Below are 72089 nucleotides of genomic sequence, written 5' to 3'. Positions count from 1 at the left end.
GAAACGACCGAAAATCGGTATTTTCGGCCGTTTCCGACTGGTATATGGACACCTACATCTGGCCCTATGTTTAAAGCGATCATTAACGCTCCGGCATGGTTAGTTAGATGCCCTCTCAGGGTTCAAATAGCTGGTGCAGTTGGGCGCTCTCCCACCTCTAGGCTGTGGTGCACTGGTGGCTTTGCCCTTAGACATTCTCACATACTTGATTTAAAAATTTGCTCTATCACCATCGTACATTTTGCTTACCTTACATTTTATTTTCATATTCTAAAAGGCTTGCATTATATTGGGCCATGTAGTTATCTCATCGGCGCATCCCTGAAGGTGGGTTAAAGGGATGGGGCCATTGCAGCATGGTTTAGGGAGGCATGACCCCACAGTCACGTCAGTCTCTTTTCAGTGCCTACCGGCTTCCTAGCACAGAGGGTACATAACCAGAAAGAGAGAGGACGAGAGGAGGGAAAGAGAGATAGTGGAGAAAGAACGAGTACGGAAGGAATGAAAGGTAGATGATTGAGGGAGGGCAGAGAGAACTCGAAAAGTGCTTAGCAGAGTGAATTACAGAGACAAAGAATGGACAGGAGGAAAGGGAGAGAGAGGGGAGGAGGAAAGGGCTGGTTTGAAATAAATGTATCAGGCCTGCTTTTGGTTCCCAGCTTGGCTCACATTTTCTCAATTCAGGACAAGAATATCAGTGAAACAGCAGTAATCAAGCATCGTTTATGGAGCTTAAATATTGTCAAATGAAAAAGAGAGGACTGCAAAAATGGTGTACCCGAACAGCAGGCGGCAAGAACATTTTGATGCACAAATAAATCTCCCACTGACATTGTTATTTGTTTTGTTTCTTGTTTGATGCGTTGTGTGGACCGACTGAAATAGGATATAAATATGTCCCTTACACAGTCCCTTCAGATGGCGGTGAAAAAAATATGGAGTGCTCAAGACTTCCTTCAGCATTAGGCTTTGTTTACACTTAGACAAATAATACGTTTTCACATTGGCAGATGAGGGTTCAACAAGATCATAAACAAACATGAAAGACTACCTGTTAATTGCACCAATAATATGTTTATTTAATGTTGGCAGGTCTTCCTCTTCGTGGTGTGTCATTGGCAGGGATGCAAGCTGAATGGAGTTGTTGTTTATGAAATTGTACGGAGTTTTGAAGTAATATTTTATGAAACTGCAGGATGCCTTTGCTGAGGATCTTATTTGTAGCATATTGAGTTTGCTTTACATTTGTGAACTGCGCCAATTGCACAAGAAATGAACACTTTTATTGTCTTGCTGTCAAATTGGAAGTGATTGCTTGTTGAGCTGTGTTTTTTTTACATACCTTTTATTATTTTCAAATAATTTGGGGGAGCTTGTGTGTTAAAGTCAACTTAAACACAATAGTATTGAAGGAGATGTCACCAGGCAGCTGCCCTATACTCTTTATAGATGACCAGACTCCCCATTACTGGCTGGTTTATTTTAAATAATAAACGGATTGTGTATTGTTTTTGATTGGCCATCCAAATAACCTACGAGTGAGGGTTCAGTGCTTTAAACTTCATCTTTACATTAACATATTTTCAAGGACAGAGGCAGTGTTTAAATGCAGGGGTTGACCCAAATCCTGGCACACTTACTTATTATTTTAGTTATTTCATCATTGCTCTTAGTGAATTCAATGAGGTAGTAATAAAAGCCAGTATCCAAAGAAAAATCCAGGTTATGCTTTATTTAAATACAACCACCGACAGAAAACAAGTCTCAGCTGCAGCACCTCCAAAGTCAGAATGCCACATCACAGATCATGAAGTAAAGAAATTTTTATTCCATTACCACGACATGCAAGTGTTCTATGAAATCTATGGTCGAACTGGCCTACCCCTTTTGTAGTCTGTGGGGACTTCAATATCTCTGCGGATTTTATAGAATCAGGGATAAATATCCCATATCATGGACGGAAGCCCAGGGTATTTCGTGCTGTAACTTCATTAATCAAAACTCAAGGGATTCTGGATGTTTGGGGCAAGAAGGAGCCTAATAACCCTGGAAATACATATTTTTCCTGTCCTGCTAGAAAGTTTTCTAAACTCGATTATTTCTTTGTATCTGTTATGGAGGCAAATAGGGTAGAAATTAAGAAGGTACCAAAAGTAATTTCTGACCACAATCCGTTGATCCTTCAATACCATATCGATACCCTGATTAGACCACCACTAAGGTGGACTTTCGCAAGAAAGTTACTAGCTGACAGTAAATTTGTTGACCACCTAAATAATTGGGCCCAGAACCTATTTGATACAAATCGCTATAGTACATCTCGTAACATGGTATGTGACTCATTTAAAGCGACTTTAAGAGGGGAGCTAATTAGGTTTGCTGCCAGGCTTAGGAAGGAAATCAAGGTCCATAATGAGAATCTCTTGACTCAATTAGCAGATGCAGAATAACTACTGGTTAGAGCTATAGTCAGGGGGCGGGAGGTCATAGAAACTCAACAGAAAGTTATGGTTATTAAAGCCGAGATAAATCAGTTGATAGCCCAAAGAGCGGCCGATCAATACCAAACAGATAGGGGCTCACTGTACGAAACCGGGGAGCAGGCGGGCAAATTATTGTCTCTCAGAATTAAACAGAAGAATAGTCAAAATGTCATCAACAATATTCGTGAGGGAACCCAGAATTACTCCAAGCCAGAAGAGATCCGAGAAATCTTTAAAAACCACTATCAGGCATTATATAAAGAGGAGACCAGGTCAGATTTCTTTAATACAACCTGGGACGATTTGGGGTCGAAACTGACCGACCAGGACAGACTTGGGTTGGAGGAAAAGATATCAAGGGAGGAAGTTATTGAGGCTATAAGGGACCTAGCAACAGGAAAAGCCGTAGGACCAGATGGCAATCCGTTGGAAGTGTATAAGTGTCTACAAGATGTTATAGTACCCTTATTAGTGGATTTATTTAATGGGATAATTTAATATATGGATACCCCTAATTCATGGAAGGAAACAAACATTGTGGTCTTTCATAAAAAGGGTAGACCTAAGGATGAACCCGGAGCCTATCGACCAATATCCCTCATAAACTCTGATACAAAGATCTATGCCAAGGTTCTGGCTAATAGATTGGGAGGGATCATCGGCGGTCTGGTGTCCCGTCGGCAGCATGGGTTTATCCCGGGTCGGGGAACAATGGACCACGTTAGACGGGTAATTACTTTATTCGATGTGCATGCTGCTGAGGGGGATCGGATGGCGATGATCCTCCTCGACGCCGAGAAGGCATTCAATCGTGTTACTTGGCGATTTTTGTGGGGGATTTTGGTGCGAAGGGGTTTTGGTCCTAAAATAATCAGGGCCATCAAAGCTATGTATCGCGAACCCAGGGCCCGAATCCAGCTGATGGGGGTAGCTTGGAAGAGATTTTAATATCCCATGGGACTCGACAGTGGTGCCCCTGCTCCCAATACTTTTTGCCCTTTATATAGACCCCATGATTCGTAGAATTTTAGGTTATGAGGCAATTAATCCAGTAGTTTGTAGGGGCAACGAGACAAAAATGTTGGCTATGCCGATGATTTGGCTGTAATAACTCCAAATCCAGAAATGGCAATAACAGTTCTTACGGACATGGCTAGGGACTTTGGCAAGTACTCTGGTTAAAGCCTGAATGGAAATAAGACTCAAATAGTGTGCACTAGTAATATGTTAAGACAGGATGGGAGGTGGCTCGACTCAGCAATTTATCTTGGGATCAGGATAACCCCGGCAGTCATTTCAATTATAGAAGAATATTTCGCTCCATTGGTTGCCTCCATTACACAGGAGTTAAAAAGAATAGATACCATTCAACTATCTTTAATTGGGCGAGTAAATGTATTGAAGATGACTATGTTACCAAAATTTCTCTACCTTTTTCGTTCAATTCCGCTTCTGGTTGGTGAGGGGTGGATAAAAAGCATAGAAGCAATATTCTCGAATTTTTTTTATGGTCCTACGGCAAAATTAGAAGGTCCCAAAATACCTATCACTCCCAGAAGAGAGGGGTGGCCTGGTAGCCCCTAATATCAGATTCTACCAGTGGGCATGCCTAATGAGCCAGATGGCTATATTATTTGATACCTCTCCTGATCCCAGTCAGCCTTTAGATCCCCCATCTATCTTTGAACTACTAGTGGGTAGCGATGCTCAGGGGCTGCTGTTACGTCGAACAGAAAGAGGATATTATAATAGAACTAGATATAAAATTATGGATGGAATTTGGACAAATTGGAAAGCTGTCCAGAAGGCATTAGTAATTCCTAAAATAAACTATTATACGCCATTATGGGATTCTAATGTCTTTTCTCAATTCAGTAGTGATAGGATGGGGTCTATATGGGAACAACAAGGAATTAGAACAATGGGGGACATTTTTGATAATGGCACAGGGAAATTACTCACTTTCCTTGATATTCAATTTAAATTCAGTTTTCCTTCTAGTCACGCGTTTAAGTACCTTCAGATTCACCAAACAACGTAAGGGATGAGACCACGTATCCATCCAGGTGGTTAAATTAAAGTAATTGAGTATCTGTTAGAAGGCGCAGCTCGAATTAAAATAATTTATAAAGCTCAAATAGACTCGATACAAGACAATATGGATAAAGTAGAATCTTCATGGATGACGAAATTAGGGGATCCAGATTTCGACTTAGATAAAGCTCTAGAATTAGCGAATAAAGTATTTCGCTCTACCAATTTAAGGGCACAACAATATAAAGTCCTCTTTAATCTGTATTTTACCCCGGCCAGGCTTTTTCAATGGGGCAAAAGGGAGGACGACAAATGTCCAAGATGCCAGGACGGACCTGCCGACCTAATCCATATGTTCTCTCAATGTGAAAAGATGAGGGGAAACTGTGTAGAGATTGAGAAATTTTTGGGGCTGCTAGGTATTCATGTTAACCTGTCCCCTACACCTATGATATCTGGTTTTGGTAATAATCTTGATCTTGAATGTGATAAGGAGGCCTTTGTGTTTATATGTTTGGCAGTCCTTCGGATCCTGGTGTCAGCAGGATGGAAGGATAATACTGCACCTACTTTTCAGATGTGGCTAGTTAGGCTGCTAGGCATTCGCAACATTGAAGCTGCCCTCTATAAAAGAAGGGGAAGAAAGATGAGGGAGTGGGGCCTTTCTGTTTGGGATCCCCTCGCTGTGTGGAGAAAAAACCCCTTGAAAAGTTATTAATGTGTTGGTGTATATATATGAATTTATCCTCCAAAGTTTATTTTATTTTTATCCTCATACTAAGTTACTATGAAATGTATTTTTTATGATCCATCAATATATAATCAATTTAACTTTTAACGTCTTGTAGATTAAATGTTTTTCTATGAATTAATGAATTTAATGTATCGTACCAGGTATAAGAATCAATAAATAAAAAAAAATTTAAAAAAATCTATGATTAAGCATGCAAATAAATTACAAAACATCCCCTTTACAAAAGTCATGGAAATAACAGAACAAACACGTCTCAATGTAATGACCAAAGCATAAGAAAAACAAAGAGCAAAAGAACAATGAGAAAATTCAACGTAGCAGTATATATATAAACAAAACATAAGAAAAATTGGAAGACACTAAATTCCAATATAAAACATAATCCTTGAATTTCACAGGTACATGCCTGAATCTAGTTGAACTAGTTGAACTATCATTGTTTGCACCTCTATCCATAGACGCACAACTAAGGTCACTAGTTGTACGTTGAGTCTCAAAAAATTTAACCAACCAAGACATACTCCAGGTTCAACCATTGTACAAAGTTTAAAAAAAATCTTAATTGCTGTGATGACAAAAGGGCCAAGAAAATTAGACTAACCTTTGTGACCATGCTTGTTTTTTTTACCAAAACACCATCACCCAGATTCCATTTCTTCTCCCTCACTGACATTATGTCATCATACCACAATATGTACTTCTGCTGGTACTCTGCAAGTTTACTTCTCCTCAGCTCTTCAGTCACAACATTGTCCTTCCAAACAGGAAGCCATAATGGATATAACTTAGAATTTGCTATCCTCCCCCTCAAAGCTTCAAAAGGCGACTACTGAGAAATAGCATTAGAAACTGTGCGGTGTGCCTACCAAGTTTCTCTTAACACATTCCTAAAGGAAACTCCAGAATCGTGTGCCCGTGTAGCACAACTCTTGACGACCCTATTCATCCTTTCCGTGAGGCCATTGGCCTGTGGAGAATATAAAGCATCTTCTGATGAATAATGCCTAGATCTTTTAGAAAAGTATGCATCCCATGGGAGGTGAACTGCACCCCATTGTCAGTGACTAAATAGTTGGGAATGCCTTCTGAGGCAAAAACATCTTTTAAAAACTCAATCACTGACCTCGAATTGACAGTACTCATGCACTTGGAAACCACCCACTTTGAGGTGTAGTCCACTAAAAGAACAACAAACTTCTCTTGAGAAGGCATTAATTCAAAAGGGCCCATTATATCCAACACCAACTTGGTCCACACAGCATCAGGTACTTCTACAGGAGAAAGAGGAACATTACTGGTCACATGAGACTAATCATTAATAGCACACAAATGACAGTCTTTGACAACGTTTTCTACCATTTGATCCATTCCTGGCCACCAATATCTCTCTCTGACCCGTGCTTTTGTAAGACTTCTTCCCAAATGTCCTTCATGGGCTAAGTTTATTACCTTATCCTTGAGCTCATCAGGTGGAACCACCCTATCACCTCTCATCAGATTTTCCTGGCAAAAGGTTACATCATCCCTTACAGTCGAGAAAGGTTTCAAAACAGAATCAAGATCTTTGTAATTTGGCCAATGCTTGGATATAATCTCTTTAAGAGAGACAAATACTTTATCATTAGCAGTGCAAGATGACCACTCTTCCTTGAACAATGAATTCTCCATCAACCTCTTCCACATGTTCAGAGTCCACCGGCAAACTTGACAAGCAGTCAGCAGATTTATTACTCAGGTCTGATATGTACTGTACACGGATATTAAATTCCTGAAGACTTTAACTCCATCTCTTAAGTCTAGGAGTCATGTGGTCACTGTGATGACATTAGAAAATCTGAACAAGGGGCCGATGGTCATATTTTACCATAAACGGAATCCCCCATAAGTAAAACTTGAAGTGTTATATTGCCCAAAACATCAGCGCTTCTCTCTCAATACAAGAGTAGTTCACTTCAGCTTCCCTAAGGGCTCTGGAGGCAAAGGCTACTACTTTTTCTTCCCCATCTACAACTTGGGAAACTACCGCCCCAAGACCCTTGAGACTGGCATCAGTTGTAAGGATAGTTCTCAGTTTGGTATCAAAGTGACCCAATGTTGGCATCGATACAATCTCAGACTTGACCAAATTGAAAGCTATCTCACATTCTGGTGTCCAGACAAACTGTGCTCCTTTTTTTAGTAAAACTCTGATTGGCTCACCTACGCTTGCAAACCTTTCCACATATATAGAGTAGAACTCTGCCATTCCCAAAAAGGACCTAACTTGCTCCTAGTCTTCAGGTCCAGGGGCTGTGACAATGCCCTCCGCAAGCTGTATCTTTGGCTGTATACCCTCACCTGAAATGACGTGACCGAGATAAGTGTAATAGATTTCAGTCCAATGCGGCATTTATCCTTCTTTACTGTGAGTCCCCTCTCCTTCAACTTACTGTAAACAGATCACAAAACATTCTCATGTTCACTTTCATTCTTACCATAAGCTAAAATATCGTCCTGAAAAAATAAGACATTAGGTACGTTTCCAAGAATCATTTTCATTATTCTCTGAAAGCAGGCTGCCGCAGAGGCTAACCGGAAAGGCATTTTCAAAAATTGATATGCGCCCAAGGGAGTGACAAAAGATGTTAAATGCCTGGAATTCTTTTGAAGCTTGATCTGATGATATGCGGACGACAGGTTCAAAACACAAAAAATGTTAGCCCCCTTCAACAAACTTATAGACTCTGATATATTAGGAAGGGGCTGGCGATCTACCCAGATCCATTCGTTCAAACTGCGCAAGTCCACACACATTCTCACAGCAGAACCACCATTCTTGGGTGCCAAAACACTGGAGATAACCATTCTGAGGCTTTGTTCTCTTCAATCACACCCAATTTCAACAATTTTTCAAGCTCAAGTCTTAACAGCTCGACCATCAAATTGGGCACTCTCCGTACCTTATGTACACAGGGTTTGGCTGAATTCTTTAAAATGATCTGATGCTCAAAACCCTTGAGGCAACCAAGGGCATCTGAAAACACCTCAGGAAAATCTTGCAGCATCAATTGACAAGACTTGTCTGTGTGGATTCTCACACACTATATCCATCAATATGACATGATCTTCTGGGTTCTTGGCATTGGGATTTAGAAGTATGCCCAAGTCACGTTGATGTCTCCAACCCAGAAGGTTACCTAATCTCACAGCCACATAAACCTTCCCCACAGTCTCCTTCCCCTTGTACACAATGTTTGCTGTCCCATACCCCACAATATTTACACGGGACCCCCCATAACTAAGAAGAGAGATGTCTGGGGAAAAAAGCTTTACATTTTCAAGTCCTACAACTTCATTCCTTATTTTGTTCCCAATTAAGGTAAATGGGGAACCTGAATCAGCCATAACGTAGAATTTGTTACCATCAACAGAAATATTGCAAAACGGCATAACAATTTTTTCAGAGTCAACATTGCCATCATCCTCATAAATACTTGAAATAACTAGTGTGGCTAGTGTCAGAAGTGCTTTCCATTGCACAACCTTTCTTTGAGGATTTGCAAACACAGGCATAATGACCTTTGATCCCACAGTTAATACACACTGACTCCCTAGTATAACAATTGGGAAAACTAGACGAGTGAGAGAAACTGCCACATCTGTAACAGTGCACTCTTTGATTGTCACTACTATTCCTCTCACAATCAAAGGAAAATTGTTGGCGTAAATCACGTACGTTACGTGGTTGAACATCTCTGCTCAAGGTGGTGTGTGATTGAGTGTTCTTGAAAACATTCTTATTCTTTGTACCTAAAGACACTTTGGCAATGTTGTCAGAAAACTCATCTCCTATGTCACAATCCGACATGGTGTGCACAGCATCCTGACTTTTCTTTGTGCCTTCATTATGAACTTGGCTACTATCCTCACGATTGTTCCTCATATCTTTCACCCAAGAGGAAGTATTTTTAAGATCTTCTAAAATCGCAATGGCCTCAGACAACGTGGGATTTTTGGATAAGAGTTTTTCTTGCACCCTTGAGCTGTTGGTGCACCTTACTAGCTGATCTCTCACAAGAGAATCTGACAGTTCACCAAACTCACATGTACGTGCCAAAGTTTTTAAAGAAGCAACGTAAGTTCCCACAAGTTCCGTAGAACCTTTGATTCTTGTGAAAAACCTATGACGCTCCAAAACCACATTGATACGAGGTCCAAAATATCATTCTAATATAGTCGTGAACATTTCATATACATCTGTGGGCTCGCCATCGCCATTACCAATAGTAATGAGGTCCATGCTGTCATAAATATTTCTGCCTTTCACACCTAAATTAGGTAGTAAAATGGCTTGCTTCCTGAAGGGAGAAAATGTTTCTCCCCAATTGCCACTATATACGAATCAAATGAATTCCTCCACCTCTTCCACGGAAGGATAGGCTCTCCTTTTTTAGACAAAAACACTGGAGGTTGAGACAAGCTGGCAGAACTGGCCATATGTGCTGCTTTTCACACAGGAGTCTAAATTAGAAATTCTTAGTTTCAAAAATAAAATTCTCACTGTAAATAAAACTATCAAAAGTGTGATGACTGTGAAAATTGTAAGAATGGTGATCTTTCAACCCCGTAGACCGAATCGCACTGTCTTCACGATGTAAGATCCAATGTTGCAATCCACCTCTTATTATGAGATTTACCCGGTAAATCTGAGTGCAGCCCAATCCAAAATGGCCACCACGTTACGTGACGTGCCGTGTGCAGCAATGTGAGCGTGAATGTCAAACTCAGAATGAAGGCACTCGGGGTGGAATGGAAAGGAGAAGACGTCTCACGGAACGCGGAACGCGAACATCATGCAGGGTGCGCAAAGGCACGTGATGGCAGGAATTTGAAAGTAAGCAAGTAACTGCCATTTACTTTTCTTTTATGTGTAGGTCCAGATGAAAAAAAAAAACAATGAAGTCCAGATTTAATAGATGCGCTCCAGTGATGATTATGGTGTTGGGGAGAGCATGCATTCTGAATTGCCAACAAAATCCAAATTCTTTATGTCCTTGTTGGACTTGGCCCTTCTGGCAGGGTAACCCCCGAACTTTTTGCACTCTCCTAGCCTGTTTGGGTAACCCCAAAACTTTCTGTAACCTGGTGTTGGTGATTTTAGGCCTCTGTGCACTTTTTCACTCTGGCCCAGTGTAAAGTGCGTGTGCTCTCTGTGTATGTGTGGTGAGAGTGGCCTGCCCTCCCCTCGGAATGCATAGGGATATGTGTGTCCATGGTAGTTCCTGAAATGTGGGGAGTACAGGGGCGAGTTTGGTATGTGTGAACATGTGAGGATAAATGCTGTGCAATGGTGTGTGCAGATTGATTGTGGCTAGTGGAGGAGTGTCACTTTTAGAAGTTGGCATTTTTGTGTGCAGTGTGATGTGAATTGCCTGTCTGGCTTGTGAGTGACAGGGGCGGACTGGCGTGCTTGGCTCCAGGAGCCATGGTGAGTCTGTCCGGTAGTGAATAAGGAGATCTCTATGTAGATGAGAGGGAGGAGTTGCACCTGGAACCTGAATAGGGCTGTGCCTTCCCTCCACAATGCTGGCTCCACCCCCTTTGGTGCGTCTGGGGTCCCTGCCCTGTCATGTGAAAGGGAGAGGGGGGCTGAGCAAAACAAAGTGTTCAGGAGCTCCCCATACCCAGTTGTAGCGGGTTCTCCCATTGCCTGCACCTTGTAGACAAAGGAAAATGCCATATAAATATAGGGGCTGTGTCCCCATGAATCTGCTCTGATTCTGGGTCCTGAACCTGTGGAGTGTGCTGCTGCTGGAGTCCAGGGGGGGTTGCTGCCAGGAGGGCTTGCCTCCCTGGGCCCTGCAGTGCCCTTTATTCCTTTCAGGACTGATTGGTCTACAGAGCCCCTTCCCCTATGGGGACTTACTTTGGATGGTCCTTGCGCCCTGTGAGCGTCTTGCTTTATATTTCCAGGAACGCAGTGGTGGCCTTGAGGAAGCGTTCCTGATTTTGACCTGCAGCGCTGGGCTGCGATCCTCTTCGAGGGAATCCCGACGTTGGGATTCCCCCGCTTTCGCCAACTCCGCAGCGGGTGCCCATCCCACATCATGGCCGCATCTGAGGTGGTGCTTGTAACAGGTGCCCACCCCGCTTATGGCCACTTATTTGCGTTTATTTGCTGAGCGCCGCATGTCACCTGACTTGTGTGCTTGTGGGTTGGGAGCGGGTGCCAACCCCGCGTTCAGGAAGGTATTTTAGATCGCCGAGGGAGCCTACCCCTCCTTTGCCGCCACCGTGATTGCCGCTACAGTCCAGCCCGCGGCCGCCCCGGAAGTCAAGCAAGACTGCCTGTGACGGGGCGGGACCACGGCAGGACCGGAAGAAGGAGGCGGTAGCCGGGAACCTCACTAGCTCCATACTAGAAGTCCCGGTCCCGAGACGGGGGACCGGGTGAAGAATGGCGCCGAGGTGAGGCGGAGCTCCCAGAAGGTGGGAGAGCCCCGCAGGTTTCTGAGCTTGTTTTTGTTGGCTCTGCACAAGTTACTACTGCTAACCGGTGCTAAAGTGCTTGTGCTTTCTCCTTTAAACATGGTAAAATTGGCTTACATCCAATCGCACATTTAATTTACTTATACGTTACTAGTAAAAAGCACCTACATATTATGTATCCAGGGCCTGTAAACTAATTGCTCCAGTGGGACTGGATCACTATCATGCGACCCACTTAAGGAGCCTTTAAAAACATGTCTCAGACCTACCATTGCAGCCAGTGGTCCATATTCACAAAGGTAACCTTACACTTTTGTGTAAGGTTACAATTTTTTGCAGTTCACAAAGCAATTTTACAATCTGTATCTTTGCGACTGCCTATCTTTTGTTGTGTGGTGTCTCTGCCACAAGTGCAGAGGCTGTGCGGTTGTTAAGATACTACTCATTATTGCAAGGCTTACCTCTCCATAGGATAACATTGGGTTACTTTATTACATGTAATAAGTGATAGATTTTGTGTGGGAGCTGGTAGGAATATCATGTGTGTTGTCTGAGGAACTATATTTTTAAACCCTCTTAACTGTAAAGTTGAATTGTAGGTCATATGAGAAAACCATCCTTTTTGCCCAGAGCTCCCCCATTTTTTGAATGATACTGGTAGTTACTGACTCTGAATGTGCTCTGGGTTCTGCTAACCAGGCCCAGTGCTCCGTTAAAAGGTATATGGTATTTAGGTGTAGTTACAATTAGTACTGACAACCTATTTGTAAGTCCCTAGTATATGGTAGGACATACAGGTTAAGAGGCCCAGTAGATTTAATACGCTTAAGAGTGCCCTATTGTGGTGCCTGCTGTCATTTTAAAAGCCATCCCTGCTTTAAAGTAAAACAAAGTCCAACTTTGACGCTGGATTTAAAGGTACTTCCAAAGTCTTAAACTACTTTAGTTTTTTTTTCCTTTCATTTTTTAAAATTTGTTAATTGAAAGAAAAAAAAACAAGAGGAAAAAAACCAGTCATACACAGCCTTACGCCTACAACCGTGGGGCCGGCGGCTATACTTTAGAATACCATTTACACAGCTATTAAGCCAACATTCCGGGGGGCAGGCAGTGGGTCATATTTAAGTTATCACTGAAGCAATATTCAAATCTTATTTAGTGGTGTACAAATACATAACAGTCACCTTAAAAGCTTGCATGGTCACTGCCCTCAGGCATATGTTCAGTCACTACAAAGACAGAACTGCTAGTGCAAACCTACGGCACCGGCATTCGCGATATCCCCCTTACCAATCTTGCATGGGGCGAACTTTTCTCTCCCCTGCCCTGACAGCATGGTAAGTATGTCTGAGCACCCCTCAGCTGCAGCTTGGTAATTAGCACTACCACAAATTAGCCTCTTGCTCCCCATTAAGGGGCAAGGGTGCTAATAGTATCTTCCGGTCCTGTCGTCCCTACAACTGTTTCTCCATTATTGTTAAGTCGATAAGCTGTGTATAGCCCCCAAAAATTCTTAGGTCTACTCCGTGGCAGGAGCAACTCCCTTAAAGACTCTGATTGTGTGCAGCAATAAAGCATTTCGTGCGACCACTGCAATAAGGTGGGGGGGCCTCTCATCCAGCACATTGCAACCCTGCGCTTTGCCATGAGCTACCCCATGTCGACAAGCCTGCGTATTGCCTCATAAACTACTTTACTTTTACATAGAAGCCATCCCTAAGGTCGGATCAAAGGTTGGGGGCCATGTTAAAATAAGCAGGGACATTATAAATGATGTTTTATATGCCCTGGTGATGGAAAATCTGGCAATTTCATTTTTCCCAATTATATTAAAAATGTTCCCTAGACTAACATGGGAAGGCTTAACTTAACATTAATAAAGTCTGTATTCTGACAGCAGTGAGCTAAAATAATACTTCAAAGGGATAATGTAATAGCTTAAATAAATCTAGCAACTTGCCACGGTTGGATTTTTCATAACTATCACAGGAAAGAAGTTATAGAAATGCTTTCCTAAAGTTACACAATTCAGCCCTGTACAAAGCTCTCCTGATTGGCCAGCATTTGACAGGCTGAGCCAAGTTGTCCTAATGAGGTGTGAAGTGGCGTAACTGAGACAAAGGAGAACTCTGGTAAGAGGAGATCTTGTGCTTGCAGATGCCAGGACAGGAAGTGGTCTGGGTAGCCAAACTTGTCTTCAATGGGAAAAAGACAGTGAGGACAGGACCAGGCCTGCCCCAGAATCCTGCACCCCCAGCCAGATGGGAGCGCCTATAATGGAGAGGGGCTGGAAGGGGAGTGTAGGGGAAAGTTAGCTGCAACTGTCGGTGGGTTTAGCCAGACCTTAAGTTCCATGATAGATTTTTTTCCATTTTGATTTCTGTGGAACGGTACTTTCTGGACAAGAAAATGGCACTCTTCAGGGAAAGTGATCATTACAGAGGGTGGCACCCTGTACTCCATTGGTCAGAGGTGCCCCCTTCTCGCTGGCCCAGATATCTGGACAAATATGGGATAGCTGCCCAGCAGCTCGGATCCCTGCTTGGAAATAACAAGAAGAAGGGCTGCCATGCTGAACCCCTAGTATGCACCAAAGAGGACTGCACTCCTAAGGACTGCATTTTCTGCAAACTCTGGGCTTCACGAAAGAGGATTTCCTTTGCTTTAAACGTTTGAGCAGTGCACTTCCTCACAACAATAGATACAAAAGAGCTTCAAGAAGTCACCTACACTATCTCCACCAAGACAAGACTAGATAACCAGCGTCCAGTGGACTTTTAAGGTTGTGTCCAGGTGCATTGTGGAAATTGTAGTTCCAACGCTCCAAGGAGCAACTCAGAGCTTCTGGAACCTTAGATGGTGCTGTGGCTCTCAAAAGGATCTTCTGGAAGATCCAGAAGTTTGACCAAATTGGAAACATTCTGGTAAAAAGCTCCGTAAGTTGACCGATGAGTAGTCAAGAGTCAAGCCGGCAACGTTAAAATGCGACCCAGCCTGAAATCCAGGTTAGCCCTGCTCAAAGCTCTGGAGCTCTTCGCCATTGACGATGATAACCAAGACCTCTGGAAGCCATTGAGTGGAATCAAACTGCCATCATCGAAGTTCAACCTAACCTGGTAAGGAGCCAAATTCGACGTCGAGAGAAAACACTCCAAAAATATTACTAAGTCAGAAGATAAAAACTTGATGAGTTTAATCTTAGTAGACACCACTCATTGATTTGGTTTCCCCATGCACAACACTGTGCAGCAAATGTGGTTGTTGCATTGCATTTTATGAAAAATAAGCACATTTGTGCCTCTGTTTTCATTCACTTAACACTTTTATGTGGTGACAATCTGTAATCACAAATCTTTTCCAGTATGGCCATTTTCGCACTGCTAGAAGAGGTAACAATCATTTGCAGACACTCTTTTAACTTCATATTCAGCAGCTCCTCCATCTCAAATTGTCTCAGCATTATTCATTATGAGTTACAATGTCTAAACTCTTTTCGATCCTTCTTAATACAAATAAAATCTTTTTTTGTTTTTTAGTGAGTCACATAGATTCTTTTGTACCAACAGGTGCTTCAAATTAGTAGAAATAATATAGCAGATTCATTTCCTAAACATTTTAAAACAAAAAGCAAAAGCAAAAGGAAAGGAAGTTACAGTCTAGTTCATCGAGGATAAGGAACATTTTTAACAGAATTACTATTCAATGAAAAAGCTGGCTCAGATATTCCCAAGGCAATGTTAACCTTTGACCCCTTTAGCCTTAAATATGTCTGCTTCCTATTCATAAATTTGACTAAACCCTGACCACCATTCTAAAGCAGTAAGGGATATAGGGTCGATCCAGGCTGTGCCAATGCGCAAATAAGCAGTAGCAGTTGCGACAATGGTCGAGTCTCTGGGGTAAGTGGCAAATGTATATGCCATCATAATTTCTTTCTTAGTTAGCTGCACGTTATACCCTAGATGAAGCGAGAGATGTTCAGAGATGACAGCCCAAATATTTTTAAGCAAGGGGCACTATGCAAACCTATTAACAATGTCAGCAGAGTAGTCCCACACCTGGAGCAGCTTATCTTATTATTAAATGTTATCCCGGACCCTCTAAATATCTTCTCTGCTGTATAGTAAAGCTTGCATATAGTTTCAAATAGTTGCATTTTAAGATTAACAAAAAAAGATCAATTTAGGATGTCAAATGCATTGGTGATATCAATGCAGAGCAGTTTACTACACTGTGCCGCAAGCAAAAGTTACCAGTTTTCCGGATATGGAATCATAATGAAAAAAAAATATTATGAATGATAGTTTACCTAAAGTTGTATAAAAACATTGCAGTATAGCCGAGTTGTCTGATTCGACTAACTTTAGCTGCCTGCGTAAGAGATAATTGTGAATCTGTAGGTACTTAAAACAAGCATTGGCATAGCCAATAGATTTCGGCTTTGGGACCTTATAAGTGTTTTGCCAGAGCTATTGGCTTTGCCAATGGGTTTAAACTATGTTGTAGAGCAGTCCAGCTGCTGTACAGCATGTTGAAAAGTTATAATAAAGTGACTGGGGTGAAAAGAAAATATAGGGCAAAATGGAAACATACATCTAAAAGTATGGTTGGATGAATGCACGCTCAAAATACTGGATAAATGGATGGGTGGGAGGAAAATGGATTGATAGATAGATGAATGGATTAAAAATAGCATATAATGATGTTCTGGTGAATGCGTATGTGGACATTTTCTTTTAAAAAATAGGTATAGCACCCAAAGTGACAACATTGTGTACAATGTAATTGCCGGATATCTGGTGTGGGGCCTTAATGGCCAAAACAACACACGCTTAAAGGTCACAGGGCATTGGAGGTGAGCTCGCGGGAAATTAATGTTTTTTCACCACTTTTCCATCACCCTAAAGTTAATTAAGTTAATAAAGTCAATTTAGTGTTGGATTGGCTTGAAAAGTGAAATGTGGACATGTTAAGTTGTAATATGGGGTGATGTCATACAGAAAGGCACTCTTTAAGTAGTTTTGCTTGATAATAGTCTTGCTATGCATGAATGCTGATGTTTTGGGCAAGTTAACGAAAAATCCCCAACCTTAAGAGTTTGGAAAACTTGCGAAAGTATGTGGCATAACTGTGCATAAATAGCAGGTGGGGGTGTTTAAAGCAAACAATGTCGCTGTCTGCATGTCTTCACTTCATGCAGGATTATGTTTTAATCCAGTTTTAAATAGCGCAAACTCGACACAAAAGTATTGGAGCCCTTTCATAAACACTAGTTACATTACACTCAGATTAAAATGTGAGAAGGAAGACGCTCTTTGGTGTAAACTTCGTGAAGCAGCTAAGAGTGGTCGAACTAAGACCTTCTGGTCATTAATCGGGGAGGGTTGTGGGGTGAGATCCAGACCTTCTCCGATATCAATAAATGAGCAGACTTGGGTAGACTTTGTTCAGGGTCTATATAGTAGTAATGGTGAGGAGCTTGACCTTAATAAATTGCAGGAAGATCTATTTCCTTATGATCCTCCTTCTGAATTAGAAATTGAAGCCGCAATTAAAGCTCTCCGCTCGTCCGGTGCCTTAGGCCCAGATGAAATTCCAATTTCAGTATTGAAAACCCATAGTGCCTTATGGGGGAAAATTCTATACCCTGTATTTAAAGCTTGTTATATTAAGGGCATTGTTCCACATTCTTGGAAAGGGAGCTTGTTAATCCCTATCTACAAAAAGGGCGTCAGGGATTTACCCGAAAACTATAGACAAATAGCTCTCCTAGACGCCATAGGCAAGGTTTTCACCAAATGTCTATTGAATTCTATAAATGACTGGGTGGCCATGTCCGCAATTCTCCCCCTAGAGCAGACCGGCTTTAGAAAACAACACGGTACCTTAGATAATCTGACCGCTCTCCAAATTTTAATCGAAAAATATGTCACAGTCCGTAGAGGAGGTATCTATGGAGCATTTATTGACTTCTCTACGGCCTTTGATAAGGTGGATAGAGTTTTGCTTTGGAGTAAGCTAATAAAGTTAGGAATGCCCCCGAGCTTATTGAAACTAGTAATGGCACTCCATACGGACACCTGGTGCAGAGTTTTAATGGGTGGTGATAGAGGACTTTCCAGAATAATATCTACCAATAATGGGCTTAAACAGGGCTGCCTGTTGGCGCCCCTGTTATTTTCCCTATACATTGCTGACTTACCAAAAGCTATATTATCTACTAGCAATGGTATTGCCCCTGTACTAGGGGGATCACCCATTGCATGCTTAATGTATGCCGATGATATTTTAATTCTGGATCTCACCCCAAAGGGCTTGAATAGTCGTTTGGAAGGTTTGAACTCCTACTCCGAGGCCCATTTCTTAAAAATTAATACCTCAAAAAGTAAAATAATGTGCTTCTGTGGAACGAGAAAACCTAAATATAACGATTATTACTGGTCTGTCGGGGGTGAGAGACTAGAAGTAGTTAAATCCTACCCCTTTCTTGGGAAGATAGTCACGAGTAATCTTTCAGAAAAAACCCATACAGAGAAAAGTGGTAGGAAAGCTCTCGCTCAAGGGAAGAGTCTTATCTCCTTATACAAAGCGACAGGTCGGAGGCATTTTTCCATATTACTCGAAGTCTATCGGGCAAAAATCCCCGTATCCCTAATCTACGGATTGGAAATAGTGGACATGGCATGCTGGAAATTCTTGGATTCTATTGAAGGAAGAATTCTTCGTAATCTAGCTTCTGTAAATACTGCAAGCTCTACGTCTTCGTTAAGACAAGAATTTGGATTGCGTAGTGCACGGTCCCAGGCAGTAGCGAGTGTGGTGCGTTGGGTTTTTAATATAGCTGAAGGAAAGCCTGGCACCCTGAGGTTTCAAATAAAAAATGAGTTGTTGGGTTCCTATAATGTCTATTCCTCTATCGTAAGGAACTTTAGACAGGCAACTTCTTTACTACAGATAGATGAACAAAGTCTTTTTACATTATCAGCTCCCCAACTAAAGCTATCCTTAAAGACTACGTCTTGGGAGTTGAGTTTTAGAACTGACAGTATGATCCGAAAATCTAAGAGAGGAATGTTCCCCTTCGGCAACTCTTGTGAAATTAAAAAACTTCAGCCATATTTAGGTTGGAATCTTCCTCATGCAGTTAGGCGATTTATTCTTTTGTTGAGATATGATTTACTCCCATTAAATTGTTTATTGTTTAAATGGCATGGTGGTACAGATATCTGTGATTTTTGTAAACTTAATTCCCAGGATCTATACCATGTTGTTTTTGTTTGTCCAGCCCTTATGGTTCACAGACGTAAATGGTTAAAACCCTTGTGTTTTCAGTTGGGTATTTTTACTGCTTATGATTTTATTGTAGCTATGTTTAATCCCCCAAACGAAATGTTTTGCTTTAAATTGTTTTCTTTTTTCAAATGTTTTTTAACATTGTACTGATATATATATATTTTTTTTTTCTCTTCTTTTTGATTATGTACTTAATGTCGTTTTTTCTTTTTATTGACAAACTGTTATGTGGATCTCGACAGAGTTCCGTTATCATAAATAAATAAAACTTGAAACTTGAAACTTACACAAGAATGTATTATTTTTTTGGGTAAAATCACCAACTTTAAGAGTTTGGAAAACTTGCGAAAATATGTGACATAACTGTCTTTAAATAGCGGGTGGGTGGGGATTTTGAAGCAAACACTGTCACTGTCTGCATGTTTGGTATTTGTTTTTTCTTCATAATAATTTGTGTTATTTAATGTGTAATGTTTTTGTTATGCACGTTTAGCCATACTGTGGCTGAAATTAAGCCCCTTCGAAAACAGTGTGGTAAAGAGCTGGCAGTGGAAAGAACAGGCTTTGGGGGGGATGCACAAAGTTATGGCTCCGCACCCTTCTAAAAAATCAAATATACTTGTATTTTTAGATAACAGTCATTGTACAGTGTTCTTCACCATTTTGAAGATCCACATTCATTTTCCCGAAGTTAAGTCAGTAACAGGCTTTGGAAGTTTAAAACTTGATCTTTATTCAATTTCCTTTTTTAATCGAAATAGCCAACGCGTTTCGTCCGTTACCGGACTTCTTCAGGGCACAACAAGTTTATAATAATCCAAGGTGCATGAACCTGTCGATAATCAATTCAACCCAGGTAGTATTAAGAATTGCCTATAAATTCTTTTGGCAATATAGAGGAGAAGTTTGTTTTTCGATCGATAAACGAAAGTATAACCTCAGCAGTGCGCGTGTCGTCAATCATGTGGTCATCTGGTTCGACGGTGGCATGGGAGTGTTAGGAACTAATCGTAAACAAAGGGCTCAGGGCTATGGGGAAAGAGGAATAAAAGAGGAGGGCTATGTCTGGCTTATGTCTGGCTTAAGTCATACTGGTCCCGCTAATCTGTTTCCCGCTGACACTTGTAACAACAGCATTGTAATGTAACTGCGGGGAAGACATTACATCCTTAGACATCTAGGGCCATATGTATCATACTTCCGTTTTGCGAATTCCAAATAGCGAATTTTAAGGAATCGCTATTTGGAATTCGCAAAACGGTATGTATGTACAAAATCGCTATATAATAGCGATTCCTTACCATTCCTAATTTGCGATTAGCTAATTGCTAATCGCAATTTACCCATTCATTTCTATGGGCCAGGAGGCCCATAGGAATGAAGGGGCAATTTGCGATTAGCAATTTGCTAATCGCAAATTAGGAATTCTTCCAAGGGTGCAGGGGTGTTTCAAGAACACCCTGCTGCACCCCTGAAAAAGACATTTGGGGGCATATGGCGCACATACATGCCCTAAGGGCATGTATGGGCGTCATTTGGCCCCTTTTGTTTTTTGGAAAAAAGCTTTTTGAAGAGAATTCGCAAATTACCACCAACTAGAAGTTGGTGGTAATTTGCGAATCCTTAATGGCATTTTTTGAATATTTTTTGTTTGATACATTGCATTTAAGGAATCGCAAAATTTGCGATTCCTTAAGTGCAATCACAAAATAAGGAATAGCAAATTTTGCTATTCCTTATTTTGCATCAAACATGTTTGATACATACCATTTGTCTAATTAGCATTCGCAAAGGCCGAAATTCGCAGAATTTCGGCCTTTGCGGATGCTAATTAGCTTGATACATATGGCCCTAAGGCCACAGGCACTTCTTAACAAAATGCAAAGTAAATGCAGAGAAGCCTCAGACATAATATTTTAATAAAAGTACAGTGAAGCGTCACCTTCCACGTAATTACAAAGTTATAATAAAGCAACAATTTTAAGCATGCCTAAACATCTAAAATTTAGTTTAAAGCAGTGTTTTGTTTTAAAACAAATGTAAAAATGTTTAGTGCATGTTTCCTAATGTTTATTTGTATGCTTTTGTTTTGTGTTTTAGACACTTGAATGATTTTCAACACACATTCTCGTCTGTTAAATAGTTGTGTCAAATTATTGTGTATAAATAGCGGGTGGTGGGGCTTAAGGCAAAAACTGTTGCTGTCTGCAGGTTTGCACTATTATGTTTTTATCCGGTTTTAAATAGCGCAAACTCCACACAAAGGTATTGGAGCCCTTTTATAAGCACCAGTTACGTTACAGAAGGATGCATTGTTTTTAGGTTTCGCCTGGGGCACGGAGCTTTAGCTCCGCACCCAGGAGAAATCTTATGTCTCTACAGTGTACTGCTTAGTCCCGCCCTCTGTTCCATTGGCTAGCTCCATAAATGGAGGCTAGCCATTGGAACAGAGATCTGTCCGTCATGGCGGACCAGATTCGTGGGCGTTCCTGCATTTTTTTCCCTCTCCACCCTTTTCGCATTGTCATCAAGCCTGTGGGCGGGGTTTATTTTTTTTTTTAGTCAGTTTCGTTTGGTCATTGTGCGGCCGATCTCCGCCAGAGGAAGTCCAGGTTCAGGTGAGTGCTGGCCATTCCCGCCCCCCCTCCCGCTGTCCGTGTGCCTCCCCGCCCCCCTCCTGCTGTCCGTGCACCGTTTCTGCCCCCCCCTCCCGCTGTCCGTTCCCGCCCCCCCCTCCCGCTGTCCGTGCGCCGTTCCCCCCCCCGCTGTCCGTGTCCTCGTAGGTGCTTGTTGTCAGTGTGGTCGGACAGTCTCTTGTTGTTATGTGTCTCGGCGAAAGGCAGCCCATAGCCAGACCATACCACTTCTGCTTGGGAGAGGGGAGCATTTCCTGCTGAAGCACAAAGATGTTTACAATGTCTTGTGTGTTTTTAATAGTCGCCGCTTCGTGCGCATGCTCTCTCTGCTGTATATCGCGTCAGTCTCCTGCCCACTCCTTGGAGGTCTTCCCTTTCGTCACCGATGAAACTCACCCCTCCCCCCCCAAAAATGCCCTTTCTGTTGCTGCTTGGGAGAGACCGGCATGCTGGCTTCTCCCATGTGTGCTCAGCAGCAGCTGACGCCTGTAGTGAATGCGTGAGCGCCGAAGCTTTACTGCTTTAAGCACTGAATGCATCGGCTCTGGTCAAACTAGGCTTTAACACTGACCGTGACCCGCCCCCAAACACCTTGGGCTGCCTCGCGAGCCTTCCCGTGTGAGGGCTTGTTTCTTTGGCGTCTACTTTTCGTTTTTTGCTACCCTTAGTCTGGCTCTCTAATATAAAACAGAAGTAGAGGTGCGTGAAGTCGGGGGGGGGGGAGCGTTCTGGGCGTCTAATGGAATTAGTGGAACGTTCGAGTGCGATTTGTACCGGAAAAGTAGCCACAAGCTCCTCGAGCTAAGTGGACAATTAGTTTTGTTAGGTTGCGATTGGAGGCCTGGCCCTTTGTTATCAGAAGACAGTTATATATGCTCGAATGGTTTAACTATATACAGACTGGAGTGGCAATTATTTACCTTAAGTTTGTGTGGGGTCTGATCTCGGCAAACCATCAAATCTGACCCTTGGGTGGAATGATGGAGTTGTTTTTATATATTTTGTTTTTTTATTTTTATTTACTAACATTGATGAGGCTGCCACATGCATGCTATTCTCGATGGGGAGAGGATGTGACTTTAGAGCCAGAGCGTCCGACTTTGGATCTGGGGAACCAGGTTCCAATCTCAGCGTCGGCTAAACAGCCTGTCATTTTGGGCAAATCAGTTAATCTCCCCGTGCCCCAAGTACGAAAAAAATGAATATGACCTTGTGTAAATGTAACTGGTGCTCGGGTAGAGCACTTCAATAACTAAAGGCCGAGTTCGCAATATATACAATTGCAAATAAAATAAATAACATGTTGAGCAGGGTAGACTTTTCCGCATTTAATTTTTAACTGCTTGATTGGCGTAATCGTAGGTAAAGTGATTTTTATGTAAGCAGTGAAACTGTAATAAAGAAAGTGTTAAACTTTCTCTTTCTGTTAGGGCTCACTTGAGAAAAAAGAAGAAAGAAATTAAGTTTTAGAGGAAGGCGTTAATTCGTCACAAGACATACCTTTACCTGATATAAAATGCAAGAAAATAAAAAAGCAACATGTTAAGTTAATTCTCCCGCTCTTTGTATTGCTTTCAAAATGCAGTGGAGGGAATGGATCCCAAAGTTATGGACAACAGTGAGGGAAACGATAGGAGAACGAGGAACATGATTATTGTGCATTTAGGACCCTCCCTCCGCTCTCACAAAAAACCCACACGTTTCAGTGTTTAGGGACGTTTGTATCCATTAGACCAGTGTTTCCCAAACTGTGGTCCGCGGACCCCCAGGGGTCCGTGACAGATTCCAATGGGGTCCGTAGGCAGCAGTTTTAAAAGCACAGAAAAGTTTCTTGTGTAATTAGCAGCTTTCCAGCAACAATAAAAGTGTCAAGATAATGGCAGTGATTAATGTACCTGCTGGAGAGCGAGGGGAGTTTTGTTCAGTGGCAGCTTTGGCTTAACTAATGTAGCACAGAGGGTTAATGTGCCTACTGCAAAGAACTTGTAACATGCATTTTAGAAAAGCAGTATTTTATGTGCATAGGTTCGTGGTTACTGCTTTTGTCACAGAGATTATTTTGTTACTGTGCACTTCATAAGTGGCAATCGAAATCTAGCAGAGGGAACTATAAACTGTCATCAAAGAGCTGCTTGCAAACTGCATGGTACCAGTTAGTAACTTATGTTTTTTCCCAGTTATTCATTATCCTGATGCTGCTAAAAAGATTTAATTGGGCGGAAATACATTTTTAATGTTACTAGCCACTGTGTTGTGTTCTGAATCCCGAGTTTGTGCTTTTCCAGACCAAGCACTCTTTAAAAATGCCTACCAGTATGAATGACATGTGACCCTTGTAGTCCCCTTTACCTTATGTAACATTTTATATACTCAATGATTTACATGTATGATTCAATGTCTCTATGGGGCCGATTATGATAGAGGATTTTCCGCCTCCCCCGGGCCGGCGGAAGCCACCGCAGGCCCGGAGGAGGCGGAAAATCCTCTGCGGATTCACCAAAGACCCACCGCCGCATTACGATGGCTGGTGGGTCTTGGATTCTGTCCGCTGCTTTTCCGCTGTGGTCGGATTACAACCGCGGCGGAAAAGCTCTCCTTTGGCTGGCAGTGTCTATCAGACACCGCCAGCCAAATTAGGAAGCATTAGTAAACATGCTTTTCTGCGGTGGTTTTTCCGCCGTGGAAAAGCATGTGTACTTTTGCTTTTGGGGGCAAAGGCGGGCCCCCAGGGCGTAGGCGGGTGGGGGGTGCACATGGGGGGCACCTATGGTACCCCCCAGCATTTACATGCACAAAGCGGCAGGCACCGCAATGCAACGGTTTCGCCTTTGGAAAAGTTAGAGCTATTGGCAATGTAAATGACAATGCCATTTATTTATCTGTTTTCAAAACCAACACATAAATACAAATTTTGTCATTTACAATGCCAATAGCTCAAACTTTTCCAAAGGCGAAACCGTTGCATTGTAAATGCTTGTTTGGTTTAGGCACAGGCGATAACGGAATTTATTTGCCAAAAAAAAACAACATATTACGCCCACTCTCAAACTCGAACATGCTTTCCCAGTTCGAAAGTTGCCAGCTCTAACAGTTAAGCCACTAAGAGGGGAGCATAAGTGATCACAGCAACCCTGCCTACCAAGAGAGGGATGGGCTCCTTAAAAACGGGACGGGATGAATACTCATTGCAAATTCACCAACTCTGCCCTACATTAGCCTGGGGTGAGGGGACCAGAAAAAAACCTGTAATGTCGCCACACATAATGCAATAGGCTCACTGTGCGCACAACAGTGTAACATTTTTTGACAGTCTTTATTGTGATTTGTTCATTACATTCAGCATAAGATGTAAGCATCTCACTGATGCTGGGTTCAGGGACAGAATGCTTTTTTGACTCCTCCATTTTGTCTGACTTTTTTGGAAGCGTACCTTATTGACCTGTTAGAAGATAACTGGTTCCAAAGATATATTTTATAAAGTTCGTTGCGGGTTTCTGCCCCTATCAGAGTCAATTTTGTTTTCAGACAGCTAACATTTTAGAACGGGGCACGATCTAACATTTAAAATATGTTTTGTCATTCCAAGTGCATTTGTATAGTGCATCCCCCTAAGGCCTGAAGAAGGGTGGCTATGCCAAAGACTGGCTTCAGACTCTAACTCCCTCATGCATTTCAGATTGTAAATACAGCCCGGAAACGAGGAGTGTGACATCGGTATCCAATTTACTGGAGCCTAATGGCGTGAGCAAAGACTTTTCTGTACTTATTACATAAGAATTACATATGTTGTTCTTTGGATATGAAACTCTACATTTATACTGCTCTTCGAAATTCCCTTCCACAAGAAGATACAAAACGAAAATAATTCAAGAAATTGTTTTGTGCATTCATCTAACCCGGTATGAAATTAAGGACATAAAGATTGTGTACATTACACATTAATAATGCGCCCTCTGTGTAAATGTAAAGAAATCTTTAAGCAAAAGCAAATTGATTAGGGTCTCGTGAAACTCCCTGTAAAACATTAGGCGCAGGCCATGCAGTGAGGTTTTGCAAGGCTCCGAAGATAAAGCACAGTAAGAGAAGTTGTGAAAGCCGAGTCACAAAGAGCCAGGGGCGAGGGCACAGGGAGAGGGGAAGAACAATTGGCATTGCTCAATAGCAAAGTTTGTACAGTATCAGGAGCAGGTTTGACTACAAAAGGTGGAAGCTGGAGGCTTAAAGTGACAGCCAGTGAACCACAGCCAGAAACGTGGAGATGTAATAGCTTTAAAAAAGAAATAAAAAAACATTCTCACTAGGACTTGGATTCGGGAGGTATGCAAGACATTTTCCCCACACTCGTGCTTGTGCTGGCATCTGCCTTGTGGGAGTGAGCAGCGGCAGCGCAAGAGCCATATGTTGTCAATTACCACGCACGCCGCTACTCGCTCCCGCAAGGTGGATGCCAGCACAAGCATGAGTGTGGGGAAAAGGAGCCGAGCGAGAGGCCCTCCTAGGGCAGAGCATGCGCGCTGCCTAGGCGAAAACTAAAGAATTGATGTGGGAGGCCATGGGGTGCTTAAAGAGCTGAGAATGTATACAGACCAGATGAGTTGAAAAGCTGGCGAAAGGTTTTTAGGCCTAATGTGAACTACTGCTCGGTCACAGTATCATGGAAAATAGGTGGGATATTGGGATTATCCCATAGCAGAGTAGAAAGGTGAATATATGGCATGGCATATTTACTGCAAATATCCCCCCAGATCAGATGGATATCCTTAATGATCTTGAAGCACAACCGTTTAAAAAAGTTCAGGTCCGCTGTCTGCAGAGAAATAACCTAAAGTTAGAGCCCAGGGCCAGTTGTCAGCAGAATGCCAGGAAGTCAGGATCAGAGTATGTATGTAGGTTCTGTATGTTCATTCTGAACCTGCCCAAAAGTATAGCTTAAAGTCAGGGAGTAACAGGCTGCCTATGATTAGCTGGTAGTTTCATAAGTCCTATCACCTATCTGGCTCTTTTGTAGCCCCAAATGGAACTGCTGATTACTCCCTCAAGGCCTCTATATAATGAGTCATGCACTCACAAAGGAATTGAGCAAAAAAAATATTGAAGTTTAAGGAAGAATATTCATTTTAACTCTATTGCATCACCTTATTAGACTTAGTGGGAGATAGCTCCATACTCACAGTTTAAGACTAACAGGCTTCAAGAGGAAGTCATAGGGCCATATGTATCAAGCAAAATTGCATTTGCGTTTGAGAATGCAATTTTGCTAAATGGTATGTATTAAAGCAAAATAAGGAATCACAAAATTTGTGATTCCTTATTTTGCGATTGCATTTAAGGAATCGCAAATTTTGCGATTCCTTAAATGCAATGTAAGAAGTACCAAAAAAGTGTAATTTGGCCTTAAGGAATCGTAAATTACCACCAACTTCAAGTTGGTGGTAATTTGCGATTTCTTTGAAAAATGCACTTTTTTTGCATTTTTCAAAGTGCAATGTGAAGCACGCACTTCCCCTTAGGGCATGTATGTGCGCCACATGTGCACCCATGCTTATTTCAGGGGTGCAACAGGGTGTCCTTTTGACACCCCTGCACCCTTGAAATTGCATTCTCAATTTGCGATTCGCTAATTGCTAATCGAAAATTGAGAATGTCTTCCCATTCATTCCTATGGGCCTCTAGGCCCATAGGAATGAATGGGGAGGTATTCCTTAATTGTGAATCGCAATTTGCGATTCGCAATTAAGGGGTATGTAGGATTCGCAAAATTTGTTGCAAATCCTACATACATAGCATTTTGCGATTCTCAAATAGGGAATCGCAAAAAATGGCTATTTGGGAATCGCAAAATGACTTTTTGATACATATGGCCCATAGTTCTTACCCACTACACTGTCTATATTAACACATATCTTAACCCCAAGGTATGTAGGTACTGGAGTGATACCAGGAACAGGGCAGGCAGAGTTGTAAACAAGCAACATATGAGCCTTTGCAAGGTGAATTTTATAACCAGAAACCACTCCAAACCTATCTGCCTCATCTGAGATTTGGCCAATAGCTTGAAGGGGGTCCAACAAATATACAGTCACATAGTCTGCATAGGCACTGAGCTTCAGTTCTACCTCATTAAAGATGACTGGTTCGATCAAAAGATTAGAGATAAGTAGCTGGAGATAAAGAGCAAATAATAATAGGGGCAAAGGACAGCCCTGATGTGTGCCCCTGTATATATGGATGAGTGAAGAGCTATAACTGTTCATAATCAATCTGCCATGGGATCTTTATACAAAGACCAGACCCTATATATACAAATCGTGGTCCAATTTCAACTACCAACAGGACTGACCACAGAAAGAGGCATGAGACCTGATCAAATGCCCTTTTTGGCGTCCAATAAAATCATGCCCAACTTACTGCCAGTCATTCTGGCTATTTTTTATTATTTTATTTTATTTTATTGAGAAAGTGGTACACGGAAGGACATAAAAAAATTCATCAAATAGTTACAAAAACATATTCAATTCTAAAATTTCAATTGATATATTTACACAGATTTACAATGTATACTTTCGCGAGAGGAGTAATAAATAGCAAGTAAAAGACAGCTCATTACAACACAGATCAATTCCAATAATCAAATTCTTGTAGCCCTCCAGTTTGTTATGGGGGCCCAAAGCCGCTCACCCTTCTCACGTTTTTTAATACCTTTAAGTTTGTACAAATTAGAATCGATGTTATGAATACCCAACAATCTGGATAACTACATCTGAAAGGACGGGGCTATCGCATCCTTCCAGGCTGCAGAAATAAAAATTCGGAATACTGCGACAGATATAAATATTAGGGCCCTCTCATCATCTCCCAGGCCCAGCTTAGAGTCATTACCAAGAATCATTAAAGTAGGGGATAGATCAATAGTATGACCTAGCAGCCCCTGCCAAAATGTCATAATCTCACTTTTAACATCATCCAGCCGATTACAAAAAAAAACCATATGTGTTATGTCAGCGGGGCTTTCATTACATCTAGGACAGTGGTCATTTTCCCTTATTCTCCAAGCATATAATTTAGCCGGTGTGTGATACAAATTAAATATAGTTTTATAATGTTGTGCTCGAAGATTAGATGCCCGAAATATATTCTATTTAGTAGAAGGGAAAGATCCACATCTACATCTGGGTCATCGAGTTTTAAAGCCCAGTTTGACTCTACCTTTTCTAAATCATCTTGAATTTGTTCAATTAGTGAGTCATAAATAATCTTAATCTTTTTAAATCCTCTACATATTATCTCCAACACAGGAAAGTCGGCATTCGGTGAGATCTTAGGCCTGGTCGCAGCGACCGTACGTGCAACTTGACCATACAGCAGCCAGTGGCTGCTAGGAATGCCGAATTTTTCCTGCAATGCCTCAAATCCAAGGATTTTATCCCCATCCAATATGTCTCCCAGATATCTAACCCCCAATCTCTTCCATTCCTGTAAATTTCTATCTTTTTTCAATTGAGGCATTAAGGACGAGTTAGACAATTGTACATATATATTGAATTTAGGGACCTTAAAAAATTTCATAATTGCTTTCCACGCCTGCCAGGCACCATATAATGTCTTTAGCTGAGTCTTTTTATAACAGCCACGCTCCAACTCACGATGCAGTAGCCCTTATTGACTTATCCTTCAGAAGCATCTTAAAAATCTGAGGTGCTTCTTGTTCTACAACCTGTTCTGGATCTATAGCACCAGGTTCGGGCTGGACTAATATTGTCATTTGAAGCAGGAGACATGCCCAGTGATAAAGTCTTAAATTAGGAAGGGCCAACCCGCCCCTCTCTCTAGGTAGAGACAATAGATTGGTGGAGCGCCTCACCCTTCCATATTGCCATACAAATCTAATAAAGGTGGCTTCCAGATGTTTCATAATTTTATCCTCTATTAGTAATGGAATAGCACGGAACAGGTAGAGCACTCTAGGAAACATAGACATCTTCAAAGCATTCACCCTTCCTATCAGAGACAGATGGAGCACGTCTATTCTCTTTAATTCGGATTCTAGATTTTTAATTAGAGGTAAATAGTTTTCAGCAACAATCTTTTCCACACTGGCATTAATGTTAACACCTAGGTAAGTTGCAGAATCAACATATCTATGATCTGTTTTGCTTATATTCTTGGAGCAAATAATCTGAGTCTTTGCTTCATTTAACAGATACCCCGACTCACTGCCGAACACTTTAGCCATTTCCCCCAAGATTGGGAGAGATTGTTGCGGATCAGTTGTTAACCCAGCTAGATCATCGGTGTATGGCAAAATTTTATTAGGAAAGCCATTACAGTACACTGGAGGTATTCCGGGACAGGCGAAGATGTTCTGAATAAGAGGATCGATGTATAAAGCAAAAAGGATGGGGGAACAGGGACACCCCTGGCGGGTCCCTCTCTTGATGTTAATCACCGCAGATCTTTGGCCCATAGCCGTCACCCTTGCTATAGGTTTTGAGTACATTGCCTTAAGGGCTCCAATAATGTTAGGCCCGAATCCTCTCACCTCCAAAACACCCCAAAGAAAGCTCCAGTCGACCCGGTCGAACGCCTTCTCTGCGTCGAGCAGGATCATGGCCATCTCCCCACCCCCGTAGCAGCCTGGGCGTCAAATAATGTAATTGCCCTGCCTATGTGATCAGTTGTACCCCGGCCGGGGACAAACCCATGCTGCCACGGGGAAACGAGACCGCCTATGACCCTGCTCAACCTTTTCGCCAGTATCTTTGAGTACAGTTTGGTGTCTAAATAATCAGAGATATAGGGCAGTATGATCCTGCCTTTTCCGCTGGCTTACCCTTTTTATGGAAAATTACAATATTTGTCTCTTTCCAAGACTCAGGTATCAAGCCAGAATATATAACCCCAATAAATAGATCTAATAAAAGTGGTGCAATTTCTACTTTAATGGCTTTGTATGCTTTAAGGGGAATCCCATCAGGTCCTGAGGCTTTCCCTGAGGCTAATTCATGAAGAGCAGTGCTAATTTCCCCTGAAGTAATATCCTCATCAAGTTTATTTTTAATTGACTCATCAAGTTGTGGGCCAGAATCTTGAATTCCTTCACCAGGTTTCTTACTAGGCATTTCATACTCATAAAGCCGCTGATAGTAGTTCTCAAATACTTTAAGGATATCCTTGGTTTCTGTATACTCTACCCCATCCTCTTCAATACGATCAATGTTATTCCTTACCTTTTCCTGCCTTAACTGAAGGGCGAGCACTCTCCCTGCTTGTTCCCCCGTCTCATATCTTTTAGTCCTATTAGTCGGGTATTCGCCGGTAGCCTTCAAATTTATTTCATTCTGGAGAGCAGCTTTAACTACTAAAAGTGCATTCTGGCTTTCAGAACTATCTGAATCGGCTATTATATCTTTAATATGTTGCTCTTCGGCTTTCAGTAATTTCAACATTAAAACCTCAACCTTTTCCATATCTTCCCTTTTCAACCTAGCGGAACAGCTGATAGTTTCACCCCTCAGGGCCGCCTTAAACGTTTCCCAGACCATATTCCTAGAAATGCTGTACCTGTTTGCATAAAAAAACTGTGTTACCCATTTTTTCAAATAATCCACAAATCTCTCATCAGCAAGCAATTTTTTCTCAAAGGACCAGGGGTTTCTTTTCCTTTCTATATGTCCTAAGTCATATGATAGAATTAAAGGATTATGGTCTGATACCAGTCTGGGAAGTTTGCTAATATCCACTTTTGGTAGTTCAGACGAGGTAATAAGAAAATAATCCAATTTTGTATACCTCTGAGCAGGGTGAGAAAAATACGTAAACCCATGATCCTGAGGAAATTTAGCCCCCCATACATCCTGTAGCCCATGAGAGCCCATCAGGGATTGTATAGATTGGAAAACTTTAGGCTTACGGCCTGCATATGGTGTATGGCCATTCCAATCAGCCGAGATATTGAAATCGCCAGTTACTATCAACGGGGTATACCACCCTACTAGTTCGGTTTCCAAAAAATCGAAGATATCAGGCTCATCAAAATTTGAACCATAGATTGAACATATCGTGAGGCCTAGATCTAATTCAACTACTGCCCTTCTCCCGTTACTATCTGCTTTTATTTTCTTTATTCTACCCAGAGATTTCTGAACTAAAATAGCGACGCCCCTAATTGTCGATGTCTGAGTCAAACAGACCGCTAGTTCAAAACCATTCAGAAAGAGTTGCTCACGTTTAGCCCAAGGTAGATGGGTCTCCTGAATGCAAAGTATATCTATTTTTTCATGTTTAGCCATGTATGCCAATCTCTGTCTTTTTTTCCAGTCATTCAAACCTCCCGCATTTATAGTGCATATTCTAATGTTTATCATTGTATTTTATTGTAAACTCAACTTTCAAGTCCTTCCACAAAATATTAATCAACGGTTCACTGTCTTGCTCTTCGCTATACCAACTCCCTTTTTTCCCCGTTTTCCACCCTACCACTCCCCCGCCCAACCCCTACCCCACCCCCCTCCTACCACCACCACCCCACCCCTCCAACCCCCCCTTCTCTCCCCTAGCTGTGGGGCGCGCAGACCTTGTCTGTGCAATGATGGAGTGCTTTGAGGGCAGTGAGGACAAATGTAAACTAATTCAATAACCTACAACCACAGTGGAGCCCACAGCCTAAATTTCCTCAAAATAATAACATTAAATCAAAAAGAAAAACAATTATCCGTATAAGTTTTCACTCAATCATAAATGCATTTGCCCGGGCCTATACATCAGCCACTTGCTTCAATGAAACCCTATTATTCGGCTTAAATACCAACTTTTCACATAGATAGAGTATCAAGCTATCCTTTCACCTTGATCTCAGAAGAGAAAAATAGAGTTTTTCCATTGTTAATAATCTTTAAGGTCGCCGGATTTACCAGGAAGGCCTGTAAGTTCTTGTCCTGACAAGGCTTGATCATTTCCCTCAACCGCCAGCGCCTTTCCACCGTAGTGTGGCATAAATCTGGTCTAACAAAGAATGAAACCCCTTCCACACTCCGCTTCGTTTTTGGCTTTGCTAGATCTGCAACGGCTTGTCTCAAGATAAAATTCCCAAAAAATATTAGAACTGCCCTTGGATAATCCCCCTCTTTAGTATTCTTTCTCAATTTGAAAGGGGTACGATGTACTCTTTGAATTTCGGAGAACCAATCCCAATCACTCAACTCGGGAAATGCCTGGGTAAATAGCTTAATTATATATCTCTTAATGTCAGATCCTTTAATCCCCTCCGGAATCCCCAATACTCGCAAATTGTTTCTGCGTAGCCTATATTCCATTTCCTCAAGCTTCCAATGGACGTCTATCATTTGAGCATCTATAGTGTTGACTTTAGAGACTGCCTCCACAGCCTCAGTTTCAGTGGAGACAATCCTGTCCTCTAAATTTGCTACTCTGTCATTAGTAGTAGTACAGACCTTTGAGAGTTTCCTGACTACTCCCTGCATTTTTTTCATGGAGGAATGAACTTTCTGATTATCCTTACGAGTTTCTTCCCTGTGAGCGAGGATCTCTTGATGTATCCTCTCTAAAAGTGTCATCTGAGCAAACTCCAGGCCAGGTCTATCCTGCATAGACTTATCCGTATGGTGTTCCCAGCTTAACTCGTGTTGAGCAGTAGAGAGGGGCCCCTTACTCATAGCCCCTGAAGCCTTTAAAGCTGTAGCTGGCTGATCTAGTTCAAGATCACTATCAGAGTCTAGGTCAGAAGAGCCTGCTTCTCCGTCTTCGGACCATTCCTGGCCATCTGATGCTGAGAAGAAAGCTTCACTAGGGGCTTTCTCCTTCCCTTCGCCGCCCAGGGCTTTGCTGCTATTCACATCTGCACTCTGCATTTCATCTTGTGTAAGGTTTGATTGAATTGCTGCAGCGGAAGTAGTGCTTAACAATATATTAGAGACTAGGGGAGCGGAGTCCTGCAAAAGTTCCAGGTCATCTTGCTGTGTCCGACCCTCCTTTAACTTATTTGGCGTAGTTTCATTCAGTCCTCCTACATCTGAAAAAACTCCATTCTCCTTACTTTTAGCGGCACTGGGAGGCAAATTAGGGGTATTAAGCTCTTCAGTCGCTAAACAGTTTTTAAGGGGCCCACCATCAGCTCCACTCACAACGTCCGTCATTTTAACTGTGGACCCGGCAACCTTCATGGACTCTTCAGCCCTTTCTGCCTCTTCTGCCCCCTTCTCCTTACCAGCTTTGGCGAAAAGCTCAGCTCTTGAAGCGGTAGCCAACCTGGTTTTTGCTCCAGCTTGTTGCTGTTGTTGCTGCTTCTTCTTGCGTTCGTCAGGCGGAGGTGTATGCGCCGTTCCGAATTCCACCGATTCCTCCTCCTTAGATATGTGGTGCTTCTTCTTACCCGGCGGTTTGCCGACAGGGTTAATTTTGGGAGCCATAATTTCACAGCTGTCGAGCTTTTCCTCTGATACACTGCACCCAAAACTCTCAGACGGAATCCGCTTGATCGTCTCTCTGACTCCGCTCCTGCTCCTGCACACCGGCCTCTGTGTAGCTGCCGCTACGGCGTTCCTCAGCTGCTTCAACTTTCGGCGTTCGCTCCGCCTCCACCTCCCAGCCGCGCTGAATCGTCCTCCCTTCTGCAACAACACGGTAAGAATGGACGCCAAAGCTTGTAAAATCCGTTTAGTCGTTCTGCAGCATGAAAGGGCGAACTGCATCATTTATTTCACCGGCATTTAAAAGCGCATCGGCATTAGCGAGTGTATAGGGTCCTGGGAAGTATTAAATCATTAGAGCTCTGGTCCGCTATAGCCTCACTGCACTCCTGCCACGGCCGCTAGTGAGCAGCCGCCATCCGGACACCACATGCCCGTACACACCCCATCACAACCAGTCATTCTGGCTATGTCGAACAGAGCTACTGCAGTATTTATATGGCTGGTGATATTCCTACCAGGGATGATTTTATGCTGCTGCGAAGAGACATTATAGTGCAAGATAGGTGCACGTCTGACCACAATAATTTTATCAAATATTTTCATGTCTTCATTCATAAGAGAGATTGTTTGGTATGATCCCCTTTCTTGGGAGGCTTATCTTTCTTAAGAAGACTGCTATGCTAGTGGACTTCCAAGTTTCCGGCGACAGTCTCCCACTATCAGTATGAGACATTAGCCTCATAAATAGATGAAGACGTGTATCACTAAATACCTTATAGAACTCCAGGGGAACAATACCTTCCCCTGCTGCCTTGCTAGATGGAAGATATTTAATGGCATACTCTAACTCCTGAATAGTAATATTCCCCTCCAAACCTAAAGTCTAATGTTAGTCCAGACATGGCAGGCAGACCTTCTGTATATAGTCATCCATATCAGCCAGTGGGGTTTGCTCTGGTAGGCCATATATTTCTTTGTAGAAATTGTAAAAATCACAAAACTGACTGACCTGTAACCAGGCGAGGTCGCCCCCACACACCCCTGCTACTGCCTCCATCTGCTGTGCCCTTTTGCTGCCCTCGCTGTTATTGGTGTGCCCTTGCTGACTACGTTCTGCTGTGCCCTTGCCACCTTCATTTTGCTCCCTCATTTTCCTCTTTTTTTCCCTGCTGTGCCCTTTGCTGCCCTCGTTTTTGTGCTGTACCCTTGCTAACTACGATCTGCTGTGCCCTTGCTACCTTCATTTTTGCTCCCTTGTGTTCCTCATTTTTTTCCCTCCTCGCGCTTCTCCACAGGACGACCCAGCCGCCACTGAGCCGCCCGCTGCCCTCCTTCCCGCCACTGCCACCCGGCGGCCCCGCCCCCCTCCTTCCCATTCGCCGCCCCGCTCCTGCCACCCAGCTGCTCCTCCCTCCCGGCTCCTTCTTAAGGAGACAGCACAGAGGTGCAGGGAGTGACCGCTGAGCCTGTAACCAGGCGAGGTCGTCCCCACACACCCCTGCTACTGCCTCCGTCTGCTGTGCCCTTTTGCTGCCCTCGCTTTTTTTGCTGTGCCCTTGCGAACTACGTTCTGCTGTGCCCTTGCCACCTTCATTTTGCTCCCTCGTTTTCCTCGTTTTTTCCCTGCTGTGCCCTTTGCTGCCCTCGTTTTTGTGCTGTACCCTTGCTAACTACGATCTGCTGTGCCCTTGCTACCTTCATTTTAGCTCCCTTGTGTTCCTCGTTTTTTCCCTCCTTGCGCTTCTCCACAGGGTGACCCAGCCGCCGCTGAGCCGCCCGCTGCCCTCCTTCCCGCCACTGCCACCCGGCGGCCCCGCCGCCCTCCTTCCCATTCGACGCCCCGCTCCCGCCACCCAGCTGCTCCTCCCTCCCGGCTCCTTCTTAAGGAGACAGCACAGAGGTGCAGGGAGCGACCGCTGAGCCTGTAACCAGGCGAGGTCGCCCCCACACACCCCTGCTACTGCCTCCGTCTGCTGTGCCCTTTTGCTGCCCTCGCTTTTTTTGCTGTGCCCTTGCTGACTACGTTCTGCTGTGCCCTTGCCACCTTCATTTTGCTCCCTCGTTTTCCGCGTTTTTTCCCTGCTGTGCCCTTTGCTGCCCTCGTTTTTGTGCTGTACCCTTGCTAACTACGATCTGCTGTGCCCTTGCTACCTTCATCTTTGCTCCCTTGTGTTCCTCGTTTTTTTCCCTCCTCGCGCTTCTCCACAGGGTGACCCAGCCGCCGCTGAGCTGCCCGCTGCCCTCCTTCCCGCCACTGCCACCCGGCGGCCCCGTCCCCCTCCTTCCCATTAGCCACCCCGCTCCCGCCACCCAGCTGCTCCTCCCTCCTGGCTCCTTCTTATGTCGCCTCCTCGTACATGCAGCGTTGACACGCAGCGGGTGCGCCGATTGTGCGCCGAAGGCGCGCCAAAGGAAAGCCCGTCTGCGCCCGTCCGCGCCTGGACCGCGCCCAGCGCCAGGACCCCTGGCCCCCACCGATGCAAGACGACCCGACGGACCTACGACGACGCCGCCCTCAACGCACTCAATACCGGCCGGAACCCCGCCTGCTGCAGAGCCACCCCGAGACACATCCACGGACCCTTCACCTGCAAAGCCTGCAAATTCACCTGCCTCCGTATCTGCACCGCACCCTCCAAGCACCAGCAGCAACCACCTCAAGTGCATCCTGCTCAACACCCGCTCCGTCCACAGACACGCCGTGGAACTCTGGAACCTCCTCGACGCAACATCACCAGACGTCGCCTTCCTCACGGAAACCTGGATGAACGTCTCCTCAGCCCCCGACATCGCCATCGCCATCCCGGACGAGTACAAGATCATCAGGAGGGACCGGGTCAACCAGACCGGAGGAGGCATCGCCATCGTCCACAGGAACATCATCCGCATCACGACCGACTCCAACAACACCTTTGCTGCAGCCGAGCATCTCCACTTCCAGATTCACACCGACCCAAAGACGACCCTCAGAGGCACCCTCGTCTACAGACCCCCGGGACTACGCACACAATTCAGCGAATACATCACAGACTTCATCAGCCCACACGCCCTCCCCTCCGCTGACTACATCCTCCTTGGAGACCTCAACTTCCACCTGGAGAACAACAAGTACCGCAACACCGCCGCCCTACTGGACAACCTCGCCAACCTGGGACTCAAGCAACTGGTCAACACCCCCACCCACTACGCCGGCCACACGCTTGACCCCGTCTTCTCATCCAGCAAGCACATCACCTTCAGCCACTCCACCGGACTCCACTGGACCGACCACAGCTGCGTCCACTTCAGCTTCAGAAGAACCACGACCCACCACCACCCGCTCCAGGTTCCCCACAGAAGCTGGAGTAAGATCACCACGGAGCAGCTCACCACCTCCCTCAGCCAGAACCCGCCCGCCAGCACAACAGACCCCAATGAAGCAGCCCGCAACCTCACGCAGTGGCTGGCCGCCTGCGCCGACAACCTCGCACCACTGAAGAACCCTCCCAGCAGACCCAGAAGCAAGAAGGCATCCTGGTTCACCGACGAACTCAAGGACTCCAAGAAGACCTGCCGCACCCTCGAGAAAGCCTGGCTCCACGGCCAGACCACCGACAACATGACCGCCCTCAAACACGCCACCCGCAAGCACCACCAGCTTATCCGCACCACCAAGAAGAAATCCCTGAAGGAACGATTGGACAACAATGCCCACAACAGCAAGGAACTCTTCAGCATCGTCAAGGAGTTCTCCAGCCCCAGCACCGGCAACAACGACATCACTCCGTCACAAGACCTCTGCGACTCCCTCACCTCGTTCTTCCACCACAAGATCGCCGACATCCACAACAGCTTCAGCGCACCATCCACGCACCCCACCGTCGAACCAACGCCCCCCACCACCACCCTCCGCACCTGGACCACGGTGACCACCGAGGACACAGCCCGTACGATGAACACCATCCACTCCGGATCACCGACCAACCCCTGCCCACACCACGTCTTCAACAAGGCCGACTCCACCATCGCACCCCAACTCCGGAACATCATCAACACCTCCTTCGACTCCGCCACCTTCCCGGAGAGCTGGAAGCACGCCGATCTCAGCGCCCTACTGAAGAAACCAACAGCGGACCCCACCGACCTCAAAAACGTCCGCCCCATCTCGCTCCTCCCTTTTCCTGCTAAAATCATCGAGAAGATCGTCAACAGACAGCTGGCCGCCTTCCTCGAGACAAACGGATCCCTCGACCCCTCGCAGTCCAGTTTCAGAGCCAACCACAGCACCGAGACCGCCCTCATCGCAGCCACTGACGACATCCGAGCCCTGCTCGACAACGGGGAAACTGCTGCCCTCATCCTCCTGGACCTCTCCGCAGCGTTCAACACTGTCTGCCACCGCACCCTAGTTCAACGCCTCAGCAACATCGGCATCCAAGAGAAGGCACTGGAGTGGATCACCTCGTTCCTGACCAGAAGAACACAGAGAGTCCGCCTCCCCCCGTTTCGATCTGAGGCTACCGAAGTCATCTGTGGCGTTCCGCAAGGATCTTCACTCAGCCCCAACCTCTTCAACGTCTACATGAGACCTCTTGCAGCCATCGCACGCCAACACAACCTCAACATCCTCTCCTACGCCGACGACACCCAGCTGATCCTCTCCCTCACCAGAGACCCCAACACCGCCAGAACCTGCCTACACGAAGGGATGAAAGACGTCGCCGAGTGGATGAAGAACAGCCGCCTGAAACTGAACTCAGACAAGACGGAAGTCCTCATCCTGGGACCATCGCCCTCCGCCTGGGACGACTCCTGGTGGCCCCCCGCCCTTGGCACCGCACCCAAGCCAACCAACCATGCACGCAACCTGGGCTTCATCCTGGACTCTTCCCTCTCGATGACCAGACAAGTCATTGCCGTCTCCTCATCGTGCTTCAACACCCTGCGTATGCTCCGAAAGATCTTCCGATGGATCCCGACCGAAACCAGGAAGATGGTCACCCAGGCCCTCGTCACCAGCCGACTGGACTACGGAAAGACCCTCTACGCCGGAACCACAACCAAGCTACAGAAAAAACTCCAACACATCCAGAACGCATCCGCCCGACTCATCCTGGACATCCCCCGACGCAGCCACATCTCCGGCCACCTGAAAGACCTGCACTGGCTCCCCGTCAACAAGAGGATCATGTTCCGGCACCTCACCCACGCACACAAGTCTCTCCACGACCTGGGCCCCAAGTACCTCAACGACCGCCTGACCTTCTACACGCCCACCCGCCAGCTACGGTCCACCAGCCTCGCCCTCGCCGCCGTACCACATATCCGGAGAGCCACCGCCGGAGGAAGATCCTTCTCCTACCTGGCTGCCAAGACATGGAACTCCCTCCCCATCCAACTTCGGCTGACCCAGGACCATCTCGCCTTCAGGAGACAACTCAAGACCTGGCTGTTCGAGCAGTAGCAACCCCCCTCCTCCAAGCGCCTTGAGACCCTCCCGGGTGAGTAGTGCGCTATACAAGTGTTATGATTGATTGATTGATTGATTGTGTGCCCTAATGGAGGTAGCCCTCCTTATCTGTGATGGATTGATTTACATTCTTATACCGCTTTTCAACAATCTGAAATGCCAGTACATGGCCAATCTCTTTCCCATACCTGCATGTAAGAGTCTTATTGTTATGGTTATGTTAATTTAATTTGTAACATGCTCAATTTACCCCGAGGGGTATCTCAGAGCAACAAAGAGACAAGGCAACAAGAGCACCTAGATCAGAACAAGATTGACTTAAGTAATTTCCCTCGCAGACCTCGGTCAAGAATGCATCTGAGGTTCACCAGTTCCAAATAGAATGAATGCTAAGTTAGCATTTTATACTAACAGCTAGCGCATGTTTAGTCTCCCGCTCCAATAGCTGGACACACATCTTAGAGACCTTATCTCTTTCATTCTTGTTTGCTTTCAGAACAAAAACCTTCAAGGTGCCCAGTGTCCTATACATTATGTAGCAGGGCAGCGTCCTGTTCATCCACTATAAACCCTCTCAACTGGTCTATCAGTCGATATTTAAATGCAGAATTATAGAGAAGTGACTGTGGGAAAGAAGAGAAGTGACTGTGGGGCTGTGTCCCCATGAATCTGCTCTGACTCTGGGTCCTGAACCTGTGGAGTGTGCTGCTGCTGGGGTCCAGGGGGGGTTGCTGCCAGGAGGGCTTGCCTCCCTGGGCCCTGCAGTGCCCTTTATTCCTTTCAGGACTGATTGGTCTACAGAGCCCCTTCCCCTATGGGGACTTACTTTGGATGGTCCTTGCGCCCTGTGAGCGTCTTGCTTTATATTTCCAGGAACGCAGTGGTGGCCTTGAGGAAGCGTTCCTGATTTTGACCTGCAGCGCTGGGCTGCGATCCTCTTCGAGGGAATCCCGACGTTGGGATTCCCCCGCTTTCGCCAACTCCGCAGCGGGTGCCCATCCCACATCATGGCCGCATCTGAGGTGGTGCTTGTAACAGGTGCCCACCCCGCTTATGGCCACTTATTTGCGTTTATTTGCTGAGCGCCGCATGTCGCCTGACTTGTGTGCTTGTGGGTTGGGAGCGGGTGCCAACCCCGCGTTCAGGAAGGTATTTTAGATCGCCGAGGGAGCCTACACCTCCTTTGCCGCCACCGTGATTGCCGCTACAGTCCAGCCCGCGGCCGCCCCGGAAGTCAAGCAAGACTGCCTGTGACGGGGCGCACCACGGCAGGACCGGAAGAAGGAGGCGGTAGCCGGGAACCTCACTAGCTCCATACTAGAAGTCCCGGTCCCGAGACGGGGGACCGGGTGAAGAATGGCGCCGAGGTGAGGCGGAGCTCCCAGAAGGTGGGAGAGCCCCGCAGGTTTCTGAGCCTGTTTTTGTTGGCTCTGCACAAGTTACTACTGCTAACCGGTGCTAAAGTGCTTGTGCTCTCTCCTTTAAACATGGTAAAATTGGCTTATATCCAATCGCACATTTAATTTACTTATACGTTACTAGTAAAAAGCACCTACATATTATGTATCCAGGGTTGGTAAACTAATTGCTCCAGGGACTATCATGTGACCCACTTAAGGAGCCTCTAAAAACATTTCTCAGACCTACCATTGCAGCCAGTGGTCCATATTCACAAACGTAACCTTACACTTTTGTGTAAGGTTACAATTTTTTGCAGTTCACAAAGCAATTTTACAATCTGTATCTTTGCGACTGCCTATCTTTTGTTGTGTGGTGTCTCTGCCACAAGTGCAGAGGCTGTGCGGTTGTTAAGATACTACTCTATATTGCAAGGCTTACCTCACCATAGGATAACATTCGGTTACTTTATTACATGTAATAAGTGATAGATTTTGTGTGGGAGCTGGTAGGAATATCATGTGTGTTGTCTGAGGAACTATATTTTTAAACCCTCTTAACTGTAAAGTTGAATTGTAGGTCATATGAGAAAACCATCCTTTTTGCCCAGAGCTCCCCCATTTTTTGAATGATACTGGTAGTTACTGACTCTGAATGTGCTCTGGGTTCTGCTAACCAGGCCCAGTGCTCCGTTAAAAGGTATATGGTATTTAGGTGTAATTACAATTAGTACTGACAACCTATTTGTAAGTCCCTAGTATATGGTAGGACATACAGGTTAAGAGGCCCAGTAGATTTAATACGCTTAAGAGTGCCCTATTGTGGTGCCTGCTGTCATTTTAAAAGCCATCCCTGCTTTAAAGTAAAACAAAGTCCAACTTTGACGCTGGATTTAAAGGTACTTCCAAAGTCTTAAACTACTTTCGTTTTTTTTTCCTTTCATTTTTTAAAATTTGTTAATTGAAAGAAAAAAAAACAAGAGGAAAAAAACCAGTCATACACAGCCTTACGCCTACAACCCTGGGGCCGGCGGCTATACTTTAGAATACCATTTACACAGCTATTAAGCCAACATTCCGGGGGGCAGGCAGTGGGTCATATTTAAGTTATCACTGAAGCAATATTCAAATCTTATTTAGTGGTGTACAAATACATAACAGTCACCTTAAAAGCTTGCATGGTCACTGCCCTCAGGCATATGTTCAGTCACTACAAAGACAGAACTGCTAGTGCAAACCTACGGCACCGGCATTCGCGATATCCCCCTCACCAATCTTGCACGGGGCGAACTTTTCTCTCCCCTGCCCTGACAGCATGGTAAGTATGTCTGAGCACCCCTCAGCTGCAGCTTGGTAATTAGCACTACCACAAATTAGCCTCTTGCTCCCCATTAAGGGGCAAGGGTGCTAATAGTATCTTCCGGTCCTGTCGTCCCTACAACTGTTTCTCCATTATTGTTAAGTCGATAAGCTGTGTATAGCCCCCAAAAATTCTTAGGTCTACTCCGTGGCAGGAGCAACTCCCTTAAAGACTCTGATTGTGTGCAGCAATAAAGCATTTCGTGCGGCCACTGCAATAAGGTGGGGGGGGCCTCTCATCCAGCACATTGCAACCCTGCGCTTTGCCATGAGCTACCCCATGTCGACAAGCCTGCGTATTGCCTCATAAACTACTTTACTTTTACATAGAAGCCATCCCTAAGGTCGGATCAAAGGTTGGGGGCCATGTTAAAATAAGCAGGGACATTATAAATGATGTTTTATATGCCCTGGTGATGGAAAATCTGGCAATTTCATTTTTCCCAATTATATTAAAAATGTTCCCTAGACTAACATGGGAAGGCTTAACTTAACATTAATAAAGTCTGTATTCTGACAGCAGTGAGCTAAAATAATACTTCAAAGGGATAATGTAATAGCTTAAATAAATCTAGCAACTTGCCACGGTTGGATTTTTCATAACTATCACAGGAAAGAAGTTATAGAAATGCTTTCCTAAAGTTACACAATTCAGCCCTGTACAAAGCTCTCCTGATTGGCCAGCATTTGACAGGCTGAGCCAAGTTGTCCTAATGAGGTGTGAAGTGGCGTAACTGAGACAAAGGAGAACTCTGGTAAGAGTAGATCTTGTGCTTGCAGATGCCAGGACAGGAAGTGGTCTGGGTAGCCAAACTTGTCTTCAATGGGAAAAAGACAGTGAGGACAGGACCAGGCCTGCCCCAGAATCCTGCACCCCCAGCCAGATGGGAGCGCCTATAATGGAGAGGGGCTGGAAGGGGAGTGTAGGGGAAAGTTAGCTGCAACTGTCGGTGGGTTTAGCCAGACCTTAAGTTCCATGATAGATTTTTTTCCATTTTGATTTCTGTGGAACGGTACTTTCTGGACAAGAAAATGGCACTCTTCAGGGAAAGTGATCATTACAGAGGGTGGCACCCTGTACTCCATTGGTCAGAAGTGCCCCCTTCTCGCTGGCCCAGATATCTGGACAAATATGGGATAGCTGCCCAGCAGCTCGGATACCTGCTTGGAAATAACAAGAAGAAGGGCTGCCCTGCTGAACCCCTAGTATGCACCAAAGAGGACTGCACTCATAAGGACTGCATTTTCTGCAAACTCTGGGCTTCACGAAAGAGGATTTCCTTTGCTTTAAAAGTTTGAGCAGTGCACTTCCTCACAACAATAGATACAAAAGAGCTTCAAGAAGTCACCTACACTATCTCCACCAAGACAAGACTAGATAACCAGCGTCCAGTGGACTTTTAAGGTTGTGTCCAGGTGCATTGTGGAAATTGTAGTTCCAACGCTCCAAGGAGCAACTCAGAGCTTCTGGAACCTTAGATGGTGCTGTGGCTCTCAAAAGGATCTTCTGGAAGATCCAGAAGTTTGACCAAATTGGAAACATTCTGGTAAAAAGCTCCGTAAGTTGACCGATGAGTAGTCAAGAGTCAAGCCGGCAACGTTAAAATGCGACCCAGCCTGAAATCCAGGTTAGCCCTGCTCAAAGCTCTGGAGCTCTTCGCCATTGACGATGATAACCAAGACCTCTGGAAGCCATTGAGTGGAATCAAACTGCCATCATCGAAGTGCAACCTAACCTGGTAAGGAGCCAAATTCGACGTCGAGAGAAAACACTCCAAAAATATTACTAAGTCAGAAGATAAAAACTTGATGAGTTTAATCTTAGTAGACACCACTCATTGATTTGGTTTCCCCATGCACAACACTGTGCAGCAAATGTGGTTGTTGCATTGCATTTTATGAAAAATAAGCACATTTGTGCCTCTGTTTTCATTCACTTAACACTTTTATGTGGTGACAATCTGTAATCACAAATCTTTTCCAGTATGGCCATTTTCGCACTGCTAGAAGAGGTAACAATCATTTGCAGACACTCTTTTAACTTCATATTCAGCAGCTCCTCCATCTCAAATTGTCTCAGCATTATTCATTATGAGTTACAATGTCTAAACTCTTTTCGATCCTTCTTAATAAAAATAAAATCTTTTTTTGTTTTTTAGTGAGTCACATAGATTCTTTTGTACCAACAGGTGCTTCAAATTAGTAGAAATAATATAGCAGATTCATTTCCTAAACATTTTAAAACAAAAAGCAAAAGCAAAAGGAAAGGAAGTTACAGTCTAGTTCATCGAGGATAAGGAACATTTTTAACAGAATTACTATTCAATGAAAAAGCTGGCTCAGATATTCCCAAGGCAATGTTAACCTTTGACCCCTTTAGCCTTAAATATGTCTGCTTCCTATTCATAAATTTGACTAAACCCTGACCACCATTCTAAAGCAGTAAGGGATATAGGGTCGATCCAGGCTGTGACAATGCGCAAATAAGCAGTAGCAGTTGCGACAATGGTCGAGTCTCTGGGGTAAGTGGCAAATGTATATGCCATCATAATTTCTTTCTTAGTTAGCTGCACGTTATACCCTAGATGAAGCGAGAGATGTTCAGAGATGACAGCCCAAATATTTTTAAGCAAGGGGCACTATGTAAACCTATTAACAATGTCAGCAGAGTAGTCCCACACCTGGAGCAGCTTATCTTATTATTAAATGTTATCCCGGACCCTCTAAATATCTTCTCTGCTGTATAGTAAAGCTTGCATATAGTTTCAAATAGTTGCATTTTAAGATTAACAAAAAAAGATCAATTTAGGATGTCAAATGCATTGGTGATATCAATGCAGAGCAGTTTACTACACTGTGCCGCAAGCAAAAGTTACCAGTTTTCCGGATATGGAATCATAATTTAAAAAAAATATTATGAATGATAGTTTACCTAAAGTTGTATAAAAACATTGCAGTATAGCCGAGTTGTCTGATTCGACTAACTTTAGCTGCCTGCGTAAGAGATAATTGTGAATCTGTAGGTACTTAAAACAAGCATTGGCATAGCCAATAGATTTCGGCTTTGGGACCTTATAAGTGTTTTGCCAGAGCTATTGGCTTTGCCAATGGGTTTAAACTACGTTGTAGAGCAGTCCAGCGGCTCTACAGCATGTTGAAAAGTTATAATAAAGTGACTGGGGTGAAAAGAAAATATAGGGCAAAATGGAAACATACATCTAAAAGTATTGTTGGATGAATGCACGCTCAAAATACTGGATAAATGGATGGGTGGGAGGAAAATGGATTGATAGATAGATGAATGGATTAAAAATAGCATATAATGATGTTCTGGTGAATGCGTATGTGGACATTTTCTTTTAAAAAATAGGTATAGCACCCAAAGTGACAACATTGTGTACAATGTAATTGCCGAATATCTGGTGTGGGGCCTTAATGGCCAAAACAACACACGCTTAAAGGTCACAGGGCATTGGAGGTGAGCTCGCGTTCATGCCGCAGGCAGGGAAATTAATGTTTTTTCACCACTTTTCCATCACCCTAAAGTTAATTAAGTTAATAAAGTCAATTTAGTGTTGGATTGGCTAGAAAAGTGAAATGTGGACATGTTGAGTTGTAATATGGGGTGATGTCATACAGAAAGGCACTCTTTAAGTAGTTTTGCTTGATAATAGTCTTGCTATGCATAAATGCTGATGTTTTGGGCAAGTTAACGAAAAATCCCCAACCTTAAGAGTTTGGAAAACTTGCGAAAGTATGTGGCATAACTGTGCATAAATAGCAGGTGGGGGTGTTTAAAGCAAACAATGTCGCTGTCTGCATGTCTTCACTTCATGCAGGATTATGTTTTAATCCAGTTTTAAATAGCGCAAACTCGACACAAAAGTATTGGAGCCCTTTCATAAACACTAGTTACATTACACAAGAATGTATTTTTTTTGGGTAAAATCACCAACTTTAAGAGTTTGGAAAACTTGCGAAAATATGTGACATAACTGTCTTTAAATAGCGGGTGGGTGGGGATTTTGAAGCAAACACTGTCACTGTCTGCATGTTTGGTATTTGTTTTTTCTTCATAATAATTTGTGTTATTTAATGTGTAATGTTTTTGTTATGCACGTTTAGCCATACTGTGGCTGAAATTAAGCCCCTTTGAAAACAGTGTGGTAAAGAGCTGGCAGTGGAAAGAACAGGCTTTGGGGGGGATGCACAAAGTTATGGCTCCGCACCATTCTAAAAAATCAAATATACTTGTATTTTTAGATAACAGTCCTTGTACAGTGTTCTTCACCATTTTGAAGATCCACATTCATTTTCCCGAAGTTAAGTCAGTAACAGGCTTTGGAAGTTTAAAACTTGATCTTTATTCAATCTTCTTTTTTAATCGAAATAGCCAACGCGTTTCGTCCGTTACCGGACTTCTTCAGGGCACAACAAGTTTATAATAATCCAAGGTGCATGAACCTGTCGATAATCAATTCAACCCAGGTAGTATTAAGAATTGCCTATAAATTCTTTTGGCAATATAGAGGAGAAGTTTGTTTTTCGATCGATAAACGAAAGTATAACCTCAGCAGTGCGCGTGTCGTCAATCATGTGGTCATCTGGTTCGACGGTGGCATGGGAGTGTTAGGAACTAATCGTAAACAAAGGGCTCAGGGCTATGGGGAAAGAGGAATAAAAGAGGAGGGCTATGTCTGGCTTATGTCTGGCTTAAGTCATACTGGTCCCGCTAATCTGTTTCCCGCTGACACTTGTAAAAACAGCATTGTAATGTAACTGCGGGGAAGACATTACATCCTTAGACATCTAGGGCCATATGTATCATACTTCCGTTTTGCGAATTTCAAATAGCGAATTTTAAGGAATCGCTATTTGGAATTCGCAAAACGGTATGTATGTACAAAATCGCTATATAATAGCGATTCCTTACCATTCCTAATTTGCGATTAGCTAATTGCTAATCGCAATTTACCCATTCATTTCTATGGGCCAGGAGGCCCATAGGAATGAAGGGGCAATTTGCGATTAGCAATTTACTAATCGCAAATTAGGAATTCTTCCAAGGGTGCAGGGGTGTTTCAAGAACACCCTGCTGCACCCCTGAAAAAGACATTTGGGGGCATATGGCGCACATACATGCCCTAAGGGCATGTATGGGCGTCATTTGGCCCCTTTTGTTTTTTGGAAAAAAGCTTTTCTGAAGAGAATTCGCAAATTACCACCAACTAGAAGTTGGTGGTAATTTGCGAATCCTTAATGGCATTTTTTGAATATTTTTTGTTTGATACATTGCATTTAAGGAATCGCAAAATTTGCGATTCCTTAAGTGCAATCACAAAATAAGGAATAGCAAATTTTGCTATTCCTTATTTTGCATCAAACATGTTTGATACATACCATTTGTCTAATTAGCATTCGCAAAGGCCGAAATTCGCAGAATTTCGGCCTTTGCGAATGCTAATTAGCTTGATACATATGGCCCTAAGGCCACAGGCACTTCTTAACAAAATGCAAAGTAAATGCAGGGAAGCCTCAGACATATTATTTTAATAAAAGTACAGTGAAGCGTCACCTTCCACGTAATTACAAAGTTATAATAAAGCAACAATTTTAAGCATGCCTAAACATCTAAAATTTAGTTTAAAGCAGTGTTTTGTTTTAAAACAAATGTAAAAATGTTTAGTGCATGTTTCCTAATGTTTATTTGTATGCTTTTGTTTTGTGTTTTAGACACTTGAATGATTTTCAACACACATTCTCGTCTGTTAAATAGTTGTGTCAAATTATTGTGTATAAATAGCGGGTGGCGGGGCTTAAGGCAAAAACTGTTGCTGTCTGCAGGTTTGCACTATTATGTTTTTATCCGGTTTTAAATAGCGCAAACTCCACACAAAGGTATTGGAGCCCTTTTATAAGCACCAGTTACGTTACAGAAGGATGCATTGTTTTTAGGTTTCGCCTGGGGCACGGAGCTTTAGCTCCGCCCCCAGGAGAAATCTTATGTCTCTACAGTGTACTGCTTAGTCCCGCCCTCTGTTCCATTGGCTAGCTCCATAAATGGAGGCTAGCCATTGGAACAGAGATCTGTCCGTCATGGCGGACCAGATTCGTGGGCGTTCCTGCATTTTTTTCCCTCTCCACCCTTTTCGCATTGTCATCAAGCCCGTGGGCGGGGTTTATTTATTTTTTTAGTCAGTTTCGTTTGGTCATTGTGCGGCCGATCTCCGCCAGAGGAAGTCCAGGTTCAGGTGAGTGCTGGCCGTTCCCGCCCCCCCTCCCGCTGTCCGTGTGCCTCCCCGCCCCCCTCCCGCTGTCCGTGCGCCGTTTCTGCCCCCCCTCCCGCTGTCCGTTCCCGCCCCCCCCCCCGCTGTCCGTGCGCCGTTCCCCCCCCCCCGCTGTCCGTGTCCTCGTAGGTGCTTGTTGTCAGTGTGGTCGGACAGTCTCTTGTTGTTATGTGTCTCGGCGAAAGGCAGCCCATAGCCAGACCATACCACTTCTGCTTGGGAGAGGGGAGCATTTCCTGCTGAAGCACAAAGATGTTTACAATGTCTTGTGTGTTTTTAATAGTCGCCGCTTCGTGCGCATGCTCTCTCTGCTGTATATCGCGTCAGTCTCCTGCCCACTCCTTGGAGGTCTTCCCTTTCGTCACCGATGAAACTCACCCCTCCCCCCCCAAAAAATGCCCTTTCTGTTGCTGCTTGGGAGAGACCGGCATGCTGGCTTCTCCCATGTGTGCTCAGCAGCAGCTGACGCCTGTAGTGAATGCGTGAGCGCCGAAGCTTTACTGCTTTAAGCACTGAATGCATCGGCTCTGGTCAAACTAGGCTTTAACACTGACCGTGACCCGCCCCCAAACACCTTGGGCTGCCTCGCGAGCCTTCCCGTGTGAGGGCTTGTTTCTTTGGCGTCTACTTTTCGTTTTTTGCTACCCTTAGTCTGGCTCTCTAATATAAAACAGAAGTAGAGGTGCGTGAAGTTGGGGGGGGGGGAGCGTTCTGGGCGTCTAATGGAATTAGTGGAACGTTCGAGTGCGATTTGTACCGGAAAAGTAGCCACAAGCTCCTCGAGCTAAGTGGACAATTAGTTTTGTTAGGTTGCGATTGGAGGCCTGGCCCTTTGTTATCAGAAGACAGTTATATATGCTCGAATGGTTTAACTATATACAGACTGGAGTGGCAATTATTTACCTTAAGTTTGTGTGGGGTCTGATCTCGGCAAACCATCAAATCTGACCCTTGGGTGGAATGATGGAGTTGTTTTTATATATTTTGTTTTTTTATTTTTATTTACTAACATTGATGAGGCTGCCACATGCATGCTATTCTCGAATGGGAGAGGATGTGACTTTAGAGCCAGAGCGTCCGACTTTGGATCTGGGGAACCAGGTTCCAATCTCAGCGTCGGCTAAACAGCCTGTCATTTTGGGCAAATCAGTTAATCTCCCCGTGCCCCAAGTACGAAAAAAATGAATATGACCTTGTGTAAATGTAACTGGTGCTCGGGTAGAGCACTTCAATAACTAAAGGCCGAGTTCGCAATATATACAATTGCAAATAAAATAAATAACATGTTGAGCAGGGTAGACTTTTCTGCATTTAATTTTTAACTGCTTGATTGGCGTAATCGTAGGTAAAGTGATTTTTATGTAAGCAGTGAAACTGTAATAAAGAAAGTGTTAAACTTTCTCTTTCTGTTAGGGCTCACTTGAGAAAAAAGAAGAAAGAAATTAAGTTTTAGAGGAAGGCGTTAATTCGTCACAAGACATACCTTTACCTGATATAAAATGCAAGAAAATAAAAAAGCAACATGTTAAGTTAATTCTCCCGCTCTTTGTATTGCTTTCAAAATGCAGTGGAGGGAATGGATCCCAAAGTTATGGACAACAGTGAGGGAAACAATAGGAGAACGAGGAACATGATTATTGTGCATTTAGTACCCTCCCTCCGCTCTCACAAAAAACCCACACGTTTCAGTGTTTAGGGACCTTTGTATCCATTAGACCAGTGTTTCCCAAACTGTGGTCCGCGGACCCCCAGGGGTCCGTGACAGATTCCAACGGGGTCCGTAGGCAGCAGTTTTAAAAGCACAGAAAGGTTTCTTGTGTAATTAGCAGCTTTCCAGCAACAATAAAAGTGTCAAGATAATGGCAGTGATTAATGTACCTGCTGGAGAGCGAGGGGAGTTTTGTTCAGTGGCAGATTTGGCTTAACTAATGTAGCACAGAAGGTTAATGTGCCTACTGCAAAGAACGTGTAACATGCATTTTAGAAAAGCAGTATTTTATGTGCATAGGTTCGTGGTTACTGCTTTTGTCACAGAGATTATTTTGTTACTGTGCACTTCATAAGTGGCAATCGAAATCTAGCAGAGGGAACTATAAACTGTCATCAAAGAGCTGCTTGCAAACTGCATGGTACCAGTTAGTAACTTATGTTTTTTCCCAGTTATTTATTATCCTGATGCTGCTAAAAAGATTTAATTGGGCGGAAATACATTTTTAATGTTACTAGCCACTGTGTTGTGTTCTGAATCCCGAGTTTGTGCTTTTCCAGACCAAGCACTCTTTAAAAATGCCTACCAGTATGATTGACATGTGACCCTTGTAGTCCCCTTTACCTTATGTAACATTTTATATACTCAATGATTTACATGTATGATTCAATGTCTCTATGGGGCCGATTATGATAGAGCATTTTCCGCCTCCTCCGGGCCGGCGGAAGCCACCGCCGGCCCGGAGGAGGCGGAAAATCCTCTGCGGAGTCACCAAAGACCCACCGCCGCATTACGATGGCTGGTGGATCTTGGATTCTGTCCGCTGCTTTTCCGCCGTGGTCGGATTACAACCGCGGCGGAAAAGCTCTCCTTTGGCTGGCAGTGCCTATCAGACACCGCCAGCCAAATTAGGAAGCATTAGTAAACATGCTTTTCTGCTGCGGTTTTTCCGCCGTGGAAAAGCATGTGTACTTTTGCTTTTGGGGGCAAAGGCGGGCCCCCAGGGCGTAGGCGGGTGGGGGGTGCACATGGGGGGTACCTATGGTACCCCCCAGCATTTACATGCACAAAGCGGCAGGCACCGCGCGGTGCCTGCCGCTTTGTGCATGTAAATGTTACACATGCACTTTTAAGATTGCGGCGGGTGCTGCTTGAAGCAGCACCCGCCGCAATGTTAAATATCCAGGATGTGACCGCCAGGGTGGCGGTCACATCCTGATTTGCACGGAGGGACCTCCGCAGTCCATGCGGACGGTCCCTCCACCTCTGGGATGGCGGACGGACGCTAGTCCGTCCGCCATCCTAATCGGCCCCTAAATGTGTGTGATGTAAAGTGCTCTGACATCCTACAATGGTATGTAAATGTAAATGGTATGAGAGATGCTATAAAACAAATGACATACATGTGACAGAGGGGCTGTTCCTTCAATATAAAATACTACCGGCCAGATGTACATTCCGTTTTTATATGCGCGAATGGGTTTGTGAACCCATTTGCGCATGCAAAAACCTATTGGGCCAAGTACATAGCCTATTTCGCAAGTCGCAATTTGTTTGCGACTCGCCAAATAGGTTTTGCAACTTGCTATTTGGAAGGGGCATTCCCAAATAGCGAGTCTCAAAACCATGTACAAATGTTTTTCGGTCGCAAAACACTTGCAATTACCACCTACTTCAAGTAGATGGTAATGCATCCTCAAATGGGAAGGGGTCCCCAGGGGACCCCTTCCCCTTTGCAAATGCATGCAAAAGTCAAAAGTCAAAAGTTTGGGAACCACTGCATTAGACACTTAAAGTAGCTAGCAGACCTTGGGCGTCTTAACTTGTCAGTAGGCACGGAGGGGTAAAAGGAAGCGTAAGACTAAGTGGAATCTGGACAGGGTATGACAGACTTTGAAGCAGTATTAGTGCAGGGACTTACTCCTACCCTTTTTCCCCTGATGGGGGTACTCATTGGGCCTCTACTGTCCATAGCTTAATAAAATCGAGTTCGGGACCTCTTGTTTCTACCGGCACATTGGCTTCGGGAAGGAGCAATATTGGGGTGGAAGTAGTCCTGTGCAGGCTGCTGAAGGCTTTGCTCTAGCAATTTTCGAGTGTAGTTTGACCAGGATTAAGCTTTAACTCTTGTAACAACATCCTAGGGTGCCTAGCTGGAGAGCGCCAGTGAAATTGAGATTCTGTGCTTTTGACCCTCTTGTTTTTCCATTGAAAAGCTTGCATTATATTTGCAATATATAATCTTAAGAAAACGAAAACATGTAAAAAAAAATACAGGTTTTTCTCTTTTCCTAAATGCAGAGTGGAATCTGTTTAAATTCCCCAGCCGTGTTTCAAAAGTAGCTCATGAGATAAAGGGCTCGCACATTAGACCAGACTAACTTATTGCGAGTAGGCATTATAATTAATTCTGGTGGGAGAGAAGGGAGATGACTTTCATCAGGTGGATGGAACATTGGAAACATGCAGTCTAAAACGAACCCTTGTTTGAGGATCAGTTGGTGTGAAGTAGAAGTTTGAAAAAAGCACTTCAAAACAGCATATGCTGCAAAAATTGTGTGAGAAATGTGTTATAGGCATTTTAAGACTGCAGTATTTAGTAGTTAAAATAAACAAGCATTTACAATGCAACGGTTTCGCCTTTGGAAAAGTTAGAGCTATTGGCAATGTAAATGACAATGTCATTTATTTATCTGTTTTCAAAACCAACACATAAATACAAATTTTGTCATTTACAATGCCAATAGCTCAAACTTTTCCAAAGGCGAAACCGTTGCATTGTAAATGCTTGTTTGGTTTAGGCACAGGCGATAACGGAATTTATTTGCCAAAAAAAACAACATATTACGCCCACTCTCAAACTCGAACATGCTTTCCCAGTTCGAAAGTTGCCAGCTCTAACAGTTAAGCCACTAAGAGGGGAGCATAAGTGATCACAGCAACCCTGCCTACCAAGAGAGGGATGAGCTCCTTAAAAACGGGACGGGATGAATACTCATTGCAAATTCACCAACTCTGCCCTAAATTAGCCTGGGGTGAGGGGACCAGAAAAAAACCTGTAATGTCGCCACACATAATGCAATAGGCTCACTGTGCGCACAACAGTGTAACATTTTCTGACAGTCTTTATTGTGATTTGTTCATTACATTCAGCATAAGATGTAAGCATCTCACTGATGCTGGGTTCAGGGACAGAATGCTTTTTTGACTCCTCCATTTTGTCTGACTTTTTTGGAAGCGTACCTTATTGACCTGTTAGAAGATAACTGGTTCCAAAGATATATTTTATAAAGTTCGTTGCGGGTTTCTGCCCCTATCAGAGTCAATTTTGTTTTCAGACAGCTAACATTTTAGAACGGGGCACGATCTAACATTTAAAATATGTTTTGTCATTCCAAGTGCATTTGTATAGTGCATCCCCCTAAGGCCTGAAGAAGGGTGGCTATGCCAAAGACTGGCTTCAGACTCTAACTCCCTCATGCATTTCAGATTGTAAATACAGCCCGGAAACGAGGAGTGTGACATCGGTATCCAATTTACTGGAGCCTAATGGCGTGAGCAAAGACTTTTCTGTACTTATTACATAAGAATTACATATGTTGTTCTTTGGATATGAAACTCTACATTTATACTGCTCTTCGAAATTCCCTTCCACAAGAAGATACAAAACGAAAATAATTCAAGAAATTGTTTTGTGCATTCATCTAACCCGGTATGAAATTAAGGACATAAAGATTGTGTACATTACACATTAATAATGCGCCCTCTGTGTAAATGTAAAGAAATCTTTAAGCAAAAGCAAATTGATTAGGGTCTCATGAAACTCCCTGTAAAACATTAGGCGCAGGCCATGCAGTGAGGTTTTGCAAGGCTCCGAAGATAAAGCACAGTAAGAGAAGTTGTGAAAGCCGAGTCACAAAGAGCCAGGGGCGAGGGCACAGGGAGAGGGGAAGAACAATTGGCATTGCTCAATAGCAAAAGTTTGTACAGTATCAGGAGCAGGTTTGACTACAAAAGGTGGAAGCTGGAGGCTTAAAGTGACAGCCAGTGAACCACAGCCAGAAACGTGGAGATGTAATAGCTTTAAAAAAGAAATAAAAAAACATTCTCACTAGGACTTGGATTCGGGAGGTATGCAAGACATTTTCCCCACACTCGTGCTTGTGCTGGCATCTGCCTTGTGGGAGTGAGCAGCGGCAGCGCAAGAGCCATATGTTGTCAATTACCACGCACCCGCAAGGTGGATGCCAGCATAAGCACGAGTGTGGGGAAAAGGAGCAGAGCGAGAGGCCCTCCTAGGGCAGAGCATGCGCGCTGCCTAGGCGAAAACTAAAGAATTGATGTGGGAGGCCATGGGGTGCTTAAAGAGCTGAGAATGTATACAGACTAGATGAGTTGAAAAGCTGGCGAAAGGTTTTTAGGCCTAATGTGAACTACTGCTCGGTCACAGTATCATGGAAAATAGGTGGGATATTGGGATTATCCCATAGCAGAGTAGAAAATTGAGAATGTCTTCCCATTCATTCCTATAGGCCTCTAGGCCCATAGGAATGAATGGGGAGGTATTCCTTAATTGTGAATCGCAATTTGCGATTCGCAATTAAGGGGTATGTAGGATTCGCAAAATTTGTTGCAAATCCTACATACATAGCATTTTGCGATTCTCAAATAGGGAATCGCAAAAAATGGCTATTTGGGAATCGCAAAATGACTTTTTGATACATATGGCCCATAGTTCTTACCCACTACACTGTCTATATTAACACATATCTTAACCCCAAGGTATGTAGGTACTGGAGTGATACCAGGAACAGGGCAGGCAGAGTTGTAAACAAGCAACATATGAGCCTTTGCAAGGTGAATTTTATAACCAGAAACCACTCCAAACCTATCTGCCTCATCTGAGATTTGGCCAATAGCTTGAAGGGGGTCCAACAAATATACAGTCACATAGTCTGCATAGGCACTGAGCTTCAGTTCTACCTCATTAAAGATGACAGGTTCGATCAAAAGATTAGAGATAAGTAGCTGGAGATAAAGAGCAAATAATAATAGGGGCAAAGGACAGCCCTGATGTGTGCCCCTGTATATATGGATGAGTGAAGAGCTATAACTGTTCATAATCAATCTGCCATGGGATCTTTATACAAAGACCAGACCCTATATATACAAATCGTGGTCCAATTTCAACTACCAACAGGACTGACCACAGAAAGAGGCATGAGACCTGATCAAATGCCCTTTTTGGCGTCCAATAAAATCATGCCCAACTTACTGCCAGTCATTCTGGCTATTTTATTTTTTTATTTTATTTTATTGAGAAAGTGGTACACGGAAGGACATAAAAAAATTCATCAAATAGTTACAAAAACATATTCAATTCTAAAATTTCAATTGATATATTTACACAGATTTACAATGTATACTTTCGCGAGAGGAGTAATAAATAGCAAGTAAAAGACAGCTCATTACAACACAGATCAATTCCAATAATCAAATTCTTGTAGCCCTCCAGTTTGTTATGGGGGCCCAAAGCCGCTCACCCTTCTCACGTTTTTTAATACCTTTAAGTTTGTACAAATTAGAATCGATGTTATGAATACCCAACAATCTGGATAACTACATCTGAAAGGACGGGGCTATCGCATCCTTCCAGGCTGCAGAAATTAAAATTCGGAATACTGCGACAGATATAAATATTAGGGCCCTCTCATCATCTCCCAGGCCCAGCTTAGAGTCATTACCAAGAATCATTAAAGTAGGGGATAGATCAATAGTATGACCTAGCAGCCCCTGCCAAAATTTCATAATCTCACTTTTAACATCATCCAGCCGATTACAAAAAAAAACATATGTGTTATGTCAGCGGGGCTTTCATTACATCTAGGACAGTGGTCATTTTCCCTTATTCTCCAAGCATATAATTTAGCCGGTGTGTGATACAAATTAAATATAGTTTTATAATGTTGTGCTCGAAGATTAGATGCCCGAAATATATTCTATTTAGTAGAAGGGAAAGATCCACATCTACATCTGGGTCATCGAGTTTTAAAGCCCAGTTTGACTCTACCTTTTCTAAATCATATTGAATTTGTTCAATTAGTGAGTCATAAATAATCTTAATCTTTTTAAATCCTCTACATATTATCTCCAACACAGGAAAGTCAGCATTCGGTGAGATCTTAGGCCTGGCCGCAGCGACCGTACGTGCAACTTGACCATACAGCAGCCAGTGGCTGCTAGGAATGCCGAATTTTTCCTGCAATGCCTCAAATCCAAGGATTTTATCCCCATCCAATATGTCTCCCAGATATCTAACCCCCAATCTCTTCCATTCCTGTAAATTTCTATCTTTTTTCAATTGAGGCATTAAGGACGAGTTAGACAATTGTACATATATATTGAATTTAGGGACCTTAAAAAATGTCATAATTGCTTTCCACGCCTGCCAGGCACCATATAATGTCTTTAGCCGAGTCTTTTTATAATAGCCACGCTCCAACTCACGATGCAGTAGCCCTTACTGACTTATCCTTCAGAAGCATCTTAAAAATCTGAGGTGCTTCTTGTTCTACAACCTGTTCTGGATCTATAGCACCAGGTTCGGGCTGGACTAATATTGTCATTTGAAGCAGGAGACATGCCCAGTGATAAAGTCTTAAATTAGGAAGGGCCAACCCGCCCCTCTCTCTAGGTAGAGACAATAGATTGGTGGAGCGCCTCACCCTTCCATATTGCCATACAAATCTAATAAAGGTGGCTTCCAGATGTTTCATAATTTTATCCTCTATTAGTAATGGAATAGCACGGAACAGGTAGAGCACTCTAGGAAACATAGACATCTTCAAAGCATTCACCCTTCCTATCAGAGACAGATGGAGCACGTCTATTCTCTTTAATTCGGATTCTAGATTTTTAATTAGTGGTAAATAGTTTTCAGCAACAATCTTTTCCACACTGGTATTAATGTTAACACCTAGGTAAGTTGCAGAATCAACATATCTATGATCTGTTTTGCCTATATTCTTGGAGCAAATAATCTGAGTCTTTGCTTCATTTAACAGATACCCCGACTCACTGCCGAACACTTTAGCCATTTCCCCCAAGATTGGCAGAGATTGTTGCGGATCAGTTGTTAACCCAGCTAGATCATCGGTGTATGGCAAAATTTTATTAGGAAAGCCATTACAGTACACTGGAGGTATTCCGGGACAGGCGAAGATGTTCTGAATAAGAGGATCGATGTATAAAGCAAAAAGGATGGGGGAACAGGGACACCCCTGGCGGGTCCCTCTCTTGATGTTAATCACCGCAGATCTTTGGCCCATAGCCGTCACCCTTGCTATAGGTTTTGAGTACATTGCCTTAAGGGCTCCAATAATGTTAGGCCCGAATCCTCTCACCTCCAAAACACCCCAAAGAAAGCTCCAGTCGACCCGGTCGAACGCCTTCTCTGCGTCGAGCAGGATCATGGCCATCTCCCCACCCCCGTAGCAGCCTGGGCGTCAAATAATGTAATTGCCCTGCCTATGTGATCAGTTGTACCCCGGCCGGGGACAAACCCATGCTGCCACGGGGAAACGAGACCGCCTATGACCCTGCTCAACCTTTTTTGCCAGTATCTTTGAGTACAGTTTGGTGTCTGAATTAATCAGAGATATAGGGCGGTATGATCCTGCCTTTTCCGCTGGCTTACCCTTTTTATGGAAAATTACAATATTTGTCTCTTTCCAAGACTCAGGTATCAAGCCAGAATATATAACCCCAATAAATAGATCTAATACAAGTGGTGCAATTTCTACTTTAATGGCTTTGTATACTTTAAGGGGAATCCCATCAGGTCCTGAGGCTTTCCCTGAGGCTAATTCATGAAGAGCAGTGCTAATTTCCCCTGAAGTAATATCCTCATCAAGTTTATTTTTAATTGACTCATCAAGTTGTGGGCCAGAATCTTGAATTCCCTCACCAGGTTTCTTACTAGGCATTTCATACTCATAAAGCCGCTGATAGTAGTTCTCAAATACTTTAAGGATATCCTTGGTTTCTGTATACTCTACCCCATCCTCTTCAATACGATCAATGTTATTCCTTACCTTTTCCTGCCTTAACTGAAGGGCGAGCACTCTCCCTGCTTGTTCCCCCGTCTCATATCTTTTAGTCCTATTAGTCGGGTATTCGCCGGTAGCCTTCAAATTTATTTCATTCTGGAGAGCAGCTTTAACTACTAAAAGTGCATTCTGGCTTTCAGAACTATCTGAACCAGCTATTATATCTTTAATATGTTGCTCTTCGGCTTTCAGTAATTTCAACATTAAAACCTCAACCTTTTCCATATCTTCCCTTTTCAACCTAGCGGAACAGCTGATAGTTTCACCCCTCAGGGCCGCCTTAAACGTTTCCCAGACCATATTCCTAGAAGTGCTGTACCTGTTTGCATAAAAAAACTGTGTTACCCATTTTTTCAAATGATCCACAAATCTCTCATCAGCAAGCAATTTTTTCTCAAAGGACCAGGGGTTTCTTTTCCTTTCTATATGTCCTAAGTCATATGATAGAATTAAAGGATTATGGTCTGATACCAGTCTGGGAAGTTTGCTAATATCCACTTTTGGTAGTTCAGACGAGGTAATAAGAAAATAATCCAATTTTGTATACCTCTGAGCAGGGTGAGAAAAATACGTAAACCCATGATCCTGAGGAAATTTAGCCCCCCATACATCCTGTAGCCCATGAGAGCCCATCAGGGATTGTATAGATTGGAAAACTTTAGGCTTACGGCCTGCATATGGTGTATGGCCATTCCAATCAGCCGAGATATTGAAATCGCCAGTTACTATCAACGGGGTATACCACCCTACTAGTTCGGTTTCCAAAAAATCGAAGATATCAGGCTCATCAAAATTTGAACCATAGATTGAACATATCGTGAGGCCTAGTTCTAATTCAACTACTGCCCTTCTCCCGTTACTATCTGCTTTTATTTTCTTTATTCTACCCAGAGATTTCTGAACTAAAATAGCGACGCCCCTAATTGTCGATGTCTGAGTCGAACAGACCGCTAGTTCAAAACCATTCAGAAAGAGTTGCTCACGTTTAGCCCAAGGTAGATGGGTCTCCTGAATGCAAAGTATATCTATTTTTTCATGTTTAGCCATGTATGCCAATCTCTGTCTTTTTTTCCAGTCATTCAAACCTCCCGCATTTATAGTGCATATTCTAATGTTTATCATTGTATTTTATTGTAAACTCAACTTTCAAGTCCTTCCACAAAATATTAATCAACGGTTCACTGTCTTGCTCTTCGCTATACCAACTCCCTTTTTTCCCCGTTTTCCACCCTACCACTCCCCCGCCCAACCCCTACCCCACCCCCCTCCTACCACCACCACCCCACCCCTCCAACCCCCCCTTCTCTCCCCTAGCTGTGGGGCGCGCAGACCTTGTCTGTGCAATGATGGAGCGCTTTGAGGGCAGTGAGGACAAATGTAAACTAATTCAATAACCTACAACCACAGTGGAGCCCACAGCCTAAATTTCCTCAAAATAATAACATTAAATCAAAAAGAAAAACAATTATCCGTATAAGTTTTCACTCAATCATAAATGCATTTGCCCGGGCCTATACATCAGCCACTTGCTTCAATGAAACCCTATTATTCTGCTTAAATACCAACTTTTCACATAGATAGAGTATCAAGCTATCCTTTCACCTTGATCTCAGAAGAGAAAAATAGAGTTTTTCCATTGTTAATAATCTTTAAGGTCGCCGGATTTACCAGGAAGGCCTGTAAGTTCTTGTCCTGACAAGGCTTGATCATTTCCCTCAACCGCCAGCGCCTTTCCACCGTAGTGTGGCATAAATCTGGTCTAACAAAGAATGAAACCCCTTCCACACTCCGCTTCGTTTTTGGCTTTGCTAGATCTGCAACGGCTTGTCTCAAGATAAAATTCCCAAAAAATATTAGAACTGCCCTTGGATAATCCCCCTCTTTAGTATTCTTTCTCAATTTGAAAGGGGTACGATGTACTCTTTGAATTTCGGAGAACCAATCCCAATCACTCAACTCGGGAAATGCCTGGGTAAATAGCTTAATTATATATCTCTTAATGTCAGATCCTTTAATCCCCTCCGGAATCCCCAATACTCGCAAATTGTTTCTGCGTAGCCTATATTCCATTTCCTCAAGCTTCCAATGGACGTCTATCATTTGAGCATCTATAGTGTTGACTTTAGAGACTGCCTCCACAGCCTCAGTTTCAGTGGAGACAATCCTGTCCTCTAAATTTGCTACTCTGTCATTAGTAGTAGTACAGACCTTTGAGAGTTTCCTGACTACTCCCTGCATTTTTTTCATGGAGGAATGAACTTTCTGATTATCCTTACGAGTTTCTTCCCTGTGAGCGAGGATCTCTTGATGTATCCTCTCTAAAAGTGTCATCTGAGCAAACTCCAGGCCAGGTCTATCCTGCATAGACTTATCCGTATGGTGTTCCCAGCTTAACTCGTGTTGAGCAGTAGAGAGGGGCCCCTTACTCATAGCCCCTGAAGCCTTTAAAGCTGTAGCTGGCTGATCTAGTTCAAGATCACTATCAGAGTCTAGGTCAGAAGAGCTTGCTTCTCCGTCTTCGGACCATTCCTGGCCATCTGATGCTGAGAAGAAAGCTTCACTAGGGGCTTTCTCCTTCCCTTCGCCGCCCAGGGCTTTGCTGCTATTCACATCTGCACTCTGCATTTCATCTTGTGTAAGGTTTGATTGAATTGCTGCAGCGGAAGTAGTGCTTAACAATATATTAGAGACTAGGGGAGCGGAGTCCTGCAAAAGTTCCAGGTCATCTTGCTGTGTCCGACCCTCCTTTAACTTATTTGGCGTAGTTTCATTCAGTCCTCCTACATCTGAAAAAACTCCATTCTCCTTACTTTTAGCGGCACTGGGAGGCAAATTAGGGGTATTAAGCTCTTCAGTCGCTAAACAGTTTTTAACCACTTGGATGCTAAGGTACCTGACATACTTCAATGTAATTTCCATTGAAGTCAATGGAAACTCCATGACGAGCTGAGCTCGTCATGAGCGTTGAAGGGGTTAAGGGGCCCACCATCAGCTCCACTCACAACGTCCGTCATTTTAACTGTGGACCCGGCAACCTTCATGGACTCTTCAGCCCTTTCTGCCTCTTCTGCCCCCTTCTCCTTACCAGCTTTGGCGAAAAGCTCAGCTATTGAAGCGGTAGCCAACCTGGTTCTTGCTCCAGCTTGTTGCTGTTGTTGCTGCTTCTTCTTGCGTTTGTCAGGCGGAGGTGTATGCGCCGTTCCGAATTCCACCGATTCCTCCTGTTTAGATATGTGGTGCTTCTTCTTACCCGGCGGTTTGCCGACAGGGTTAATTTTGGGAGCCATAATTTCACAGCTGTCGAGCTTTTCCTCTGATACACTGCACCCAAAACTCTCAGACGGAATCCGCTTGATCGTCTCTCTGACTCCGCTCCTGCTCCTGCACACCGGCCTCTGTGTAGCTGCCGCTACGGCGTTCCTCAGCTGCTTCAACTTTCGGCGTTCGCTCCGCCTCCACCTCCCAGCCGCGCTGAATCGTCCTCCCTTCTGCAACAACACGGTAAGAATGGACGCCAAAGCTTGTAAAATCCGTTTAGTCGTTCTGCAGCATGAAAGGGCGAACTGCATCATTTATTTCACGGGCATTCGAAAGCGCATCGGCATTAGCAAGTGTATAGGGTCCCGGGAAGTATTAAATCATTAGAGCTCTGGTCCGCTATAGCCTCACTGCACTCCTGCCACGGCCGCTAGTGAGCAGCCGCCATCCGGACACCACATGCCCGTACACACCCCATCACAACCAGTCATTCTGGCTATGTCGAACAGAGCTACTGCAGTATTTATATGGCTGGTGATATTCCTACCAGGGATGATTTTATGCTGCTGCGAAGAGACATTATATTGCAAGATAGGTGCACGTCTGACCACAATAATTTTATCAAATATTTTCATGTCTTAATTCATAAGAGAGATTGTTTGGTATGATCCCCTTTCTTGGGAGGCTTATCTTTCTTAAGAAGACTGCTATGCTAGTGGACTTCCAAGTTTCCGGCGACAGTCTCCCACTATCAGTATGAGACATTAGCCTCATAAATAGATGAAGACGTGTATCACTAAATACCTTATAGAACTCCAGGGGAACAATACCTTCCCCTGCTGCCTTGCTAGATGGAAGATATTTAATGGCATACTCTAACTCCTGAATAGTAATATTCCCCTCCAAACCTAAAGTCTAATGTTAGTCCAGACATGGCAGGCAGACCTTCTGTATATAGTCATCCATATCAGCCAGTGGGGTTTGCTCTGGTAGGCCATATATTTCTTTGTAGAAATTGTAAAAATCACAAAACTGACTGACCTGTAACCAGGCGAGGTCGCCCCCACACACCCCTGCTACTGCCTCCGTCTGCTGTGCCCTTTTGCTGCCCTCGCTGTTTTTGGTGTGCCCTTGCTGACTACGTTCTGCTGTGCCCTTGACACCTTCATTTTGCTCCCTCATTTTCCTCTTTTTTTCCCTGCTGTGCCCTTTGCTGCCCTCGTTTTTGTGCTGTACCCTTGCTAACTACGATCTGCTGTGCCCTTGCTACCTTCATTTTTGCTCCCTTGTGTTCCTCGTTTTTTTCCCTCCTCGCGCTTCTCCACAGGGCGACCCAGCCGCCGCTGAGCCGCCCGCTGCCCTCCTTCCCGCCACTGCCACCCGGCGGCCCCGCCCCCCTCCTTCCCATTCGCTGCCCCGCTCCTGCCACCCAGCTGCTCCTCCCTCCTGGCTCCTTCTTAAGGAGACAGCACAGAGGTGCAGGGAGTGACCGCTGAGCCTGTAACCAGGCGAGGTCGTCCCCACACACCCCTGCTACTGCCTCCGTCTGCTGTGCCCTTTTGCTGCCCTCGCTTTTTTTGCTGTGCCCTTGCTAACTACGTTCTGCTGTGCCCTTGCCACCTTCATTTTGCTCCCTCGTTTTCCTCATTTTTTCCCTGCTGTGCCCTTTGCTGCCCTTGTTTTTGTGCTGTACCCTTGCTAACTACGATCTGCTGTGCCCTTGCTACCTTCATTTTTGCTCCCTTGTGTTCCTCGTTTTTTCCCTCCTTGCGCTTCTCCACAGGGCGACCCAGCCGCCGCTGAGCCGCCCGCTGCCCTCCTTCCCGCCACTGCCACCCGGCGGCCCCGCCCCCTCCTTCCCATTCGACGCCCCGCTCCCGCCACCCAGCTGCTCCTCCCTCCCGGCTCCTTCTTAAGGAGACAGCACAGAGGTGCAGGGAGCGACCGCTGAGCCTGTAACCAGGTGAGGTCGCCCCCACACACCCCTGCTACTGCCTCCGTCTGCTGTGCCCTTTTGCTGCCCTCGCTTTTTTTGCTGTGCCCTTGCTGACCACGTTCTGCTGTGCCCTTGCCACCTTCATTTTGCTCCCTCGTTTTCCGCGTTTTTCCCTGCTGTGCCCTTTGCTGCCCTCGTTTTTGTGCTGTACCCTTGCTAACTACGATCTGCTGTGCCCTTGCTACCTTCATTTTTGCTCCCTTGTGTTCCTCGTTTTTTTCCCTCCTCGCGCTTCTCCACAGGGTGACCCAGCCGCCGCTGAGCTGCCCGCTGCCCTCCTTCCCGCCACTGCCACCCGGCGGCCCCGCCCCCCTCCTTCCCATTAGCAACCCCGCTCCCGCCACCCAGCTGCTCCTCCCTCCCGGCTCCTTCTTATGTCGCCCCCTCGTACATGCAGCGTTGACGCGCAGCGGGTGCGCCGATTGTGCGCAGAAGGCGCGCCAAAGGCAAGCCCGTCTGCGCCCGTCCGTGCCTGGACCGCGCCCAGCGCCAGGACCCCTGGCCCCCACCGATGCAAGACGACCCGACGGACCTACGACGCCGCCGCCCTCAACGCACTCAATACCGGCCGGAATCCCGCCTGCTGCAGAGCCACCCCGAGACGCATCCACGGACCCTTCACCTGCAAAGCCTGCAAATTCACCTGCCTCCGAATCTGCACCGCACCCGCCAAGCACCAGCAGCAACCACCTCAAGTGCATCCTGCTCAACACCCGCTCCGTCCACAGACACGCCGTGGAACTCTGGAACCTCCTCGACGCAACATCACCAGACGTCGCCTTCCTCACGGAAACCTGGATGAACGTCTCCTCAGCCCCCGACATCGCCATCGCCATCCCGGACGAGTACAAGATCATCAGGAGGGACCGGGTCAACCAGACCGGAGGAGGCATCGCCATCGTCCACAGGAACACCATCCGCATCACGACCGACTCCAACGACACCTTTGCTGCAGCCGAGCATCTCCACTTCCAGATTCACACCGACCCAAAGACGACCCTCAGAGGCACCCTCGTCTACAGACCCCCGGGACTACGCACACAATTCAGCGAATACATCACAGACTTCATCAGCCCACACGCCCTCCCCTCCGCTGACTACATACTCCTTGGAGACCTCAACTTCCACCTGGAGAACAACAAGTACCGCAACACCGCCGCCCTACTGGACAACCTCGCCAACCTGGGACTCAAGCAACTGGTCAACACCCCCACCCACTACGCCGGCCACACGCTTGACCCCGTCTTCTCATCCAGCAAGCACATCACCTTCAGCCACTCCACCGGACTCCACTGGACCGACCACAGCTGCGTCCACTTCAGCTTCAGAAGAACCATGACCCACCACCACCCGCTCCAGGTTCCCCACAGAAGCTGGAGTAAGATCACCACGGAGCAGCTCACCACCTCCCTCAGCCAGAACCCGCCCGCCAGCACAACAGACCCCAATGAAGCAGCCCGCAACCTCACGCAGTGGCTGGCCGCCTGCGCCGACAACCTCGCACCACTGAAGAACCCTCCCAGCAGACCCAGAAGCAAGAAGGCATCCTGGTTCACCGACGAACTCAAGGACTCCAAGAAGACCTGCCGCACCCTCGAGAAAGCCTGGCTCCTCGGCCAGACCACCGACAACATGACCGCCCTCAAACACGCCACCCGCAAGCACCACCAGCTTATCCGCACCACCAAGAAGAAATCCCTGAAGGAACGATTGGACAACAATGCCCACAACAGCAAGGAACTCTTCAGCATCGTCAAGGAGTTCTCCAGCCCCAGCACCGGCAACAACGACATCACTCCGTCACAAGACCTCTGCGACTCCCTCACCTCGTTCTTCCACCACAAGATCGCCGACATCCACAACAGCTTCAGCGCACCATCCACGCACCCCACCGTCGAACCAACGCCCCCCACCACCACCCTCCGCACCTGGACCACGGTGACCACCGAGGACACAGCCCGTACGATGAACACCATCCACTCCCGATCACCGACCAACCCCTGCCCACACCACGTCTTCAACAAGGCCGACTCCACCATCGCACCCCAACTCCGGAACATCATCAACACCTCCTTCGACTCCGCCACCTTCCCGGAGAGCTGGAAGCACGCCGATCTCAGCGCCCTACTGAAGAAACCAACAGCGGACCCCACCGACCTCAAAAACTTCCGCCCCATCTCGCTCCTCCCTTTTCCTGCTAAAGTCATCGAGAAGATCGTCAACAGACAGCTGGCCGCCTTCCTCGAGACAAACGGATCCCTCGACCCCTCGCAGTCCAGTTTCAGAGCCAACCACAGCACCGAGACCGCCCTCATCGCAGCCACTGACGACATCCGAGCCCTGCTCGACAACTGGGAAACTGCTGCCCTCATCCTCCTGGACCTCTCCGCAGCGTTCAACACTGTCTGCCACCGCACCCTAGTTCAATGCCTCAGCAACATCGGCATCCAAGAGAAGGCACTGGAGTGGATCACCTCGTTCCTCGCCAGAAGAACACAGAGAGTCCGCCTCCCCCCGTTTCGATCCGAGGCTACCGAAGTCATCTGTGGCATTCCGCAAGGATCTTCACTCAGCCCCAACCTCTTCAACGTCTACATGAGACCTCTTGCAGCCATCGCACGCCAACACAACCTCAACATCATCTCCTACGCCAACGACACCCAGCTGATCCTCTCCCTCACCAGAGACCCCGACACCGCCAGAACCTGCCTACACGAAGGGATGAAAGACGTCGCCGAGTGGATGAAGAACAGCCGCCTGAAACTGAACTCAGACAAGACGGAAGTCCTCATCCTGGGACCATCGCCCTCCGCCTGGGACGACTCCTGGTGGCCCCCCGCCCTGGGCACCGCACCCAAGCCAACCAACCATGCACGCAACCTGGGCTTCATCCTGGACTCTTCCCTCTCGATGACCAGACAAGTCGTTGCCGTCTCCTCATCGTGCTTCAACACCCTGCGTATGCTCCGAAAGATCTTCCGATGGATCCCGACCGAAACCAGGAAGACGTCACCCAGGCCCTCGTCACCAGCCGACTGGACTACGGAAACACCCTCTACGCCGGAACCACAGCCAAGCTACAGAAAAAACTCCAACACATCCAGAACGCATCCGCCCGACTCATCCTGGACATCCCCCGACGCAGCCACATCTCCGGCCACCTGAAAGACCTGCACTGGCTCCCCGTCAACAAGAGGATCACGTTCCGGCACCTCACCCACGCACACAAGTCTCTCCACGACCTGGGCCCCAAGTACCTCAACGACCGCCTGACCTTCTACACGCCCACCCGCCAGCTACGGTCCACCAGCCTTGCCCTCGCCGCCGTACCACATATCCGGAGAGCCACCGCCGGAGGAAGATCCTTCTCCTACCTGGCTGCCAAGACATGGAACTCCCTCCCCATCCAACTTCGGCTGACCCAGGACCATCTCGCCTTCAGGAGACAACTCAAGACCTGGCTGTTCGAGCAGTAGCAACCCCCCTCCTCCAAGCGCCTTGAGACCCTCCCGGGTGAGTAGTGCGCTATACAAGTGTTATGATTGATTGATTTATTGATTGTGTGCCCTAATGGAGGTAGCCCTCCTTATCTGTGATGGATTGATTTACATTCTTATACCGCTTTTCAACAATCTGAAATGCCAGTACATGGCCAATCTCTTTCCCATACCTGCATGTAAGAGTCTTATTGTTATGGTTATGTTAATTTAATTTGTAACATGCTCAATTTACCCCGAGGGGTATCTCAGAGCAACAAAGAGACAAGGCAACAAGAGCACCTAGATCAGAACAAGATTGACTTAAGTAATTTCCCTCGCAGACCTCGGTCAAGAATGCATCTGAGGTTCACCAGTTCCAAATAGAATGAATGCTAAGTTAGCATTTTATCCCTAACAGCTAGCGCATGTTTAGTCTCCCGCTCCAATAGCTGGACACACATCTTAGAGACCTTATCTCTTTCCTTCTTGTTTGCTTTCAGAACAAAAACCTTCAAGGTGCCCAGTGTCCTATACATTATGTAGCAGGGCAGCGTCCTCTTCATCCACTATAAACCCTCTCAACTGGTCTATCAGTCGATATTTAAATGCAGAATTATAGAGAAGTGACTGTGGGAAAGAAGAGAAGTGACTGTGGGAAAGTTAAGCAGTGCTCTTCCCGAGTTTTCTGGGCAGCCGTATTGTTAACAGGACCAGATTATGGTACAAGGTATTCTTGGGCCATACCTCCATAGCAGCCCATTGAAACAGCTGTTGAGGCAGAAGAATGGGATCTTTTCTAGAATATTTCCTGTGCGGTGCTGAATAAAACCTATAGCGGGGGTCAGGGGAATAAACGCCCTGTGTCAACTATGGCATGCACCTGTAATATCTCTGAAATGGAAGCCCTTGTTTTAGCAATACAGTGATAGGCCTTGGGATTAGTGGTCACAATTGAGTAGTCAAGAACACAGTTAAAATCACCCCCTAATAGCAATCCTGACCAATTTAACAAGTTCAAATTTAGCTGATCAAACCTTCCAGGATCATCAAAATTCGGGCCATAAATAGAACAAACAACCAGCACCCTAGAGTAAGCTGACAACTAAGCAATTGCCCATCTGCCTCTGGGGTCAGAGGTAGTTTGAAGAACAGTATGTTCCAGTTGCTTTGAGCATAGCACAGCCACCCTCAAATAGAGATAGACTGAATAGTACTGATAGTCTTATCATACCCTAATTGTCTCACAACACAGGTGTCTTAATAGACAAGATGAATCTCAGTGAGGCATACTTTATGGGGTTTATATGCCAAAATCTCCTCTTTAACCATCCTCTTCTTCATAGGGATATTAAGACCAGCTACATTCCAGCTCCTTAACTTCAATTGAGCCATAATATAAATTTACTGCCAAATGTTTCAATTTACGTTCTACTCACAAAGAAGTCAAATGTATCATTCAAAAGCCAAAGAAACCTATGAGCTTTGTAACTCATTTACCATCATGCCTACCCAATAAAATACATCCAAACATTGCAAAAGTAATTTCAAACACCCACCTCCACCAGGACACCTCCTTGCCACTCACCCACATGATGGGGAAAGAAATCATCCCATCCCTAGGGTCTGCCGTTGACCAGACAGCCCACAATGTGTGCACCTTCCCCTCCTTTGCCTGCACCACCACCAACTGTCCTGCCCCCACCACTGTCCATTTAGCATAAAAACACAGAAGAGATATTAGAAAACTGACATTGAGTTCAGGGACCGAAGTGCGTATCATACAATGCCATAATCAATACTAAACATCAAGTGGAATGCCATCAACCAATTTGTGCAGTTAGATACAGTTTGTTCCCCAAAGCACAGAATGCAAAAAAGCAGCAGTTTTTTTTGTCACAGCACCCCCAGTGAGCTGCTATTTATAGAAAATGTATACAGAAAAAAAGATTATTTTTATAGCAGACTGCTCCCAGCTGTCATCCTTTACAATTTTTGGGACCCTACCTGTCTCTGCCTCTGAGTGCCAGAACAATGTTTGACTGTCTCTCATTATCTTCAACCTGGGACATCAGAGCTCTTAGAGGATCAATTAGTTGTTTGAGCTTCCATCAATGATCCATGATTGTTCAACACAGACCTGACCTCACAAAAAAGCATAGAGCATTGGCAGAGACTGGGGCTGAATGCCTAGGCTTTAAATATATAGTTTTTTTTTATCGAAAGATTCCTATGAATATCAAAATAGGCCGAGGCTTAACCTTGTCTATTTTTGAGGTCTCAAGTTGTATTGGGAGATGGTGCTGGTTGAACTTGAGAGTCTATATCCCAGTCTGAGTGATCAGGTAAGGCACATGAGAACATCAGTAGTATAAACTCCCGGGAATCGGACCCCTCTTTCCCCTCTAGAGTCCCAAATACTGTCATATTGTTCCACCACTGTTGATTTTTGAGGTCCTCGACCTTAGTTTAGACCAGAATAAGCTGTGCCTCATGCCCAACCTCTTCTGTATCAGCAGCTCTTTACTGCAGCTCAATAACCTGAGTAGCCAGCTGTGAGAATTCCCTTACCTTAGGGTCCTCTCCTGTTGTTCCTTCTTTTGATCGTCAGCCCAATGGTGTTCCCCTGTGCTGTTGTAACTGTGAAAAAGTAACCAAACTGTCTCTAACATTTAATAAAAAACTGAGGCCTGTCTCTTTTCTTTAAACAGGCCCATGAGATTAGCCAATGGAAGATCGCTGTGGGAGAGAAAAAGGAAGACCTGACTCCAGAAAAGGAAGGAGGGAACGAGGTGGTGGGATCCCAGGAAGAACAAAGATAACCTGTACCCGAGAGAAGAAGGATGTGGTATCTGCCCAGTGAGTGGAAGACGTGTCCTCCTAGAGAGGAAGCCACTACAGGAGCTGCCATCCTGAAGCAGTGGGAGATGCCCTGCCGTGAGAAGGAGGATCCCGAGTCAAGACCAGACAAGTGGTGGATGGCCTCAGAGGTTGCAGTCTAGGTGTCACAACTCAGGAAAGTTGCCGCTGAACGCATAAAAACCTGTGGCCAGAAGGTGCTGCTCAGGAGGGTTGAGGGAGGAGGGTACAGGTCACAACGGTGGAGGTGGGGGGATGCCTGAGTTTGTTCTTTTCCTTACCCTTACTACAGGACATACACAAGGGACTATAAGTCCCATGATGCCATGCTTGTGGAGCTGACAATAAAAATACAGGAGATTTTATGGCCGCTTATGTTAAAAACCCTATATAGATATATATATATAAATTATTTTCTTTGCCTAATGCTTTATATCTATTGGAGTGGGAGGATGTATGGAAAAGAGTTTAAGAAAACTCCAAAGAAAGGGGCAGATATAATTTATTATTCCTTTTCACAGTTTATAAGATGGGACGACCAATCCGGTACCTCAAAAAAACTTTTACATGGTTACTCGGTCTTTTTCTCCCACCAACCGGTGTTGGTAGCAGATTGCTGTAGACAGGACCTTTGAACCCACACTTGCCGCTCATTTACCCTTTATACCTAGAGCATCCGCAGGAAACTCTAGCCATGCCTGAAATCCTAAAAAGAGAAGACAGAAAAGAAGAAAAACATTATTCGGGGAAAATGTATGTTCATTATCATTCCTGTCTATCATACTATCAGATCTATGTGAATAAAAAGCATAATTGCAATACTGGATAAGCCTCCTCACCTTTACCTCTGGCCTAGTATCCTAAAAGTACTACACTAGCACAGATACCTTTACAGGTATTGCCACTAGAGATTACTACAGTTCGTTCTTATCAGCACTTACCTGTGCATAGTGTTGTAATGCCTCGATGCACTGAACTTGCATTAGACAAATAATTGTGGCTAATTTTGGCACTGACTCTGTAGTAGAAGCGGGGCTGCACCAGCCAAGTTGGTAGTGGGTGCACTTTCCCTGCATACTCAGTCAAAACATCTGTGATGAGGATCTCATGACTGATATTTGTGCAGGTAGCTGGACTATTAGATATACCAAGAGCTTCGACAGGGGGATCCATTGCCTTGATAGGTTTAAGTCTTGCATCAAGCTGTTGGTTTAACTGACCTGTGCTATCGATATCAAGGTCAATATAATGATCCTGCCTGTTCAGGTGATCTCCAGGTGTATGAGCTGCACAGCTCAGAGCAGCATTATTCTTGCAATTGTCAACTGAAGGTTTTCGATTTCTCTTTGGTTTGGTCACTACCCACTGTGCCAAAAGGCTAACCTTAGATTGTACCTCTGGCAGCTGATGGGAGTGTATACTGCCCTGATGGCCCTATTGAGTGCTCCCACTCCTTGATTTACAAGAGACGATTTGAGTATTTTTGCCTTGGGAATCCTGTTGTGGATTAGGCTCTGTCTCATTTTGGGATTTCACCTGATGAGTCAGTCCAGTCTCTCCGGGGGCCCAGGGAAATCAACCACCCTTGATCCTCTCTAGTGTTGCGCTAACTCCCCTTCCTCACCTAGAGCACCATATGGAACAGGTTCCAGGGGCTGTGCAGGCCATTCATGCTCTCCAAGTTATCCTGCCTCTTCTTCCCCTGCTTCTGCTCCAGTCCCTCTTCTGCCTTCAGGCGAATCAGACCTCTGTACAACTCCTTTCCGCAATGGCTGTAACTGTAGCTGTAGCAGTGTCTATATTGCTATTATCATTGCCATTGCAATTTCCAACAAACAACAATGAAGGAGATGAATTAGTAAGGGAAACACTATTATCTTGTGCAATCATTGCAGCGCCCTTAGCTACAATGTAACTGGATATGTGGCATCAAAAATCCATACTGGATTGCGAATTATGAGTTACCATCTCACACCCTGCAAGTGCCCCCAAGGGCAGTTCTACCTCAGGAGAAGTCTCTGTCTTGGTCATGCCAGATTCAAGAAGGTCACATGAGAGCACATTGCCGTCATTCTTGGTAGACAGGAGCTTAGCAA

The sequence above is a fragment of the Lissotriton helveticus genome, chromosome 11 (genome assembly GCF_964261635.1).
Source record: "Lissotriton helveticus chromosome 11, aLisHel1.1, whole genome shotgun sequence".
NCBI classification, from domain to species: domain Eukaryota; kingdom Metazoa; phylum Chordata; class Amphibia; order Caudata; family Salamandridae; genus Lissotriton; species Lissotriton helveticus.
The sequence above is the reverse complement of the archived record's forward strand: the minus strand, read 5'-3'. Positions refer to the sequence as shown.